Source organism: Panthera onca, chromosome B4 (assembly GCF_046562875.1).
Source record: "Panthera onca isolate mPanOnc1 chromosome B4, mPanOnc1 haplotype 2, whole genome shotgun sequence".
Taxonomy (NCBI): domain Eukaryota; kingdom Metazoa; phylum Chordata; class Mammalia; order Carnivora; family Felidae; genus Panthera; species Panthera onca.
This window is the reverse complement of record NC_138345.1, coordinates 27986164-28058088: the sequence shown is the minus strand read 5'-3', so window position 1 is coordinate 28058088 and position 71925 is coordinate 27986164. Positions and strand designations below refer to the sequence as shown.

General features: G+C 44.7%; 3 long non-coding RNA genes and 1 pseudogene across 4 annotated transcripts in view; 3 read left to right on the top strand and 1 right to left on the bottom strand.

The window, feature by feature from the left end:
• LOC132694974 (uncharacterized) overlaps positions 1 to 5445 on the top strand; it is a 13019-nt gene extending 7574 nt beyond the window's left edge. The window contains exons 4-5 of the long non-coding RNA XR_013556916.2: positions 3687 to 3729; positions 4973 to 5445. This is a non-coding gene — a long non-coding RNA (uncharacterized LOC132694974). The remainder of the gene's footprint in view (positions 1 to 3686; positions 3730 to 4972) is intronic.
• Positions 5446 to 34453: 29008 nt separating this feature from the next.
• On the bottom strand, positions 34454 to 38452 carry LOC132694972 (uncharacterized). The gene is made up of 3 exons (XR_009617592.3): positions 38020 to 38452; positions 35892 to 36019; positions 34454 to 35330 (listed from the first exon to the last, which is right to left on the bottom strand). It is a non-coding gene; the product is annotated as an uncharacterized LOC132694972 (long non-coding RNA).
• Positions 36257 to 71488, top strand: LOC132694973 (uncharacterized). Of its 2 annotated transcripts, XR_009617594.3 has the most exons (4): positions 36257 to 37767; positions 67130 to 68145; positions 68886 to 69083; positions 69379 to 71488. It is a non-coding gene; the product is annotated as an uncharacterized LOC132694973 (long non-coding RNA). The 2 variants fall into 2 exon arrangements; XR_009617593.3 differs by having other exon boundaries at positions 67130 to 69083.
• On the top strand, positions 62886 to 64682 carry LOC132694971 (dCTP pyrophosphatase 1-like; annotated as a pseudogene).
• Positions 71489 to 71925: the final 437 nt, after the last annotated feature.

Sequence of the window (71925 nt, the reverse complement as noted above, 5' to 3'; positions counted from 1 at the left end):
GTATATTTGCTGTAAGAGAAATTTCAAAAGCAGCTTTTAAATATGTGTAAAAATTTAGTAAATTGTTCTTAAAATCCTGAATTGAGGGGCACCTGGCTGGCTTAGTCAGTTGAGCATCCAACTTTGGCTCAGGTCATGATCTTGCAGTCCGTGGGTTCGAGCCTTGTGACAGGCTCTGTGCCGACAGCTCTGAGCCTAGAGGCTGCCCCTCCCCTGCTCTCATTGTGTCTCCCTCTCAGAAATAAATGAACGTTAACAAAAATAATGATAAAATAAAATTAAAATCCTGAATTGAGAATCACGCAACTTTATACTTCAAACGAAACCAGAGGCATGGGCGTGTGTGTGTGTGTGTGTGTGTGTGTGTGTGTATTCTGGATTATTCATTTCCGATAACTCGCTAGTCATGATAATTTTGTTCTATCATCTTCTAATATTGCAGAGAAACACTATACACTTAGGTCAACATTCACTGTTAACAATAATGAATATAAAAAGCTATACATCAAAAAGAGTTTTTAAAGATACTTTTAATTTGAGATTATATTTAGTATATTTTAGGTTTACAGAAAGAGTGCTAAAATAGATCAAAGAATTCCCATACAGGCTCATGCAGCTTCCCCTAAAGTTAGCCTCTTCTAACTACAACATATGTATCAACACTAAGAAATGAGCATTAGTAAAGTATTATTAACTATAGACTTTATCAGAATTTCCCCAGTTCTTCCATTATTGTCCCTTTTTGGCTCCAGGATACAATCCAGGATACCATGTTACCAAAATTGTCAATAGTCAGTACCACATACTAATTATGTGAAGATCTGTTTAGTTAAAACAAAATAATATTATTTTCCATTCCAGTTCACCAATAATGAGTTAACTACAAAATGTTACAAGATGTTAGAAGTGAGGGTGTCCTTGTCCTTGTCAGTTGTGTTGTTGAATTAGGGTTCTCTCTTCTACTGTACTTGAAATGAGGCAGTCTGGCTCACAGATTAAGGGCCCAATCTCCATATGTTCATTAAATATTGGGTAGTCTTCCTTGTTTTTCCTTTTATAAAGACAAAAACATGTATGCATAAAAACTGTCAAATTTCTTTTCCATACTAAATGTCCTTGCTATAAAGATAGGGCGAGTGAATGTCTTTTGTCCCCTCTGGAATACACATACCTCATTTTGTAGAACACTGCTCTATATTATATATATGCTCCTCTGGTTGTCCAGAGAATTTACCCTAAACTCCTACTAATATTTATAAAGCCTAAACTAGGGAAACTGGATAATTTCAATGTCTAGTTCTCTACTGGCCAATTCCTGTACTCCTGATTTGTTGATAGGTAATAAACAATTACTGAGTAACCTGTTAAGGCAGTTAGCATACACAAATAAGTTTCTCCAGGAAGCACCGCTTAACCATCCCTCAGCAAAGTGTTAAAACTTCACATACTTTTGGCAGGGTGGTGTAATAGCACCCATCAAGTCACACTACAAAGACTGCCTATCCTTCATGGTTGGGCTAGCTCAGGGGTTTAATGATGGAGACTGGAAATGAAATCCTTGATAGCTATTTCATTCATTTATTGAAAGAATAAATAATGTCATGGATATAGGCATGTGCTACCTGATCCTTCTTCAAGAAGGAGGGACTTTTTTCCCCAGCTGCTGAGAATGTACTAGAAAACCCTGTCAACCCTCTTTGGAGTTTGCTTCAGTTGAAAAAAAGGCACTTCACTGAAGGTCCACTTTCTTCCAGGGTTAGCCAGCATCCAGTGACTGATCAATTGAGGGTATGAAGGCCATCTGGAAGACTCTGAGGGGCCATCCCAGCTTCAGGGTTCCTCAGAGGGTTGACTGAGGTCTTTGTTGGGATCAATCACAGATCAACTTCTGCCTCTGCCCAATTCTGCTTCCTCCTCCTCCCCTACAAGAGCGCTTTGTAGCAAACATCCTGTGAACTAGCCTTCGCTCAGAATCTGCTTCCAGAAAAACCAACCTGCCACAGCTATATGAGTGGGCAAAATTCAAAGAATACAAAGCAGTATGCAAAGGAATATACGCATACCAACATCTCTGGATGCTTCCAGAGATGGTCTTATGTGCATGAATGCCATGAAAGTACATATGTACATGTCTGCATATTTTAGCCATTTTCTTATAAAACTTGTAGCAACTTCTACTTTGAAAAATGTATTTCTTATTTAAAATTTTTTAAATTTATGTTTACATACTGATACATAAAGTTTTAAAATTACTGCCTAATATCCTATGTATGGATATACCATAATAATAGCTACCGTCTGAGTGCCAGCTATCTGCTGGGCACTTTTGCATGCAACCTCTGTATTTATTCAACACGTATTTACCAGGTCACGTATTTATTTATTATTTGCCAGCCACTGTTGTAGGTGTGAGGGATATGAGCAACTATTATCTCATACTTCAACCTTAAGGATAACTTTACAGGTAAGAAAACTAATGTTTAAGTAGTTTGGCCAAGGCCACATGAACTAGTAGGCAGTGGTACTGGAATCCATAACCAGGCAGCTGGTCTCAGGGCTTCTGTCCTAGTGTTGCCTCCTATACTCCACCTTATTTATCAGCACCCTCTTTTTTTTATGTTTATTTTTGAGAGAGAGAGAGAGAGAGAGAGAGAGAGAGAGACAGGACGCCAGTGGGAGAGGGACAAAGAGAGAGAGGACACAGAATTCGAAGCAGGCACCAGACTCTGAGCTGTCAGCAAAGAGCCTGACAAGGGGCTTGAACTCACAAACGTCAAGATCATGACCTGAGCCGAACTTGGACGCTTCACAGACTGAGCCACCCAGGTGTCCCTATCAGTCCTTTATTGATGGACAGTTGGGTTGTGTGCAATTCGTGGCTATTATAAACAATGCTGCAGTGAACATCCTTTCTCGTGCATTTTTGGGTGCTATCTCCCCACTTTTAAGAAGGACTGAGAAAGGGAAGCAGGTGAGCTCATTATTTATTTAACAGGATACCTGTTAAGAGCCCTGGCTCATTACCCAGAACATTTTTAAAAGGTGCCTTTCTTCAAAGCAGGGATTTAAGGAATCAAAAGATACTACATTCCATCCTTAATATGAAAATCTTAGGTTAAGCTTTTAAAATACTTCCATGCAGGCCCTGCATGTTGGATGCATATTTGCAGATAGGGTGATACCTGGATTACCAGCGCCCAGTGTTTCTGGTGGAAAAAGGAATGTTTTCATTGAAATTTCTCTTGTTTGCGTTTCAGAAAAAAATGAAAGCAGATCTACAATCTGGGTCTGGGTTTAATCATAGCATAATCTTTATGAGACAATGTAAGGCTGAGAATTTTTTAAACTGGTATTTTTAAAGAAAAATACACGTTCAAAAATGATACAAACCAATCAGCCTTAGAAGAAGGACAGAAGCAAGAAATCTCTTGCATCAAAAAGAAGCAGGAAATTCCAGAGAAGTTTCACAGGGAGGACGGGGGCGGGGCGCAGTCTCTATCATTATTCAGTAGGTTATTTCTTAGCATAGTGTGGTATCTTTGTTGAATAACTAAGATTCAGTTTAGAGGAAATAACAGAATTCAGACTCCCTAAAGCGAGAACATAGCAATTTACCAAACATATTACAAACCACTATGTGTCCCATGATCCGCTACCGCTTTCAAAAAATATTTTCTCCTCTTTAGGGAATGCTCTGGTCACAGATCCATCTTATACTAGGTGATTTAAGTAAGTAACTTGTAACGTCTCTGTACATATTTTTGAAATTTTCATATTTCCATTTAATGGTGTATTCCATTCATCAGGGGCGAGTGGTAATTTGGCATGAGTTCAGGGTTAGTTTTTGAGATTTAAAGGCATTTTCATACAATGCTCTACTAGAGTGGGAATAGTAAAATCTCAATCTTCCAATAAGCTGCAAAACTATTAATGGATTTCTAGGTAATGTTGTTTGGTGCTAATACTCAGTGGAATATATTTTTCATTAAATATGAAAGCGTTCCAAGTATGTTTTATACCAGGTGTGTTAACTTTACTGTTTCCTGGAGTGTTTATAATTTCAAAATTGATCTAGTCTTCTCTCATATGGTTTTGCATGAGTGTTGGCTTTCTTTCTAACAGCCATGATGACTCAACTACGGAGACTAAAAGCTGGCAAGAAAAAGCCAATAAAAGTATAAAGAAAGTCAGGAGTTTCAGAGAAATGAGATTTACCAATGATATACAGTCTAGTTCCCTCTCTACCAACGCTTTCAATCTTAAATGTGTTCTAAAATGGCTCATTTAGTATTTGTTTGTGCCAGTTTCATAGCATGAATCAAATCATGACAGTGAAAGGGATACATCAAACACCATTTTAAAATTCATCCTTGGCTTATCTCTCTTCTTCTTCCCATTGTCTTGTCTTTTTCTAAAGCCAGAAATTCCAACTTTTATGTGACTAAAATAGCCACATGTCAGAATACCATAGAACTTAAAACTTCGACCGCTTTGGCTTACACTTTTCAATTTTCTAAATCCACTGAAAAAAGAAAAAGAACACTGGAGATATTAAATATGATATTTTCCTATCATTATTCTCCATTTATTTCCCTTTGCTATAAATTATACATGTTTACTAGAATGAATACTATTGCCTTCTCTCCTGTTGCTTAAATCCCTTTGTCTACAAAAAGTGGTTAGAGCTCATGCATTATTTAAGTTGCTATTTCTATAACTGAATTAATACATACATCTACTCGAGCAAATGGGTTGATAGGGTGAAGATTCACACAGACTTTCTGCCTGAAGTCCCACTCCATAATCTCTGCTTAGATGCTTCCTAGTGAAACACATCGCCAGAAATACCAGTTTTTAATGTTATGCCGAAGGTGTAAATAATACTGTAAGTGGAAGAAAAACTAAAATATTTTTAGCAAAAGGATGCTCTCATAGCTTACAAGATTCCTCCTTTACTCTCTTGATTCTCTAGGTGCCAGAGTGGAGAGTTGAAGCTCTTACATCTTCCTTGGCAGAATATAAGTCAGGCAGCTATATATCGATTGCCCTGGATTGTTCAGTACAAAAATTTGGGGTTTGATCTTTCCTTCATTACCAGTCCACCTCAACCTGCCACTGCTTGGAGTTCTCCCAACTTCAGTTTCCTGGCTGTGACCCCCAGAGTCTTCATTTGGCCCAGGCGCTGCTTCTGTGAAGGGAGAAGTCGTGGAGGGGAATTTCAGGGTGGCTCTGTAAAGCAAGTAAGTATAAAAACTTGAAGTTTGTAGGAAAATAGGGTCTGTCACTTGCCCTCTCAGCCTCCACTGCTGAGCCTGCATATGTGTGTTTATTTAATATATAAATTAATATACTTAAAGAGAAGATGTATTTCAGTCTACAAGATTGCCTGGTATACTCCAGCTTATGGAAGTTAACCTTCTTTAAATGAGAAAGTGAAATCCCGCACATCTAACTTATCTGCAGCATTTATTTTCAAAATAAATGCATGGTAGGGGGAGTATGAGAAAGAGACCAAAAGAGAACAAAAGAACTGATCATAGCAATGCCCTGCTTGGAGAGATTTATTGAAGGAACCGGCTCATGTGATTGTGGAGACTGGCAAGTCCAAACTCCACAGGGCAGGCTGGCAGGATAGAAACCCAGGCAGGACTTCTATGTTAGAGCCTTGAGCCAGAATTCCTTCTTCTCTTGGAAACCTCAGTTTTTGTTTCAACTGATTGGATGAGGCCCACCCACACTGATCAAGGGTAATCCCTCTTTAAAGTCAACGGACTGTAAATATTAATCCTATTTACAAAATATCTTCAAAGCAACAGCTAGGCTAATTTTGACCAAACAACTGAGCACCACAGCCTAACCAGGCTGACCTAAAATTAACCACCAATGTCATTTCTCCCAATTATAAATGAGGAAACTGAGACTCTGGCTGGGATAAGTAACTTGCTCAAGGTGACACTATAACAATGAAGTAAAATCAAACTTCAGCCTGTGTAAACTCAATTCTTACACTCTTAGTCACAAACTCTGGCTGCATTCTTAGACTAATTTCTAAATAAAACAGAGCAGAGTGCCTAAAGGTCTTCTGGTAAGAACCTAGTAAGTTCTCACCGGGCCAGAACCTGATAAGTTTTCATTCACGACAAAGGTTTTAAAATAGGGCAGCCGAGATGGAGTAAACAAGGACTGAATTTACCCACCTGTCTGAAATAACTGAAAAGAACAACACTCTATGAAACAAGCATCTGAAAGACACTGGACCTCAAGCAGTAAAGGAGAGAGATCCTTGAGATGAGAAATAAACCAGGTGAGCCCTACAATCGCCCAGCCCACAGCAGAGTTTCTTTTTTTTTTTTTTTTTTTTTTTTTTTTTAACATTTTTTATTTATTTTTGGGACAGAGAGAGACAGAGCATGAACGGGGGAGGGGCAGAGAGAGAGGGAGACACAGAATCGGAAACAGGCTCCAGGCTCCGAGCCATCAGCCCAGAGCCTGACGCGGGGCTCGAACCCACGGACCGCGAGATCGTGACCTGGCTGAAGTCGGCCGCTTAACCGACTGCGCCACCCAGGCGCCCCGACAGCAGAGTTTCTAAGCAGTGGGCGGAGAGGGGTAAGCCATGCAGATCCAGCCGTCTCCCTGAGTTGAAGAGACACAGAGAGAGTCTGTGGAGGCCAAGGTGGCTAGATTTAGCAGGAGAGGAGAGAGCTATATGAAGGAAGAATGCCAGAAATATGAAGACGTTAATAAGAATATTAAGACCAATATACAAAAATCAGTTATTTCTATACACTACCAATGAACAATTAGCTATTGAAGTTCTTAAAAAATCCTTTTACAGAAGCATAAAAAATATAAAATATTTAGGGATACAACTGGCAAAACATGTATAAGATCTGTACACTTAAAATTACAAAATGTGGAGCTCCTGGGTGGCTCAGTTGGTTGAGCATCTGACTCTTGATTTTGGCTCAGGTCATGATCTCACGGTTTGTGAGATTGAGCCCTGAGTCAGGCTTCATATTGACAGCATTGAGCCTGCTTGGGATTTTCTCTGTCTCTCCCTGCCCCTTCCCAACTCGCACTCTCTCTCTCAGAATAAATACATAAACTGAAAAAAAAAAAAGAAAGCAAACTACAAAACGTTGCAGAGAAAAATGAGAGATCAAAATAAATGGAGTGATGACCGATGTCCTGAATCAGATGACTCAATATAGCTAATATATCAAATTTCTCCTCAATTCATCAACAGAAAAAAAAAATGCATTCTCAGTCCAAATCCATTTTGTAGATTTTTTTTGTAGAAAATGACAAGTTGATTGTAAAATTCATAGGGAAATCTGAAGGACCTAGGAAAACCAAAACAACTTTGGAAAATAGGGAGATTTTACATTACTTTACTTTGATATTTACTACAAAGCTTCAGTAATTAATAGAAAAAAAAAAGAAGAAGGACAGGCCAGGATAACCTCACACCTATATAGTTAATTAATTTTTTGCACAGATGTAAAGATAACTCAAGGAAGAAAGTCTAATGTTTTGAACTAATGGCAATGAAAGTGTTGGCTAGCCTTATGCAAAAAAATAATTCTGGTCCAACCTTTGTACTATGGACAAAAAGTAAGTCAAAATGGATCAGAAATGTAAATGTAAAACTAAAAGTATGATATTTCTAGAAGAAAGCATAAGAGAAAAATCTTTGTGGCCTTAGGCTAGGCAAAGATTTCTTACATTCAACACCAAAATAATACACACCATAAAAAAATTAATTGGGCTGCATCAAAATTCAGAAATGCTCTTTAAATGGCCCTAGTAAGAAAAAGAAAAGTTAAGCCACAGAGTAGGAGAAAATGTTTATGCGTCACATATCTGATAAAGAACCGGTATCCACAATATGTTACCAACTCCCAAAACTCAGGAATAAGAAAACAAACATTTTTAAGTGAGCAAAGATTTGAACAAAGAAGATATACAGAGAGCAAATAAACACATTAAAAAAACATTCAACAGCATTGTTCATTAGGGAAATGCAGGTAAAACCACAATGAGCTATTATTGTGCATCTATTAGAATGTCTAAAGTTAAAAAGATTGACCATATTAAGTGTGGGTCTGGACATTAAAGAAATGGAACTCTGACACATTGCTGGTGGGAATATGAAATGGTACAATTACTTGGGAAACAGTTTAGCACTTTTCATAGTTAAATAGTTAAACATGCACTTACCGTATTTCCCAGCCATTCCATGTCTCGATAATTACTCAGGTGAAATAAATGTCTACATCTATACAAAGACTTGTGTACAAATATTTACAGCAGCCTTATTTGTACTAGTGAGAGAGAGAGTGAGAGGGAAAGGAAAGAAGGAAGGAAGGAAGGAAGGAAGGAAGGAAGGAAGGAAGAAGGAAGGAAGAAGGAAGGAAGGAAGGAAGGTGATAGGAAAGGCAGAAAGAAAAGAAAGAAAGAAAAATAGAGAGAGAAAGAGAGAGAAGGAAAGAGAGAAAGAGAAAGAAAGAGAGAAATAAAGAAAGAGAAAGAAAGAAAGAAAGAAAGAAAGAAAGAAAGAAAGAAAAAGACAGCAGAAGGCAGGAAGGCAGGAAGGAGGAAACAAAACAACACTGAAAACAACCCAGCTGTTCATCATGAAGCGAATGGATAAACAAATGTGGCATGTCCATACAGTGGAATACTACCTAGCAATGAAAAAGGAATGATGTATTGATACATGCTACAACATGAATAAAGTGCAAAATAAGTATGCAGGTGAAAGAAGTCAAACAAAAACCTGTACATGCTGTATGATTTGATTTACCTAAAACTCTAGAAAATGTAAAAATGTAAACTGATCTATAGTGACAGAAAGCAGATCAGTGTTTCCTTGAGATGAGAAGGTGTGAAGGAGTGATTATAAAGGGACAGAAAGAAAGCTTTGCAGGTGATCACTTTGTGGTGATGGCTTCATGGGTGTGCACATATTTCAGCATTTATCAAATTGAACACTTTAAATACACTGAGCCTATTGTTCATTCGTTATATCTCAATAGGGCTGTTGAGAAACAGGGCAGGTCTTGCTGAGGCAATGCAGTAATGAGATCAAGGATTAGAGGAGGCAAGACTTGAGACAGCAAGACCACTCAGGAAGATGCTGAGAAATCCCAACCTCCTTATACCTAGAACCAGCCCTATAGGCACCAATTTCATATATAGAATATGTATATAAATAACTCTAATGTATACTTAAGAATTCAGGTCTATTAAGGTCTATACCTCATTCGTAGGAAAATAATAAATAATAATGAATAATAAGCAAGGCCTGTTCTAGTACATTAAGAGCTTTTGTGCTACTTAAAAAAAAGGCCTCCTTGGCTCATGCTGCTCTATCACCCTTCAGCCAGCTGCCTTTGTGCAGTGCACATTCTGCATAACCATCCACAGCTGTCCTGATCCCATAGATGAAACAGAATGCTATGACAGAAACAGAAAGAATCTTAGCTACATTAACCATATGACCTTTGGTGAGTCACCTGAAATTCTTCATACCTTAGTTTCTTCCTCTGGGATTCGTTCCCTGTGGGGTTGCCCTGTGGTAGAGATAAGGACGATGATGAGGCCTTACAATCAGACATGGCACCATCAACATGTTTTGACCAGGAGGTGAGAAAGTAAAAGGCTGTTCTGGGGTTCAGGTATTACATTCCTTCCTTCCTAATAATAGGAACACCCCAAGAATTGTTATTAATCTTTATTAAGATGTACGTTGTGTTACTGAACAGGGCTGTCTTGGCTCAAACTGCACGAGACGTGCTACCCTCTAAAGCCTTTTCCCTTACAACTCCCACACCCAGTTCCCACTACCAGCCCCTTAGCTGACCAAGGCCTGCTGGAAATTTCCTCCAGTGAGGTTCACTTCCCCAAAGTCCCAGGTTAACCCATTCCTTTCTTCCATGTTTCCATCCCTTCAGTGTATAGATAGCATTTGGAAATGGATCCACACTCAGGGTGGGTATATGTGACTAAGGCTAACTCCCTTAACTTTTCTTTTTTCTTTCTTTTAATGTTTACTTATTTATTTATTTGAGAGAGAGAGAGAGAGAGAGAGAGAGAACACGAGCAGGGGAGGGACAAAGAGAGAGGGAGTCACAGAATTCGAAGCGGGTTCCAGGCTCTGAGCTCTCAGCACAGAGCCTGACACGGGGCTCAAACCCGCGAACCGTGAGATTATGATCTGAGCCAAAGTCAGACACTTAACCAACTGAGCCACCCAGGAGCCCCTCCCTTAGCTTTTCAAAAGACATTTTCATTTTAAAAGAAATGCTTATTTACTCCAAAGGATGGCTCTCTAATGGTGGAATCTGATACAAAATAGCTAGCTCTTTGAGCCTGAGATTGAAAGGTATCTCTCAAAACAAATCTCAATTTGGTTTCTCCAAATCCTTCCATGGTAAGCCATGTACACCAACTTTTCAACGGGACTTTCAAGCTTATCCTTTATATTTATATATGTATACATAAAAACTCTAGACTATATACACATATGTGTATATATGTTTATATGTGTTATGTAAGTTTACATATATAAGCATATATATACACATCTATAAAAATATATGTGTGTGTGTATATATATGTGTATATATATGTACAAATTCTAGTGCAAACTCTGTACAGGAAGGAAAGAATGCAATAAAATGTGGGTTTTTTCTTTTCTTTAACATTTTTTTAATGTTTTATTTATTTTTGAGAGAGAGAGAGAGTGAGCACAAGTAGGTGAGGGGCAGAGAAAGAGGGAGACACAGAATATGAAGCAGGCTCCAGGTTCTGAGCTATCAGCACAGAGCCCCCCGATGCGGGGCTCAAACTCACAAACCATGAGATCATGACCTGAGCTGAAGTTGTAACACTTAACCAACTGAGCCACCCAGGCACCCTTGGTTTTCTCTCTTCTAACATAGCAAACTGATGTACTGATCTAAGGCTTGGTACATAGTCATTTCGGATGCTGTGAATGCCTGAAGTTCAAGTTAATAGTTCCAGTGATTTAGCTCAATATACTTGTTAATGACCTAGAGGATGAAGTGAATGGCAGTGTGGAAAATGTGCTGATGATTTTGAGTGTTTAGGTTGGTAAGAGCTAAGAAAGGTTGTGAGGAACCTACGATGGATCTAATAACTTGGATGACTGAACAAACATGAAGACTGATAACGTTTTACAGGGAAGGGCAAAAGGTAATAGATACTGAAAAAAATAATGTCAGTTCTACATAATGTAAGCAGCTCACACTGATGGACTTAGAATTTATGTTAGTCTCAAAGGGGAATTCTGCCATGGGAATTCAACTAATGAAAATATTTGGATAAAGTCATCCAATCTGCAATACCCACCCCCCCAAAGCCAAAGAGTCTAAGTATGTACTCAGAAAACAGAGGGGTAAATACAGGAAAACATGCGGTGGACAGAGCTGGGTGCCTACCTAACACGCTTTCTCCTGTGGACTTTGTCCTGAGGTTTTGCCCTATTTACCCCCACCTCCACTCCAGAGAAGATGACTGTTCCCCAGCCCCAGAAAGTGAATTAAGATCTATCCAAACTCAGTCAGTTAAGCGTCTGACTTCAGCTCAGGTCATTATCTCCCAGTTCGTGGGTTAGGGCCCCACGTTGGGCTCTGTGCTGACAGCTCAGAGCCTGGAGCCTGCTTCACATTCTGCATCTCCCTCTCTCTCTGCCCCCCCACTTCTCTCAAAAATAAATAAACATTAAAAAAATTTAAAAAAATATCCATCTAAACCAGTAGTCCTCAAATGTGATCCTTAGACAAGCAACAGGAGAACATCTGACAACTTAGAAATGCAGTTCATTAGGCTCCATCCCCAATATATTAAACCAGAAACTCAAGGGGTGGAACAGAGCAATCTGTATTTTTTTTAATGTTTATTTATTTTTGGGAGAAAGAGAGAGAGGGAGAGCAAGTGGGGGGGGGGAGCAGAGGGAGAGGGAGACAGAATCTGAAGCAGGCTCCAGGTTCTGCGCTATCAGCACAGAGCCCCCTGATGCGGGGCTCAAACTCACAAACCTGTGAGATCATGACCTGAGCCGAGTCAGATCCTTAACCAAATGAGCCACCCAGGTGCCCCCAGCACTCTGTATTTTAACCAGGCCCCCAGGAGATTCTGATTTGTGCTAAAGTTTGGGTACCACTCGACTAAATCAATTATGGTAATTCCATTCTCCTTTGCCAATGATTATATTAAGCATAAGAATTGACTCCCTTTAGGCCAGTGAGATACAAGTGAAGTCTGCTGGGGATTCTAAGAAAGGTCTTTCTTTCTTCAAAGAAGATATTGCAGCATTTGGCCATACTTGTGCGAGCATGTGATGTCTGGAGCTGCAGCAGCCATCTTGTAGCTATGAGGGGGCACACCTGAGGACTGCAAAGCAAAAAGATGTCCTTGTGCCATCAAATTAACTAACCTCAGCACCACTCTTCCTATAAGATGTCTGGCTGGCTGTGTGAGTAAGTAAACTCAACTTTTGGTCACCTATACTATTCTTTTAAGTCATTTTTTTTTTAATGTTTATTTTTGACAGAGAGAGAGAGACAGAGCATGAGTGGAGGAGGGACAGAGAGAGACAGAGACACAGAATCCAAAGCAGGTTCCTGTCAAATCCAAAGCAGGTGAGCTGTCAGCGCAGAGCCTGACGCAGGGCTCCAACTCACGGACCGCAAGATCATGACCTGAGCTGAAGTCGGACGCTTAACCGACTGAGCCACCCAGGCACCCTGGTCACCCATACTATTCTTGCATCTGAAAGTATTCCCCCAAAGCACATCCCTTCCTTCTCCATTGTGGTACAGAGAAAGCAAACCTGAATAGGCAAATGTTCAGAAATAGTGAAACAAAAAAACAGAACACAGGTCTTCTTATCCCTCTCACCTTAGCACATGGGAGCTATATTCCCTAATCTTAAAGCAAATGTATTTTTGAGCCTCACTGTTCTTATGTACTGTGTTAATATAACAAATATGTACTCTTCTCACAATTATCTATAAAGAATATTTAGTAATAGAGCTCTGTACAAACGTAAAAAGAAAAAAAAACCCTCCTGCTAGGGTCAGCACATATTCCATCCAGCTCAGGGCTCTGTGTGACTAAAGAACACGTTGGGAAGAAAATTCAAAGGTGTGTAGTTCCTGAGCTTGACCTTGGAAAGCTCAAGTTGCACCCAATGCACTTTCATTTTCCCTCAAAACCCAGTATGAGCTGACCACTTATGAATCTACTCAACTCTTAATATTGCCCTTCATTATGGATTAAGAGATCACATAGTCGAGGCAAACCTCATCGCTATTATCGCTTTCATAAGAAAGAAAACGCCAAGACAGATGAACGGCTGGAGGTCTGCACAGAGTGCCAGCAAAAAGTATTCCTCGCTGACTGTGTCTTGATATCACACGATATCACACGTCGCAGGGCAATGTGCATTGCTCGGGCCCGTGCACAAAGTCACACAAAAAAGGGCAGGGAATAGGATGATCAGCCAAATAAATGCATCCTTTAGTGGCACCATCTCAGCTTTAGACAAACTTTTTACAATTAAGCCCCTCAAGTGACGAACAGTAAGAACAGATGGGTTTGTCATCATGCCCTATAGATCCGGAAACCTGGGCTTTACAGGACTGACAGCAGGAATTGTTCCAAAATCAACTGTCCTCCGCTGAGAATTCCCTGTTAGCTGTCAAAGAAGGCTGGCTCCATTGAATTCAGCCCTCAGAGTGCAAAAGGGGAGAAAAGATGTCTCAGAGACAAAAACCTTCCGCTGCACTCAGAGCCATTAAAGAAGCCAGCAGCATCTGGATCCCAGATGTTCCAAGTGGGGCTCCCTCTGAGAAGTGGCTGTCCTAGTCTTCCCTGGAGCGCAGAGCAGGTCAAGAGAGAAGGTACCCATGCATCCAGCTAGGAAGGTGGAAGGGCCTGCTCCTGGGTGCAGACCAGAGGCAATGCTTCTTTTTCTAGGCTGGAGCCTTCAGTTCAAGGTTCCTGTGTTTCCATTCCCTCCCCTTGGGTGAGACTATTCCTGTCTTAGGGTAGAATGAAGATGACATAGTAGAAGTGATGGGAAGAGGCATCTGATCACGTGGCTTTTAAAGTCCCTGTGGCACACACAGTGCCCTGTACTCTTCAAACCCAGGCCGCTTTGCAGTGAGGCGGGGCCATAGGACTGAGTTCTGGCCAATGGAGTGTGGGCGGAAGTGACGCGCTCACTTCCGGGCTTGGCCCACAAAAACCCACCTCGGCTTTGATCCACAATTTCCCTCTCCTATTTACTAGTCAAGCGGGCAGGACCTAGCAGACAGCCCCAAAGCGCTAGTTGATGGCGGGGCCAAGAGATGGAGGGGGCACCTGTCCTGCCAAGTAGGAATAGTCACATCAGATTTCGCCCGAATAGAATATATAACTCTTTCTGGACCAAACCACTCTGGAGTTTGTTGCAACAGCAAGCTTTCCTTACGCTACCTAATACAGGTTCTGCGTAGATCCTGGATAAAACAACTGAGTGGGTAACAGAGCCTGGGATGGGGATGGTAAATGCTTTGGGAGAGGTGACTTACCACGCCCGGCTAGTAATACATCTGTTCGCTTAATGATCCCCCCCTTATCAATGCTTTCACGCTCCGGGAGGTCGTCTGGTTGTCTCTCACCTCCAGCCGGCTGTCAGTGTCTATACAGATAGCCGAAGAGGCAGCTTAAAGAGACCTTGGGGATTTCAGGGCCTGAAAGAAATTAGCCCAGGCCAGTCGCCCCCCAGTACGTTTTTCTTTTTTTAGAAGACAATAGTCGTAACGGGACCCACACCACCTCTGGCAGCCTGCATGGTCGCTGCCCCTGAATTCATCCGTAGTTGATTGTTGACAAGTGTAGTGAGGGTTGGTGACTGTCTACCAGGTGAATATCAGTTTTTCATTAACCTGCAAGATTTTTTTTTATATCATGTATTTAATGTGAAGTGAATGCTATAGAATTCTTGTTCCAGGTTGCAACCAGTTTAGGTAAATATTTTCATGTAAAAATATTCTGCCATTTTTATGCATGGATAACCTGATCTGAACGAATTCCTTTCTGATGCTCACATATTACTTTGATTTTTTGGTATTTTGTGGCAAACTATAGATAGCACAACTTTACCATTTTGATAACTTTTAAGTATGCGATTCGGTGACATTAATAACCTTCACAATGTTGTGCAACCGTCGTCATTATTTCCAAAATGTTTTCATCATCTCAAATGGACGATTTAAGTAATTAATTCCCCATTAAGCATTAAACAGTAATTCCTCATGCCCCCTCCCCCCAGTAAACTCTAATCTGTCCTCTGCCTCACTACATTCTAGATATATTGTGTAAGTGGAATCGCACGATATTTGTCCTCCCGTCCAGCTTATTTCACTTAGCATGTTTTCAGAGTCTATCCGTGTTGCAGCGAGTGCCAGAACGTCACCCCTTTCCGTGGCTGCATAACCTATGCACACACCACATTTTGTTTATCCCTTCATCTGCTGACAGACCCTGGGTTCCTTCCATCTTCGAGATCTTGCGAATAATGCTGTGATGCACAAGTATCTGTTTGAGTTTTTCCTTTCAGTTCCTTTGGGTATGTACCTAGGGGTGGAATGTCTGGGTCACATGATAACTCTATGTTTAGCTTTTCGAGAAACTGCCAAATTGCTTTCCATAGCGAACCCGCAAGATTTTTTAAAACCCGGAGTAAAGAAAAAATGTAGAAGCAGCCTTGTGTTATGTCATGGGAATGCCTGAGTGGTTGGAGGACCGGGTAGATCTGGAGACCTCATTAACACAGGGTACATCTCCCAGTCCCTAGACCTTTCTCCTGAGCAGTCTTGCTAAAGGACTCCTGCTCGAATGACTCTTAGATCCACAGGTGAATTGGCCGTGAAGCTAAGAAAGCTAACGAAGCTTCAAAGCCACTCGCTTGCACCAACTCCTTGGAAGGCCCCGGGAAGGGCCCTTACCTCATGGTCATTTTTTCTAATTTGTGAAAGTAAGACATTTTAACTAAAACCTGCGACTTCCGTTCTACATCCCTTCCCTTGTGTTGGGTGGCATTGGAGGGCCCATGAACATTCTGGGGATCTGGCTAGGGGAAAGTTGAGTTGGGGATATGTTTAATATTGGTTTAGAGGGTTCTATTTATGTTGATTGTGGTTTCTTTTGCACATAGCTAAGTTACTACTAGTCACCCCAGTATGGAAATCTTTCTGGGAATATTCCTACCCCCCACGGTGGAAACTCAGCAACATGATGACCCAGAGGACATATGAAAGGGTCCTGTACTCCCTAGCAGAAGAAAAAAGGTTTGAAATGTACAGAGCCAGAGACTAGTCTGTGGTACATTCTTTTTTAAAATTTTTTAAAGTGTTTATTTAATTTTGAAGGGGCGGGGAGAGGCAGAAAGAGAGGGAGACACAGAATCCAAAGCAGGGTCCAGGCTCCGAGCTGCCGGCACAGAGCCCGACGCGGGGCTCGAACTCACAAAACTGTGAGATCCGGGACCTGAGCTGAAGCCGGACGCTTAACCGACTGAGCCACCCAGGCGCCCCTGTGGTAAACTCTTTCAAACATCAAATGTGTAAAATTGCAAGTGGAAATTTTGCTTTTCATCAATGCCGAACCAACATGAAGGCCTCTTCTGTTAGGATTTATACTCGATAATGCAGCATATACAATTCTGAGAGCCCGAGTCATTTTGTTCCTTTTTAACAAAAATTTCACCAAATAGAAATGATCAAAATCCCTGTAGTTACAGGGAGACCATCATGGTGCTATACACAGGGAGGGAATATGTTTCTAACGATTCGTATGTGGGAGAGACTTGAAAGAGGTTTTTCCAAGTGTGATGACAATCCAAAAAAAGGGGAATTGTATCAGCAGTAATGGTTGAGAAGATGAAAGGAAGTTTTCTAACCTATCAATTATGAAAACCACATTGTGATCAACGATGCTGGAAGAAACCACTGAATTCTCTTTCTCTCCTCTCTGTAGAAAATGTCACAAAATTGTTGTTTTATAAAGAGGTGTTGGAAAAGTATACAGACCGCAAAATTTTGTGGGGGAGGGGAGGGAAGTGTCATAGAGTGGCACCGGAGAGCCGATAAAAATCCGTTACTGCCTGGATCCTGGACCGCTTGTGGCATTTGTCAGGCTTTTTCACGAGGTGGACTTGTGCTTTCTCATTCGAAATAAGAGTTCACTGTCCTAAAAAATTTGGTATTTGCAACTTGGGATTCCTTTTTCTTAGAAAATCATCTTTTCAAGATTGCCTAAGCTACAGTCCCCACAAGACTTGGACCTGTCTCTGCCCCACAAGACATCATGTTTTGCTCCCAGTGGCTCACCTCCACTCAAAGCCAGTGTCATTTCTGTGCTTCTCAGGCATGTCAGGGTCCCTGTCCTAAGAACATTGCTGGGCACCACATAAACATTCAGTAACCTCCATTCCTTCTTACTCCCCTCATTCCGCATTGAACCAGCCCAGTGCTTCCTACTTCTGAAGCCCCTTCCCCTCTCTGCTGCACTCGCATCCCTGCCCTCACCCCTGCCCCCTGTGAGTTCCTGCCGCTTACTTTTCTTTAGCAGCCTTCTATGCTGGGCTAAATATTGGCCCCAGAGATATCTAGGTCCTAATCCCTGGAACTGTGAGTGTGACCTTCTGAGGCAAAGCAGGGTTTTGCAACGGGGTTAAATTAAAGATCTCGGGATGGGAGGTTAACCTGGATTGTCCCAGGGGGGCCTTAAGTGTTCTGACAAGAGAGGGGAGAGAGAGATGTGACACACACAGAAGAGGAGAGGGGAGGTGACCACAGAGGCAGATATTGGCACGATGCTACCTTGAGCCAAGGAATGCCAGCAGCCACCAGAAGGTGAAAGAGGCAGGAAAATGTGCTCTTCTAGATAGAGCCTCTGGAGGGACGCCTTGGCTTGAGCCCAGTGAAACTGATTTTGGACTTGTGGCCTCCAGAGCTGTGAGAGAAGAGATGTGTGTTGTCTAAGCCACCTAGTTTATGACAAGCTGTTACAGTAGCCACAGGAAATGACTACACCTCCGAACCCAAACTCCATTCTAAAAGAACCAACTTCCCCCATTCCCATCACTTCTGGTTCCAATATTCTGGTCACAAGACCCCCCTTTCGTGAAGACCCTCCACCCAATTCGTCTTGCTTCCTTCCCCACATTCTTTCACCCACAGGGACTTGAAGGCCCTCTGTGAAAGTCCATGTACCCGTTGACCCACGCCTTTGGCCAGCCCAGTGGCCAAGACATCCTTGAAATGGTTCCCTAACGGGTGAGGAGGCAAAGCCTCTCTTCCTTGGGTGCATTCCTCTGATTTGACTCTATCCCTTTCCTATGGAGTCTCTCCTACAGGGGCTGGGTACTTCCTCAATCACTTTCGACAAACAAAACAAAAAAACCTCTTAAAACCTCCTCCTCTACAAATCTTACCTTCCTGGGGAAGGATAGGTTGTACCTGCTCCTGCCTCATTTTCCCACCTTGTCTTTCCCCAGTTGGGGATGGGGGAGGTGTTGATTATTATTCTGTAACCCATTAGAAGGAAAAACTCCTGGTTTTTGAGTCAAGTAAGTTTTCCAAATATCTACTGAATGTGTGCGGGGAGTCAGGCTAAGTACCCCAGCTAGCTAAGACATGGTTCCTGTTCTTGGGAGCTTGGAGACTCAGCTGGGGTGGGAGGGGAAGCAAGAATATGTGCACATTAATATTTACAACAAAAGTCAGACGTGTAAAGTGCCCTGACAAAGTGTGATGGGGAGAGCAAAGCAGGGACACATCACATTGAAACGGAAGTCAGGAAAGCATCTGTAAGTAGGGCCCACTTGAGATGAGGTAAATTTTCCCGAGCATAGTAGACTAGTATAAGTCAGGGCACTAAGGCAGGAAAGCCCGGACCTCAAGGAAAATGAAACTGGAAAAGAAATTTGGGCCCATAGTTTAGAGTGGGGGGGATCAGCAAACATTTTCTCTAAAGGGCCAAGTAGTGTTTTAGGTTTGGCTAGCCATGTGGCGTCTGTCACAGTGCTTCAGCTCTGCCATTGCAGCATAACTGCAGCCATAAACACTATGTAAACAAATGGGTATGGCTGTGTTCCAATAAAACTTTATTTACATAAACAGGCAGTGAGCCAGAACGCCCAGCTAAGGAAGCCGTGGGCCTCAAGGAGCCATTGAAGGTCTGTGAGCGGGAGGATAACATTACAACACCACCAAAGCTGTGCATTTGGAAAAGTAATCTGGCCAGGGGGGTAATGCCAGGATTGGAGGAAGTGGAATAGAGTGTGGACATGAACCGCCGGGAGGCTGGTCCAGCGTTTGGGGTCAGAGGCCGGAGTTAGGGTACGGAGAGCAGAAAGAAGGTCAGACGTAGAGGGCACGGCTACCCAGTGGGCGGGAGAGACGGAGAGAGCCCAATTAAAAGTGGGCCCCGATTTGGAGCGGGCGCCACTGGGAGTTAGAGCCACTTACTGAGGGGGACTTGGGGTTTGAATGCACCACCGGGTGGTCTGTGCCCTCCGCGTACAAGCCCACGGACAGGAGTGGGTAGGCAGCTGGAGGCAGGCGACCGGGCCTCCTGGGAACACGCCCGAGCCCACGTGGGGCAGGCGGCACCCCACCCTCCCTGGGGCCAGCCGGGCTCCCAGCAAACGAGGCCCAGGATCCCTGCGCTGCTAGACATCTCGGAGGACAGCCAACGCAGAGCAAAACCAGTCCCGCCAGGGGCGGGTTGAGGCCGTGCCAAGTGACCAGGGAAGCTGCGTGTGTGGGCCAAATTGCTTTCTAATTACATTGCGCTCCAGACAAGACAAAATTGTGCCTCTTGAAAAGCATGTACGCAGAGTCCGGGTAAGCCTAGGGGAGGTCAGGCCTGGTGGAAATCCGGGTCAGCGAGTCGTGTTGCAGAATTCATTACCATCCTGCCGCCCTCGGCAGGAAGAGCAGGGACAGGAGGCTGGGGGACAGACACGGTGTGCGGCTCAGTGGAAGTCAGGGACACGTCCTGAAGAGTCCCGCACATTTAAATGGAGTAGGTGATTCTGAAAGAAAATGTGCCATTTCACCCCCAACATCTCATCATTTCTCCCTGGAACTTAATATAATGCCTTCCTGGAAAAATCATATTAAGAATTTTTTTTTTTTTTTTGCCTGTGTCCTGTAGCAAACATTCTCCCCGCTGCTCTGCATGCTGAGACAATTTAGTTGAAAAGGAGCCACCTTAGAATTTGCCACATTTGTGTTTGACAAAGAGGCAGTTTATCCACTAGTTACACACTTTCTTGCTGAGATGCAAATGTTGTTGGGCAGATACTGGAAACGCTGTTTTGATATTTGATGCACTTTCTGGGGAATTTATGTTAGAAACAGAGCAACCGAGGGAAATATGCTGACTTCAAAACATAAATACAAAGCTACCACTTGGGGTTATTTATTTCCCAGGCAATCAATCAGGAAATGTTAAGAAACACGTTCAGAATGGTTTCAAACGTGATTCCAGTCAATTGAGTAATCTCTCCATTTACTTTTCATATGTTGTATGATTTTTCTTAAAAGATGAAAGAGTAGGGGCGCCTGGGTGGCGCAGTCGGTTAAGCGTCCGACTTCAGCCAGGTCACGATCTCGCGGTCCGTGAGTTCGAGCCCCGCGTCAGGCTCTGGGCTGATGGCTCGGAGCCTGGAGCCTGTTTCCGATTCTGTGTCTCCCTCTCTCTCTGCCCCTCCCCCGTTCATGCTATGTCTCTCTCTGTCCCAAAAATAAATTAAAAAAAAAAAATTAAAAAAAAAAAAAAAAAAAAAAAAAAAAAAAAAAAGATGAAAGAGTAAAAGAAGACACTCTTGGACTTGGATCGTAATTGTGGATTTAAGTCTGCCAGTTCTTTAAAGGGAGGAAGTGGCTTCAATTCAGTGAGGCAATCACTGATGTGAAACCAGACAGCACTCATCATAGGAGTATATATGCACAATCATTTGTTAAGTAATTAATTACTTATTTTTCATTGAAGCAGAGTGGACACACGCGGTTGCATGAGTTTCAGAGGAACAATGCGGTGATTTGAACATCTCTCTGCGTCATGCTACGCTCACCACAAACATAGCTGCCATCTGCCACCTGCACCATGCTATAATGGCCATTGACTTTATTCCCCATGCTGCAATACATGCGACATTTTGAATACGACTGATGATTCCAGGACTTTCTGGCAAAAATGGTTAAGAAATGATTATAAGTAAAAGTTAGACGTGGGTCCTCCGTGTGTCCTTCCCCCTGGTGCCGTCAAAGCACAGACTGGTGAAAGAGCTTGCCTGGTTAAGTCAGGCAAGGACAGTAAGTATCATGGGGAAGGGGATGAGGAAGGGGGTTAGACTGGTCTTCTTGTGGCGCTCCTTCTCCTGAGAAGTTCCTCTTCCTGGATGGACTGTGTTAAGGTTAGTTCAGCCTTTTGTAAAACCTGCTGGAATGGCCCAAATATTTGAGTCTGTTTTAATATCAGTTCTCCCCATTTGGAGACCCGCACTGGCCATGGGCCTATGGATTCCTGCCTGCCCTTGATGACACATCATTAGCCAAGGCTTGGAAACCAGAGCACTGTGTCCCTGTGCTACAACCAGGTGAGTAAGAATTGGACCTCAGACCAAGTCAGCCACTTCCCACGCTGCTGGGGGTGGGGGGGGGGGGGAGTGTCAGTGTAGTTCAGGGTGAATTGAACAAAGCCCATCTTCATGTGCTATTGGCCTTGGCATCCAAGAGAAAGGCAGCTTTCCTCCTCTGGAAAGGCCCAGCACACAGGCCTGCTCGCTGATGACAGGAGAAATCTTCAACTGACAGACAGGCAGGCTGTGGAATCAGTGAGATTGGCTTCATTTTCTCCTTTGTCCCTTCTCATGCACCTCCAGATGCCCTCTTCCTTTTTCAGGGTCCTAAGGACCGTTTGCTCCCAACCAGCCTTCTATCCCCTCTACTGATGGCCTAAAAAGCTGACCCTCATGTAAGAATCTGTATAAGTCATTGAAATCTTAGTGGGAAATTTTCAGCGAGCATCTTCTGCTGTCATATTGGCATAGAGTCTTTAGCTCAGATGGTAGAATTAAGGATTTAGTTTCCTGTTCAAGGATTTCAGGCAGCAAACTGGCATAGGGGGACATATGAGGAACATCTCTTCATGCAGATGGAAACTCAAGTTTGGCCTCACTGTATCCACACCCTGGGCACACATAACTGGCAATATTTAGAGGCACAAGATAGAAATAGGCAGATTCTAGAGTGTCTGGGTGGCTCAGTCAGTTAAGCCTCTGACTCTCAATCTCAGCCCAGGTCTTGATCTCAGGGTTGTGAGTTCACGCCCTGCATTGGGCTCCATAATGGTTGTGAAGCCTACAGAGAGAGAGAGAGAGAGAGAGAGAGAGAGAGAGAGAGAGAGAATTAGGCTGATTTTTAGAAAAGACATTTGTATGTGAACAGTTCAACTGTGCTAATTTGGGTAAATCACATGGTTTGGACCACAGTACATGACCTTCAGAAACAGAAGACAGGCAGAGATAATTCCAAGGTCACCCTCAACAGATATGAGGTATCTATCTCATTGAGGATCACAGACATCTCCAATAAACTGCCGATTTCCCTCTCTAGCCAGTTCGGGTTTAGCCTAAGGAAAGCCCTAGCCTCAATCGACATAGCTCTTGTGACTGTGGCCTGAGAAAGGAAACGACCTGCTGTGATGAGAAGTTTCCCTGGTGACATCCATCCAGCTGGCCACGGTTGGGGCTCATCTGGGGCCCACACATACAGGATATCAGAGTGTGCCAAGATCAGCAGAGATAAGCCCTTTGTATAGAATTCCTCCATCCTGAGAAGCAAGGAGGCAGGACTGAGTGACAGACTGAGCAGCCTGGGCTTCTAACATCTTTGGCCCATGGAACCAAACTACACTCTGGGAGCAGCCTGGTTAAAGAGACAAGAAGAGACAAGTCAAGGTGAAAAACTTTGGGAACCTTTGCAAAACAGACTGCAGCAGGCTCTTTCAGCTGTGCTGGAAGGCCAAAGCATCCTACAGATAAGCTCCAAGTAGTTCTGATGGAGGAGACTTGCCTGGGCCAGAGAGTTCTACTGTGATCTATGTGCGACAGTTTTTATCTGTTTAGCCCCACACACTCCAGGGAATTATCTTTATTCTCTTCTAATTGGTCTTGATGTCAAACTTAGGGACATAATGAATTTAGAAAAAGCAGCTCTGAAGGGAAAGAAGAAAACCAACTTGTAGTTTGGCATTTGATGAACTACCTGCCCTAATTGGATACAGAGCTCTGGATCTGGCCTTGCCTGATCTTCCCACAATAGCCGTGCAGTGGGGAGGGAGAAATTCCCATCTGATATCCATGTGGGCTCCCCCTGCCAGACAGACGGTGAAGACTGAACCTTAGAGAGGTGACTCTCCACTTGGCATCTCAAACCGTCCCCTTCTTGATTAGCTTCGAGAAACACATGATCTTCCCACCTTTGGAAGGAGAGATATCTGACAGAGGTGGGTAAGTGTGGGAAGTGTCCTGCCTCTTTAAAGAACTGGCCATTGCTTTCTGTTTGTTCTTACAGAGTAAGCTCTCAGTGGGCAGAGCTTGTGGACCAGCCCCAACCAAGTCTGCTGTCAGAGGGACCCTCGTCTGACTCTTTCTACAAGCTGAATGGCCTGCTTTTCATATTCTGTCTCCACAACAGTGCCCTGGGCCTTTTTTTTTTTTTTTTTTTTTTGTATATTAGACTCTCCTGGATGTTCATTAAACAACAACCACAACAGCAACAACAACAACAAACAACAACCCCACCTTGCCTTCAGTTAGTGCTTTGCTATACAAAACAAGGACTAAAAAAGTTGGAGGAGGACTAAGAAAGTTGGATGGTGCTCGAACTTTCACAACAGATGTTTCTTCATTGACTTTCCCCCAGGAGGAGAGTAAATGCAAGTTGTTCATCTGAGCGATTTCCATCCCTTTTGGACGGCCCCTATTCCTCCTGCTGTGAAACGTGCACACTCCTCAACTAAATTGTATGGGATGGTTCCGAAAGGGGAAAACCTAGTTTGCATACTTCAAATTAGAGGTCTGCATGAAAGTACACGGGAATCAGAGACTCACACAGCCCCAGTCACAACGGCCTCCGGCCCTTAGGGAGGGCCACGCTTGAGGCTTAGCGGTTCTGACACCCCAAAGAAGTGGAGGGAGATCTACAGGCACTTGTAAAAATGTATAGCTCATTATAAAATGTTCTGAAATTTTAAGCTGAGCATCTTCCTTCTGCAAGTGTACTAGGGGTCAAAACTTTAAAGTCTCCATCTGCACCACGCAGGCCATGCTCAGGCCAGCCAAGGGTATCAAGAAAGGGGGAGGAATCGTAATTAGGTTTTCTTTTCCTCAGCATTGAACCACCTTCTGTAGCTGAATTGCTGGCACTCACTTCCTCAGCAAGGTCGGTTTCCGTGGAACTCCAAGGCAAGCAGAAAGCTCCGGAAACTGAAACCATGAAACCTACAGAGTTCCCAGAGGAAACTGGACCACCCGGAACCTTTCTAAAACCAGTGGTCACTGACCAAATTACGAGTCAGGAAAATGGTCTTTGGTGAGTGAGCATTTCTGAGGTCTCAGAACGTTTTCATTTGACTGGGAACATTTGCGCTCAAGGTTTTGGTTTTGCATCCGGATTGGAAAAAACATGCGGTGTCATTTTCTCCTCAGGAGAGCAGAGCCAAAGGACAATGACTGTCCCGAGTGCTTCAGGGCCATGTTGTTACTCCTTACCCTGCTCTTCATGGTTCTCTGGTGACTGTTACTCCTTACTGGACAGGACAGCCAGGTTGCAAATGTTTACCCCTGTGTGGACCCTCCAGCAGCTCAATCGCACAGACTTTTGCTGACAGGGATTTTTGATTTAGCTGTAAAGTTTCACTGTTTTTCTCAAGTGGATAAAAAGTCCTGACTTCCTTTGTTTCTAATTAAAGACATATGGGCAGAAGATGACCAGCTCCCTCATTTTAACTCCGTGTAAAAGAGTGTGGCTCCGTGGCATCCCAATTTGCCTGTCACCAGTTTGCCGGGCCGTTTTAAACAGGTCACCTGATCTGTCTGCAAGCAGGGAGGAACATACACCTCGTTGATTGGTGTCCTGTGCTATTTCACTGTTTGGTGCTATCAAGTGGTAATAAAAACGCTTTAGAAGCAACGCTGTGGGTTGTCAAAATGCCCATCCATCACCGTAAGCAAATTTATTCCATAACACTTCAGGTCTTTAGAAGTAAATTGAGTAACTGCAAAAAGTGTCTTCGAAATAAAAGGGAGAAGGATCAGGTAATGGCCTGACCCAAACGGTGAGTTAACTACCCTCTGGGAGTGGAGGTTTTTTCCTACTTGGGAGGCTTTAGCTCTGCGAATGCAACAGTGCCGGGAGAAACACGTTTCTATGATACCAAAAGGCAAGCTACTAGTTCTGTTGGGTATTTTGTGCCTTGACAACAACAACAACAACAACAAATGTATGTGTGTGTGTGTGTGTGTGTGTGTGTGTGTGTGTGTGTGTTGAAAGAAGTCATAGTTCTTGTGCAGCAGTTACCATCCTGTGCCAGGCTAATCTTTCCAAATGAGTCACTGTTCAGCTAATAAAAGGTGTTTTCAGATCTATCGGTGGCAAATGATAATCACTGGAGGAGAAGGAGCATGTATTGCGCACTTACTGTATGCCAGACACTGTGCCAAGTGCTTGTACGTCAGCTCATTAAATCCACACAAACTCATGGAGTAGAAACTCACTTCCTCCATGTTAGAGAAGAAGAAACTGAGTTGCAAAGAACTTAGACAACTGCCCAGAGTCACATTGCCTGGAGGAGGCAGAACTAGAATGTGAACCTGGGCAGTGTGGCTTCAGGTGACAGTCTTAACCATATGCTACCCTGCCTCCAGGCTTCCTGTGCTAGTCTGATGGAGGAGCCCTGCCCATTTAGAATTCTGATTCACTGGCCATTCATTGACCTGGAATCCAGTAGTCACTCAGGAAATACTAATGCCCTCACACATCCTTTCTTGTGTCAATCCTATCTTACAGACATAAAGGAGGATATATTTTCTTTTTTTTAAATGTTTACTTATTTATTTTTAGAGAGAGAGAGAGCAGGGGAAGGGAGAGAGAGAGAGAGAGAGAGAGAGGGAATCTCAAGCAGGCTCCACACTGCCGATGCAGAGCGCAACGCAGGGATCAAACTCACAAACCATGAGATCATGACCTGAGAGGAAATCGAGAGTCAGACACTTAACTGACTGAGCCGCCCAGGCACTCCGGGAAAATATATTTTCAAGAAAGACTCTTCTGAGAGTCAGGAAAGAGTTAGGGAGCAGCCTCTTTGAGAAGATCTTTTTTTTTTTTTTTCCCTAAATTGCAGGAGGATTTAAATGGGTAGAAGTTTGTCAATTACATCTCAAAAAAGCTAGGAGAAAAAAGAAAATAAAGTGCGTTGCTTAAGGTAAATTTAAAAAATAAAAATAAAAAGGTAAAGGGTAGAGCCTTTCAATATTTCTAAATGTGCCAGTCCCAAAATGTTGATGATAGCTGCATTAGATATTTTGGTCACGATCTTTGTCAGAGTCTAAAAAAACTAGTCATCCCCCTCAGTGTGACTCACCAGAAATGTGCTCAAAGCTTCTCGTGTTTAATACACATGGAAAACAGTGCATCCACCTGCTAATGGAAGCCAACTAAAGTGGTTCCCTGGGGATCTACTGGTGACTGTGATGTTACATCTTCCTGGGCGTGTTTTTTTTTTTTTTCTATTTTCTTCTGGAACGACATCAAAAACAAAGAGGAAGTATTTTTTCTGTCCTAGAACATGTTGAATCGGGATTGAAACCTATCACATTCCCAACCCCTCGGACCCAAGTCCCCTGAAAGGAAACTGTCCCAACCTTCAGCAGACAGGTTGGCATGAAGGGTCAGAAAAGGGACTCATGCTATAGTCACACATCCTGATTCAGCCGGGTTCTTTGCGAATCACCCCTGATAAGTTGTTGCTCAGAGTTTTGTCCCTCATTCATGACCATAAACGTGAGGCACATCTGGCCTTATCAGGACAAATATCATGTTTTTCATGGTTTTGCTGGTGGCTACACATACTCAGAAGACCTTGAAAACCACGAGCTGGCCACCCATATAAGAACTATCCCAAATCCCAGTTTCCACAAGGGACTAAAGCAAAGAGATTTTGGGTGGGGGGGGCTTTGTGCATTTGTGCTTGTGTGTGTGTGTGTGTGTGTGTGTGTGTTTAAACTGACTAGCACCATTCAGAGAGTCCTTAGGAGGATTTCTGCTCTGAGCTCTGGCTCTCCAGGCAGCACAGCCCCACCACCACATCCTGCCTCTCCACTTCCTCCTCCCCTTTCCCAGCTCCAGAAGCCAAGATGGGAAGTCTCTCACGACCCTGTGGCTTGGCCAGGAGGAAGCCTGAACTTGATACAGCTGGCTTTCCTGGGGCCTGGTAAGAGCATTTATCCCTGAGTCTGTGCTTCTTTGCTCACCTATTTTTAGCCCTGGGCTGCAGAGCTTCCTGAGGCCTCCGCCATCAGTCTCTGTCGCGGCCGGGCCATGCCAGGGATGGGACCCAGGTGCTGCCAGGACTGCCGCGCACCTGAACAGGGACCCGGGCAGCAGTTAAATGTGGTTTGCTTTAACGTCAAAAGGAAGAGAAATAAACACCCTAAACCAACTCCCTCCCTGTCTCCCAAGAACAACGGTCGGAGTTTTCTATTTTAGCAGTAAGCCATGAGGGTGGCTGGACACATGTGAACTGGAAATGTGGTCCCATTAATCTGGCAGGCAGAATGGCAAGAATGTCCTGATCAGGACCAGCCCAAAGCACTCCTCTCTGGCTGCCCTCTTACCGCGTACTCCCTGTTGTGGGGGCACGCCCTCTCCAGACTACACCACTCCCCGGTCCCTTGGCGCCTGTTGCCACTGCAGAACTGTCCTTGATGACCTGCTCTGTGTCCTTCAAGATCCCTGGCCAAATGCCACTAAAGCCTTCATCACCTTGGGACAATTGATGCATAGCTGTCACCCTCACCTGACTGAGCAACGCCATGGACAGAGACTGTGTCTGTTTGCTTACACGTCGAGTGTGCAAGACGGCGGGTGTGAGCGGTGGGGTGGAGGACATGACAGGGATGCATGGGAGATGGAACAGGAGGTGTAGTTTGGGGCCAGGTGGTCCCACATTAACAGGGCTTTGCTAAAAGCTGAATGAACAAACACATGACACACGACAAAAAGTTAAAGTCAAGATACAGTAAAGAGCCACAACTGGGAAAAATAAAACTAGCTAATTCATGTTCTTGGTTTTGTCGGTACTTATAAAGCTCATTAGTTTAAGTGAGGCGTTATGAATTGACTCTATTTATCACTTCAAGAGATTTAGGGCGCCTGAACCAGGGTGGGTTGGGCCAAATGTTCCATGTGCAAAATTTAAACGTAATTACAGTGCGTGGAATATACTGTCTCCGACTTGTCCCCAATGTCAGCCCCACCAGGCAGAATATCCTATCCATATCAGATCAGACATGACAACAGAGATTAAGACAAACCAGAATTCACCAGCTGGCAATGGCCTTTGCCTGATAAACGCTATTGCCGGTCACTCAAAGACGATACTTTTGCGATGTCTGTGGCTGTCTATGGGTCACCAGAGCTTAGTCCTGCTTAGTCCTGGGTAGGCAGAGCGGGAGGTGCCTGGGCTGGGAGCAGGGGGAAGAAGACAGCCAGGGAGGAGAGGAAGCCGGAGAGGCAGTGGCAGGTGGGGCTGTGTCCTTTCTGAGGCCTGCTTTCCGGTCAGGCCTCTATCTGTCCTCTCACACCCCTCCCACACCTGCGGGCACTTGATAAAAAGAACGTGTCTCCTCCCACCCCACCCACATTCGAGCTGTCCCTGTTGCCAGAGCCCGCTTTTTCTTGGGGGGTGTCATGCTGAGTTCTTCCTCCCTGTCTAGCCTCTGTGTGGCTGAGTCCTCCTGCCCAACTGCCCCTTTGGGATTTAACACTTTCCTGAGGGCTTCTTTTCTGACTGCTTGGTCAGCTCCATACACCTCAGCCCCCAGGAAAGCAATTGCTCAGTCCAGGTGCCCAAGAGTCTGCCCTCCGTGGCCTGGGTGCCCTGGGTCTCCATTTGACTAATGAGGGCAATTGGACAGGCATGAGAGGTGTAATTGCAAAGTCAGCACCAGAAGACAGGATTTTACAGCCAAGTATAGAGGTCGGGTGCCCAGGAAAATTCAGCACAGGGGGCCCAAAACAGCCCAGGATCAAGTACAGCAGAGAGGCGTATGGCCAGAGTTGGTTGGTGGCCAGAGTAGGCCTGCCCCTGTGACTGGAAACATCCCTTCAGGAATGGGCAGAGTCTCACAGCCACGGGCATGATTTTCTTGTGGTCCATGTCAGGCACTGGCCGCCTTTGGATAACTCTCTGGTTTGGGTGAAGAACACAAAAGGAGGGGAGTTCTATCGGATTCTGGGGAGATCACTGGAGCCGTGCTTCATAATCCAAGGGTGTAATCAGAATTACCCTAGAAGTTTTTTCAAGCTCCGCATGCCAGGACCTCACTCAGGACCCAGCAAATCAGAATCTCAGATGCGTCTGGGGTGGGGTGGGCAGGCGCAGATGACTGTAGACTCAGATACAACCTGCCACCGCTCACCCCAAGGTGGGCACCGCCTCAGTTGTCCAATCTTGGGGACAGAGACCTTATCCTCTTACTCTGTACTTAGCACAGCTCCCTCCCTCATAATAGACCTAAAATAGTATGTGTTGACTGATCGAATGAATGAAAATGGGAAGAAATGAACACACGCTTCTGGTTACCAAAAGAATTGTTGATTCTGTCAACAAAGACAGAGAAAGAACGGAGTTTCCCATAATGGATTTTAACTCCAGTTGTAAGTAAGCCTTCCAGTTACCTATTCTTAAGAACAGCTAAATATGACAACACTAATGTGTATTTTATCGACTAGCGTGGTTCAGGCATATGTGGTATTACTGAACGAAACAAGGATTTGTATTAACATCATAGATGAGAGTCTAAAATGAAAGTAGGCACTCCACCTAACTCACGATTAATTATATAATCTGAGGCTTAATTCTGGCTTTGGAAACAATGGGAACCGTAATTACATGTCTAAAGCCCAAAATGGAATCCCACAAGTGTTTGACAAGCAGAACATAAGGATGATGGAGTGGTTTACCCATGAGCTTGACCACAGGGCAACCCTGGTGAGTCACGATTTCAGGCTGTGGTAGGATTTCTCATTACCCTCCATTCTTCTATGGTGACTATATTGAGCTCTGGGCCACTTGATGGATGTGACTCTGTTTGTGAATTCAGGCTGGCCTGCTGTCTTTGCGGATCTGACCCGTATATAGAATAGCCATGCAAATTAGCATGGGCCTCTGGCCAGAAAAAATTAATCCAGGCCTAAAAGCAATCAAGTAAAAGGTGTCAAAGGGCACACAAAGAGGGGAAAATGACTGGGAACACTGGCATCCTACTTTTTAGGTTTCCCTAGCTCACTACCTTGTGATTTTTTTTTTTCCTTTCGTCACTAGAATACTCGCAAATGGAAGAGTTGGTAGAAATCTTTCCAAATACTTGTGGGATGAGAAAATAAGTTCATGCTGAAAGTTGCGTTAGGGATTCAGAGAGGCCTTCCGTCAGTCAGGTCCGCAGGGACCTCCACACCAGCCCTTAGCATTGATCTCAGTGCCCTGTTGTGCCTGGACAGCACCTGCCACACTGGGTGGTTCTAGTCACTTGTTTTATAGTCTGTCCCCCACATTGGACTGGAAGTTCCTCGAGGATAAGAATCATGTCCGTTTTGCCCACCTGATTCCCAGTATGTGGCACAGGCATTGGACAAACAGTCCTCAAATGAATGAATGGACACTGGAGGATGATCTTGCCCCCACCTTCCTGTAACAAGAGAAGGCTGTACGGTGGCCAGGGCTCCCTGGCCCATGGTTGACAGCCTGCTTGTCCTTCCCAGAACTCCTTGCTGGTCTTGCAGCTCTCATCTTCCCTGCTGCTCTGCTCCAGGACGCTTGAAGCCTCACTAGGCTTTCTTTTGTCCACACTGGCAGGTTGCCTGGTAAAACACCACCCTGAGAAATGGAGACAGAATGTGAAGGGCACAGGCAAACCTGAGAAGGAAAGACAGGGGCTGAGGTGGAGGGTAGGCTGGATCCAGAGAGTCGACAGTGAAGAGAGAGCCAGGTAGGGAGTCCCAGGCCCAGAGCACAGAGGGTCTGGAGGTGAGCAAAGGCCAAGGGTATGAAGAAGGAGACTGGACGTGGAGGTACCTTGTTTCACAGAAGATGCCATGTACCTGCCTTCCATAGAGACACCGCTGACAGTAATAGCAGTGATAATAACTAATGTTTCCTGAGCTCTAACTATGTGTACCGTGCAGAGTATCCTCCTCATGGGAGTGATTGACCCATACAAGGGACCGGTAATTGTCAGGGGTTAGAGGTCAGAAAGGTGAAGCTTTGATGACCAAGGTCGTATTGTCGCTGGAGAACTAGGAATGCCCCCAGGTCTCTGTCAGCCTCTCCTCGTCCCACGAGGCGGGTGTGTAATGACACACGAGGGGTAAGTGTGTAACAGCACACGAGGAATAATGACAGAATGGCAATCAAAATACCACTTGACGGTTATCTCCCAACTGCCCCCAGCAGAGTGCTCACTGGTTAAGCAGGATCTGCGGTTTAGACTTCAGGCCAAACAGACCTCTTAACTGCCCCAATCCCCACCAAAAAAATGAATCGAGGGACTAGCAAATTAAGAATGTCTGTAGAGCACACCCTGACCTAACTGATGAAGCCAGCAGTGATGTCAAGCGGAAGAGAGACGGCCTGAGTGCGCATCTTCAGATGATGGCGGCCCGCGTTCTATTAGCAGCTCTTGTGAGGATGAGAAGGATGTCTCGCGAGGAAGGAGCGAGGCCAGGATTCAGGTGGATAGGGAGAAGCATGAAGGCGTGGAGGGAAAGCATCCCTCCCCTGTAGTAGTAGTAGCAGCAATAATAATAATGGTAATAAATACGTAGATGCTATCACTTCTAGAGTGCATTTAAGTGTATTGCTCAAGCTTTCTACCTATCATGTTAGGTAACTAGCGTTAGCTTTGGAATAAACAAACCATTTAGGGGATTTCTCTAAGACCACAGACCTAGGAAGCGGCAGAGGTAGGACTCAATAGCAAGAGGGCAAAGCCCACCAGCTTTCTGTCTGCCACACGGGTAAGTAAGTTAATCTAGCTGGGGAACATGAGTGGGATGTAAGGGCAGACCCTGGCTCTGTGCCAAGCATCCCAGCCAAGCCTGTTCCTTCCTATCACTGGTTCTTCTAAGTGTCTGCTGAGAGCACACTCTCTCTTCCTTGCTGACTCCCAGCAGAGGAAATTCTCTATCAGACTATACCGTTGCAATTCATATTTATACATGATTTAAAATTTTTCCAGTAATGGATTAATTCCCAAACACAGAGGTTGGTCCCTAATCTAGGATTCATGGCAATAGGTACCGTCTAAATATACTGGTAACTTACTGTAAATAAAAGAGCGTGGTCTGTGGAACAGGCAGAGCAATGAAACAGATCTAAGACTACGGTTATTTGTTACAACAGAAAGAAGTCATTTGAAATTACTGAGAGAAAACATGGATTACGTAATAAATGATGATGAAATAACTGATGAGTTAAATAACAATTTTTTCCGGATCTTTATCTTGCCTCTTGCCATCAACACATGGATGCAGCAAATATCTAAGTATAAAAAACGAAGCCACAAATGTATGGCATAAAAACACTGATGGATATTTTTATATCCTTGGACTGAGGAAGGGTTTTTTTTCACCCCAAGATGATATTGATTCAGCATATAATTTTAAATTTCACGTACCAAAAATTCACAAATAACATTTACAGAGAAAGAGTGAACTGGGAAAAATTAATTGCAAACTGTATAACAGACTAAGAGTTATTATCTTTACTGTACAGGAACTCCTATAAATCAAAGGAAACAGCCCAGTAAAAATGAGAAAGGATACACATAGGCTTTTCACAAAAGAAGAAATACCAAATGTATAAAAATATACTAAACCCTTAATAATAAGTATGGTTACACAAATAAAACAATAATAAAGTGTGTGTGTGTGTGTGTGTGTGTGTGTGTGTGTTTACTCATCAAATATAAAGAATAAAAAGAAAACAGCATTGGTCATGTGCTGAGAAATGACTATTCTTAAGCACCAGTGGTTGGAATGGAAATTGGCATAATTTCTGGAGAGAAGTTTAGTAATACATACCCCAGTTTAAAATATATACGCTAATGTGACGCCTGGGTGGCTCAGTCGGTTAAGCGTCCGACTTCAGCTCAGGTAATGATCTCACAGCTGTGGGTTAGAGCCCAATGTCGGGCTCTATGCTGACAGCTCTGAGCCTGGAGCCTGCTTCAGATTCTGTGTCTCCCTCTTTCTCTGCCCCTTCCTTGTTCGTGCTCTCTCTCTCTCTCTCTCTCTCAAAAATAAATAAACATTAAAAACTTATAAAATATATATACTCACTCTTAGCCCAAGATTTCCAATTCAAAGAATCTATTTTTATTGTGTTAAAAGATATGCATTCTAGGGGCACCTAGGTGGTTCAGTCGGTTGAGTTTCTGACTTCGGCTCAGGTCATGATCTCATGGTTCATGAGTCCAAGCCTGGCATCGGGCTCTGTATTGACAGCTCAGAGCCTGGAGCGTGCTTCAGATTCTGTGTCCCCGTCTCTCTCTGTCCTACCCCTGCTTGTGCTCTCTCTCTTTCAAAAATGAATAAACATAAAAAATTTTTTTTAAAGATATGTATTCTAATATTTATGATTTTAACCATTTCTAAGTGCACAGTTCAGTGGCATTAAGTACATTCACATTGTTGTACATCCTCTGCAAATTTTTTTGTCTTCCCCAATTGAAACTCTGTATCCATTAAACACTAACTCTCCATTCTCCCTGCCCCTGCCCTTGGCAACTATGATCTACTTTCTGTCGGTAGGAATTTGACTACTCCAAGGATTTAAGAAAAGAATTGTACAAGAACTACACTACACACACACACACACACACACACACACACAATGTATTTATTTAAAAAAACTTTTTAAAAACATTTTTTTAACGTTTATTTATTTTTGAGACAGAGAGAGACAGAGCATGAACAGGGGAGGGGCAGAGAGAGAGGGAGACACAGAATCTGAAATAGGCTTCAGGCTCTGAGCTGTCAGCACAGAGCCCGATGCGGGGCTTGAACTACGGACCGTGAGATCATGACCTGAGCCGAAGTCGGACGCTTAACCGATCAAGCCACCCAGGCGCCCCTAAAAAAATTTTTTAATGTTTACTTATTTTTGAGAGAGAGAGACAGACAGATGGTGAGTGGGGGAGGGGTAGAGAGAGAAGAAAACAAAATCTGAAGCAGGCTCCAGGCTCTCAGCCCAGAGCCCAATGCGGGGCTCGAACTCATGAATGGCGAGATCATGACCTGAGCCAAAGTCGGATGCCTAACGGACGGAGCCACCCAGGCACCCCGAAGATGTATTTATTCAAAAAAGATATATGCTTGGTAATAAACAAGACAGACAAAGGTACTTGTCTTATGCACAGTGTGATCTAGATAAGGTAGAACAGTAACAAACATGTAAGCAATAACAGCATTAGATTGCTATAAATACTATGAAGAAAAGACACATATTCATGTGACAGTGATTGTGGAGGGTCCTTCAGATGAGGCAGTAAGGAAAAGGTGTCTCAAGCACTATTTATAATCAAAAACAAATTAGAAACATCTAAACGCCTAAGCAACATGTCTGCTAAGGCTCAGAGTCCACCTGGCCGGATGTCAGCACATGACAGTTCACTGCAGACTGTAAGAGCCTTCCTTAGAAATAACTCCGTTAATTCAGTGTGCCTTCTGTAGAGTATTTTCCCGGAGAGAAAGAGTTTCCAAAATTTTGGGGTAGAAAATAATTCGGCAGCGTACATGCTAATGCTGCTTTATTCTGAGAAGGAATGTGTAGATGACAGTTTCAAGTGCTCGATGTTCAACCCCTCCTAAAACTGTAAAATAGCAGCAGGGCGATCAAGAGGCTGATCTAAATCTTCTCTCTGTGGTTTTACTTTTGTTCTGGCAGGCTGAGCCACCCTGGAAAAAAATTACAGTGTGTGCACGGGAAACATATTCTTCCCTCTTTCTTGACTAACTGACATACTGGAGAGCAGGCGTGAGTAAGGGGCAATGGCATTGGTTGTGCTATAGTCCAAATACAGGGAACAATTTAGCGCCAAGGGCTTGGCCTACTCTTAGCCTACGGCAGGAAATTCAAGGGTAATATAACACTTTGCTGTTAAGTAATACCGCTGGAATAAAAGCATGTTTGGGATGACTTTGGGCATTACCTTGGAATTTCTGTTTCATTTGCTTCCAGAAAGAACTTTTTTCCCGCCTAAAGTTCTTGTATTTCAGAATTTTTTGAAGCTGTATAAAGATGATGCATACAAACTGGCCTCGACTTAAAGCTGTATGTCATAAGAGCATGCTGAAGAAAACATGCAGGATCTCAGTTTTGACCACAAGACCCTAGGGCAGCAGCTTTGTCTACAAGTCACAGGTCAGAGACCTCACTCTACTATTTATTAGCTGTGTGATCTTGGGCAGATTATTTCAGCCCTGATTCTGTAAAAGAGGAGTGACGGTAGTACATACTCAGAGTGTTTTCGTGAAGGTAAGATGCAGAACGTGTAGGGCCCAGTGCTGGCACACAATACGGCTTTCTCCTTCGTGCCTGGGCTTCATCACGGAGTCTGGCATTACTGACACACAGTCAAAAAAGACTAACATGGAAAACCAAAATTTATTTTTGTTGGAACAACTTGGGACACGTTCCGACCGATTCTCCCTGTTGGGTTTTGAGCCATACTCCTCCCATGCTGCCTCCTAAGCCGAATCGCAGCACGAATTGAAGCCCTATCTTCAGCTTCACAGGGACTTAGATTAACCCGAGCATCACTAGATAACTTGAAACAGACAGTGCAGGAGACTCAGACCCACAGGGGAAACTGCTGAAGGGGAGGGGGGGAGACAGAGAGGGAGACACAGAATCCGAAGCAGGCTCCAGGCTCCGAGCTGTCGGCACAGAGCCTGATGCCGGGCTCAAACTCACGAACAGTGAGATCATGACCTGAGCCTAAGTCAGACGCCCAACCGACTGAGCCACCCAGGCGCCCCCCAGAGATGCTATCTTCTAAGGAAGGGAGTTCTACAGAGATTCTATCACAAAATAGCTAATCACTCCCTGGGAATTGTGCATGGAATTCTGTCACAGGCAAGAGCTAGGTGAGGTGCCCTCTAGGGTTCTTTCCCAGGTCAGGGAGGCTGTAATTCAAATAGCTACCTAAGTGCAGCATTTTGCACAGCAACATCAAGAACAGCCATGGCGAGGTGTAAGGCACATACAGGCGCACACAGATTGTGCCTATGTGTGAACTGTAACCTTCTAAAACAAAAGAATTTCATGCCACATTGAAAAAAAGCCTTTTTTGACGGCTAGAAATGAAAATGTTCATCCTTTAGACTAGCGTATCATATTTTATAGGTTCATGCTGTAGACACAGGCGCCAAATGAAATGAACCAAGATCGTAGGCATTAAGTTACACTTTAATTTTATCTTTTTTTCCTCCTGTGATTTTGACACGAGTGATTAAAAATGAACCTGGACCTTTGACCTACTCCTTTGGGGTTTCTTCCCCCCTCCCCCCCCATTCACCTGCAAACCTTTGCTGATCTTTGCATAGAGCTTTGGTCAACTGCTTTTAACAGCTAAACATTAAAGCCACTGAGAGCATAAACAGGAAGCTGGTGTTTAGGTGGGAGTTCCTAGGAATTTTATACTACTGACCACAGAGGCCAAGAGAGAAAGGAAATAGGAAAAACAGTGTAAATACCTGGGTGACTAATGACTTTGCGCAGCTTAGCTGGCTTTTCTGAACATTTAAGTCTCTTCTGGGGGAAACACCCTGAAAAATTTTCAGGACCCTGCGTGACATCGAAGGGGCAGATGTATGAGTGTTTACTGCAGGCGGTTGGTTTTGTTCACCGACTACCGGGCAGAGAGATTTTCTGCCGATCTCTCCAAGCGATGGACTCCATTTGCATGCGTGGTGCAGACATTTTGCCGAGCACCGGGGTTCCCAGGCCTCCGATTGTAAAGGATTGTTAAGGCCACCCCTTCCCTCGTTCACATGGATAGCGCCTAAGAGGATTTAGAATCAAGTGGGCACATTTGCACGGCCTTGTTCTGAAGAGGCAGCTGGAGCGCGGGCCGGCCGGCCTGGCGCAGCCAACCGCGGGTCCCGGGGGACCGCATTGTCCTCCGAGGGGCCGCCACGGGGGCTCCATTGTGCGCGGAGCAGGCCTTTTTCTCCTGCCCTCTGTCTCCCCCGGGCCTCCTCCCCCGCCTCCCCACGCAGACTTTTCTCTCAAGCTGCCCGGATCCCCCTGCTGCCGCATTTCCAATGCAGAGGAGCGGGCAGGGCTTCGGGCTGGCCATCTGCACGCGGAGATTGACAGCGGCCCCGGAAGGTCAGTGCCTCAACGATTTCTGTCTGAACAGCAGGCCACCCAGGCCTCCCGAGCAAAACAGGGACATCTGCTCCCCTTAATTTAGAACACTGGTTCCAATTTCACCGGAGCCCCCTGCTTAACGCCTCGCCTCGGCTCCGGGGGAGGGGTCGGGGAGGGGCCGAGCAGACGCGCCGCCCGTCCCCGACTCCCCCCGCTCCCGGGCAGAGCAGCTGAGCCGGCGGGCGCGGGGGGCGGGGGGCGGTCACTCACGTGATCCGGGTGACGTCGTGCGGGGGTGGGGGCGGGCCGGCGGATAGGCGCGCGCTGCTCCCCCTGAGCGCCCGACGCCCGCTTTCGTCCCGGGTCTGCAGAGGCGCGGGCTGCGCCGCCCGGAGCATTGGAGGTGGGCGGCCTGGAGGGCGGCGATCCCGCTCGGTGACGAAGGGTCGGGCGGCCCCGCGGTCCCTCTCCTCGGGCAGCCGGAGTTTGGGTCGTCTCAGCCTTGCTGGGAGGAACACGTGAAGGGGCAGGAAAGTTTACTGCAACTAGAGTGAGAAATCCAGCTCAGCCCCTCCGTGGGCAGGACTCTGGGCTGGCACCTTTAAAGCCAGCCTTCAGTGGGCAAGGCCCAGATCCTGCGTGGACAGTTGACATCGGAACTCGTCCTGCCTTTTGTGCTTCACAGTGGGTGAAAGAAAGAAAGCCCTGCATTTCTGAGTTTCCACCACTAAATCATAAGCTCCTGGAACACAGACACTGCATCTTCTGCATTATTGTGGCCGCAGGTCCTAACACAAATGTTTGGAGACTAAATTAACGTGTGAAATGGAGGTGGACCTGTGAGCCCTGAGTATAACTGTTTCTCTTTGTGTATGACAAAAAACGAGACTTGGTGGAGAATGAACCTGTGCATACAGCTAGGTTATTATTAGTGAATTACTTTCCTCTTTTCTTCCATTTCCTTCTTTGACAAGCGTCTTATTGTGCCTCTGTATTGCGGGATAGCAGGCAACCGGCTGGGGATATGAAGAAACAAGACCCGGGGGTCCTCAGATGTGGCCGCTCTGTGAGGGGGGCCGGGTGCAAGGAAACAGCTAACCAGGACTCTGGGTGTTAAGTGCAATGGTTGGACTCCTCGATCGAGCCTCCAGAGAGAGAAGGAGGTCTAAGTTGAGTCTGGAAGGGTGAGTAGAAGCTTCCTAGGAGAAGGGCCCTTTATCCACACAGGTCCCTCTGCGTGGATTTCCCCCTAACCCTGCTTACCTCCTGCCCATTCTTCAGGCCTCAGGTGAAATGTCACTTCCTTGGTGCCTGGACAACCAACATGAGGTTGTCCTATTAAGCGATCCTGTGGCATGTCGCACTTCTCAAGACATGCACAGCTGGACAAAGTTTATCGTCTCTTTCCAACTGTGAGCTTCTTGAGGCAGAAACTGGCCTGTTCATGGGTACAGTCTACATACATATCCAACACAGTGCCTGCCCCCACCACGTTCCCTAAGTATTTGGTGAACCCATGAGTAATCAGGCTTTTTTAAGTTAAGGACAAAGCATTCATGCATTTTCTGTTTTGGAGGTGAGGCCAAACTGTGGGCCCTCCTCCACTCTGAGTCCCACGGGTACAACATGGAAACAGAATGACCTTTTAGAATTTATTATTTTGTGGTATCCCCGCAGTGTGAGGTTGCTGCCCCCCCCCCCCCCGCCCCCCGCCCCAAGAGAGATACCATCATGAAGCAAGTCTGGGGAAGACAGGGTTGCATAGAGCCTTTAAGGAGCTCCTGCACAGCGTACTGACCCAGATTGCTGGTTTTCAAGGCGCGTCTAGTAACGTTTAGAAGCTGGCTGATGTGGATGAAGGGTAATGGTAACTTTGCTGCACCATTTTCCCCAACTTCTCCCAGGCCAGGGAAGGTAGAAGGAGCTACTGTGGGGAGAGCTAACCAAGATTGATTTGCCAGCATGAAGGCTGTCTCCTTCTGCCTGGTTCCTTTGTTACACCTTGGACAAATTTGTTCCTTGTGTTTTGACCTTATCGAGAGAACAAGGGTGGAGATGGAGAGGCATTGGTGACATAGGACTGTCTGAGCTACAGTGCAGCCCTATGAGATCGTAGCTGTGTGATTTTGAGGCAGTCTCTTGCCTCTCAGACACTTCCATTTGTGACCAGAAATAGTGGTACCTAATTTACAATGTTGTTAAGGTTTTAAAAGCTCTCATATGCATTTAGACTTTTCATGATGGATATAAATTTTATTTAACTGCTAATAATTAATAAATTAAAAATTAAATATCTAACCTTTACTAGGTTAATTTAACTAATTAAGTCTCCTGTTAGTGGAGCAGGATCACAGAGGACTATGGCCTAAGGGAGGAATTTTTCTCTGCTCGCTGCCTTCTTAGCTCAAGTGAGGCATTCTGGGTGTTCATCATTACTTTTCCAGCCAGAAGGATTGCAGTTCTTTAACAGCATTTGCTGAGCTCTCCCTCTAAGTAAACTTAAGTTGTGATTTCATTATATTGTATTCTCAGAGAGGAGTGTAGCAGCGGTACATCAAAATTCAAAAGTTTTGCCTACTATCAATTTTCCAGGACTGACTTCATAGCCAAGTGTTAAGTTCCTCAGCAACAGGATTGTGATCCAGAAGTCCATATTATTTTGAATAGAAATCTGCTTACAATGAAAGAGTGAATGCGTTCCTGTCTTGTTTGTTGGAGCTTACTTTGACCATGAAAAAAATCGATATTGGCGTCTCAGAGAGGAAAAATTTTCAGATCCTGTATGTTAGACCACAGTGTGAAAATTCACACTGTTTTAACATTGCGCATAATGTTAAACATTGCACTTTCATGCTTTCCCTGCATAAAAGAAAGCTGCTTCTGGAAATTCAAAGGTACTCTGAAAGCAAACGTAGAAATGATTTCTTACCTGTATGTATAATATCGACAGTTTTACTCCAAGTCTTTATTTTCTGTGTAGAACATTGACTTGGGTAGAGTTTGCTAGACTAGATGTTTGGAGTGAATCTGTTTTCAGATATAATCTTTGACGCATTCATGAAAGCTTTATACTTTGAAGCAGGTAACAAAGGACGTACTTCTTAAAATGCATATTTATTTATTTTGAGAGCAAAAGCGTGAGCAGAGGAGGGGCAGAGAGAGAGGGAAAGCGAGAATCCCAAGCAGGCTCCGCACTGTCGGCCCAGAGCCTGATTCAGGACTCAGTCTCATGAACGTCAGGATTATGACCTGAGCCAAAATCAAGAGTCGGCCAACTGAGCCATCCCAGGCATCCCAGGACATACTTCTTAAAGGTTGCCTCTATTCATGGATCGAATCTCCATGCCCAGAATGGTACTTGGACCAAATATGCTGATATCACTTAAATCTTACAGGGGGTCACTGCTGACAGATCAGAAATGTGCTAAACATCAAAAGATTCTCTCTAAAAAGAAGCTTTAAAAGCAACATCTAGTTTTCGATGTGAAGTGTGCCCTGTGCACCTCTTGGGTACCACTTCTCACCTGTGGGCACCCCCTGCCCTTTATTCCAGCTGTTGATTCAGGCTCTGAGCAGCTTCCTGTAGGTGCAGCCTGACAGGGCCATGCCTCTTGACCAGCCTCACACCTCTGCTGGACATTTGCCACTGGCCCCGGAGGTGCTCTGAGCCACTCGGGGCCAATGTGCTGACTTAAGCCCGAAACACAGTGGCATAAGTTTTCAGGGCAAACCTACGAAGCAGAAGCCCTAATGGATAAATGCTTTCCTTTCTTCCCCCAAGATGGACCGTCCCGAGATGTCTTTCCTGCAACTCAGACAGGACACACAGAGCCAGCAACCGTTTGCCAGGAGCTGTGACTAGTCTTTGCATTGGTTTTCCATCCTTTTCTGCTTCATTCTTCATGTCCCTTACTCCAACTCTCTGGATCACCCTCTGCAATCAAGTATTTTCACTTAAGCCTTTGTCTCAGGATCTGCCGTCTGAGACCCAGGCTAAGTCATTTTGACATTATGTTTTTTGTTTTTTGTTTTTTTTTACCAAAGGAGGTGATAGTGTTTACACTGGTCTTCATGCCCTCTCATCCCACCCCATCCCTCTTCTCACTGTGAGCGTCTCTGTCCAGTTATTTTGTGAGATGGTTAAAGGGGTTACCTCTCTCCTTCCTTTGGATACGGTGGGACTTAGTGAGAGTGAGGAATCCTGGCTGCCTTTACTTCAGCACAGCAGGACCCAGGGTGAAGTTTGCCGTCTGCATCTGGCAGCTGGTCGGCAGCTTTGGCCCCGTGCTTTCGTCGGCTAACTTTAACCTGGCTCTGTTTAATTTTTCCAATCTGTATTTTTAACTTCATCCTAAGTTTTTTATTTGTTCATTTTATCTTGCTCTATTTATGGATTTGAGGAGTAAAAATAAGCAAAGATTAGCGTGAGTAGGACTTAAAAAAAAAAAAATCCTAGGGCTCAAATGGCCCAGAGGCACATATAATACCCTTACCATGTGACAAAGCTTTTAAAATGATAAGAAAATCATGGGTTTTGAAAGTAGCAGTGGAAAAACTTTATTGTCTCCATTTGGAGACCATTTATTGAATTTGTTTTATCACTAATAATAAGCCTCTGGATTCACGTCTGCATCCTGCTGGGCACCTGCCATAGTGGTACAGCTTTTATGGGTGCAGCGGTCAGGGGCATGCCAGGACATCACATCCGAAGTAAGACACCAGGTTTTCCATCTTGCTTCTCCACCATAAGATGGAAGTGTAAAACCTGAAGTGTGCATTCGAGTTCTGGAAGCAGCATTTTCCACCCTTGGGAAAACTGCTCCAACCAGAATACCATCCAGAGGTTAACAGCTTTGAGGAAGGACCAGAAAAGGAAAGAGTTCTGCACTGGGTCTGGGTTGTGGTGCAAGCAGTCCTCCCACTCGGGCTTCTGGTGTTAGAGGCATCAGTGCTGGGAAGAAATGCCACGTGGAGTTATTGGCAAGCCCCAATGGGAAAATCACAATGCAGACCTCCAGGCTTCTGGAGGATGGCTGTACGGTTGGCAGCAGGGAATTCTATACTTTCTCACAATAGTTCTTACATGCTGTGGGGACCCAGTAGAGACAGAGCTCCTAGCCATGGGACACACCCTGACCATATGGCCAAATGAGCCCATCACAACTGGGCTCTGTCAGAACGACCACATCATGTCATGGGATAGGCCAAGGAACAATCCAGTGTAAGGCCGGACTGGTACCTCTGGAATTAAGCACAAGCAGGACCAGGGCACACAGCCAAGCTGACATGAGGGTTTCATGTCACCCACTGTTACTGGACCAGCACCTTCCCATCAGTTCACACCTATGGCCATATGGAGGATCCTTTAGGATCAGTAGACTGAAGAGGAAGGAGCTTAAGCTTGCTGCATGGGTGGACCAGCTCTGTCTGTGGGTGCAAGCTGAAGACAGTGACTGCACTCTAGCCCCAGTCAAGGGTAGTCTTGAACAACAGTGGTGATGGAGAGCTTCAGGTGGTGTCCCTGGTCATTTGCTTTGTGTCGAAAGACAAGTGGCCTGAGGTTAGACTCATGGGCTATAGCAAATAGCTTGACCAGATGGACAAGGGCCTAGAAGGAGAAAATGGGCAGACTGGCAACCAGGACGTCTGGAGCAGACATGTGGACGGACCTGAGAGGGCATACTGTGGGAGAATCTTTGTACTGAATGTTGGAACTCCAAGGGGGAGGCACTAAGCCTGCAAGAAGATGAAATGACTGACCGGTTAATGGCACCCAGCCTCTGTCATCAGCCACTTCTAGTATTGGCACCATAAACACATGAACAGAAGAGCCATGGTGGCAGGGGTGGAGGCTATGCCTGGGCCCACTAGCCTGGACTCCCGATTACCAAAGTTTTTCCAGCTAATGCCGCTGCCAGATGGCTAACATTCCAGTAGCAGGGAGTGATGCTGAGCTCCCAATATAGCCCCCCGTCCCTTAAGGGGACCAACCTGACACTCTGGCAGACTGCCTACATGGGACATCTTCCAACCTGGAAGAAATGGCAATTCATTCGAACATGAATGGACACATATACTGGATATGGGTTTATATTTTCCTGATCTCAGGGCCTCAGCTAGTACCACTATCCAAGGCTTAAACAGTGTTAAATCTACTGTCATGGAATCTGATATAATATCACATCAGACCGAAGAACACATTTTTTAGCATGACTCCACTGGTTCTATCTCATGCTATACATCTAGAAGCTGCCAGCCAGTGACAGCATAGCATAGACAGACCTGTTGAAAGCTTAACTGATGTGCCAGCTCAAAGGTGATACTTCTTAGGATGGAGTACCATTCTTTAGGATTCAGAGTAGACCTTAAATCAAAGACCTTTAAATGGCACTGTGTTCGCAATGGGTAGAACGCATGAGTCCAGGAAGCAAGGATTCGAAGTGGAAGCAGTCCTTCTGACCATCACTCCCAGTGTCCTACTTGAAGAATTTTGCCTTTTTTGTCCTCACAAAATGGAGCCCTGTGAATTTTGAGATCCTGGTTCCTAAAGGGGGGATACTTCTGACAGGAGACACAGTGGTTGCCTCTTTGAACTTTAAGTATGGCTGATCCATGGGCAATTCTAGCTTCTTGCACCAAGGAACCAACAGGAAATATGAGAAGTCACTGTCTTGGAAGGGATCATTGAACCTGGTCACAAGGAAGAGATAAGGAGATATTGTTATGTGCAGGGAAGGGAAGAATAATGTAGAACCTAGGTGATCTGCTTAGGTACCTCATGGTTTCCCTACTCCAACTTTGGAAGAAAATCTACCACAGCCTGAGATAGGCATAATGGTTAGGAGCTCAGACCCTTCAGGAATGAGGGATTGGTCTCACCACTAGGTAAGGCCCCAAGATCAGCAGACATGCCTGTTTGACAGTGAGGAACATCTTTAGTGGATAACAGGTGGGAGAAGATGAGTATTAGTAGGCACCCTGAAATCAGCTATAGCACCAAATCTAGAATTTATTCCACTAACCTTCCTCCATTAAGGTCCCCTTAGGAACAGAAGCCCACTGGTATCTTAGAGGAGCTTTTCTTGGAACCTATACGAAGAAGAAGATCCAAGTGCTGTAAAAGGTGGACTGTAGTGGTGCTTTGATGCACTGTACAGATTCCTATTCAGGAATGAAGGTCTTATTCTCCAGCTGCGGGGAGTTGTTTGAGAAGGTGGTCCTTACCTGTTAGCCTGTGGGTTTTGCCTCATGTAAAGAAGACTTTCTGGTCATCTGAAGGTCACACTGTCTTCCAGGGACAACCTTCACCGAATGACCTCTTGCCCTAACTTGGGTCAGCTCTCAAAGGCTACCTCACGTGGGTTGGCTGATGCTTTCACCAAGACTGCGTTACGTCTCAACTTCTCCCTCTGTGAATCTGACTTTGCCCCTCCCACTTCCCAGGTGATCCCAAGAGCACTCAATAAACTGCTTCCTGGGAACACGACCTATAACAGCCATTAAAACCTGGGTTATTACCAGATGAAATAATTTGTATTCAAAGGCTGGTGAGAAAACACTTTGGTTATACGAACTAGTTGATTTTATTAATGCCAGACTATAATTATGAGTCTCTTTTGCTGGTTGCCAATTGATTTGAATCAAATACACATATATGTAGCAAACTGAACTCTTTTTGTGAGAATTCCTAAGTACACTCAATCTGGGCATATCTCACTTCAGAGGCCAGATTTCCAACTCTGATTTCAGTTCTCTGTTGGGATTTTAGCCATTTTGTAAGAGAGAATGCATTTCCACAAAGTAAGTAGTTGCAGACATTCCTCAGAGTTTTGATACATGGTCAGAAATTTCAGGAGAACTTGTGGATTCATAGATTCATTTCTAGACTCCTAAGGTTCTGTGCCTCCTTTGCACGCATGGTTTGTTTTTCAGCCTAATCAGCTCTTGCAACTAAACCACACTGATAAAGCAAACGTTTAATAATTCAGATATCTGCTGAGGTACGCATTCCAGGGGCAACTGTAGAAACTTAAAAACATGATTCATTTTTACGAAACTCTGTGAGTCTTTTCCTGAATTAGGACTTTAGATTCACCCAATAGCAGCTCTCTACACCCTGTGGAGGTTTTGCAGTGTGTCTCCAGCTCCTGCCTGTTTGCGCCCGTGTTCATTTAACGCCTGGACAAGTGATCGAAGTGAGTTTATTATCTTCTTTGCCACTTTAAGTGCAGGTCTTGTCACATCTTGCTAAACTCGGGGAAAAGAGCAAGGTGCTTCCTCTGAGTGTTTTCATGACCAAGAGTTATTGACCTGAGGAAGTAGTTCAGAAAGCCTCTTCAACAAGTTTACCCAACTTAGAACTCTAACTGTGCCAAGTAGGATAAGCCCACATACCCTCTTCCCCGGAAACTTCTGTACAGTCTATGTATTGAGTGTCAGGAAGGGGACAGGTATAAAGAAAATGCATGTGGGGCCCCCGGGCGGCTCAGTCAGTTAAGCGTCCGACTCTTGATTTCGGCTCAGGTCGTGATCTCACAATTCTTGAGTTCAAGCCCCCACATCGGGTTCTGCACTGACAGCGTGGAGACTGCTTAGGATTCTCTCTCCCTCTCTCTCGCTGCCCCTCCCCTGCTCACGTGCATGCTCAAAATAAATAAACTAAAAAAAAAAAACAAAAAAAAAAACTTTGAAAAAAAAGAAAAGAAAAGAAAATACACACACGATCATTTGCTGACACTCCTCATGTAATAATGAGCCTGAATGGACATGTTCACAAGCAGATTTTTCCAATAAACAACGCAGTGGAAGTTGGACACATGTGCCTCTTCTTTTGACTTAAGTAAAGAGCTGACAATGTTTTCCCCTTTTTGTATGATTCTTAGGAGGCAAGTGAACTAGCTTTCCTATTTGCTGTCATGCTTCTCATACAGGCTAATTCATCATGTGAGGTCATTGCATGCGGTGGGTCCTGTATCCCCCTTTCCTGCCTCCTTCCTGCCATCCCCAGCTCTTCCCTTCATGGTCTGGATGATCCCATCAGCTCTAAAAGTCCCTGGTTAAAAGGAGTGTAAGCACAAGTCTCCTCATGCTTCCCAGCTTTGAGGCTAGGGCCCACGGGGTCCAGGGGACTGCTGAGGGCGGGAGCAGTGGGGGGACAAGGGGAGCAGGGCAGTTGGGGCGAGTGATTCAGAGCTCACATCTTTTGGGTCTGCGTGCTTTCTCAATTAGGTTAGGTCGTCTCCCTCCCGTGGACTTCCCAATTGATTTAGCCAGCACCAGGGGAGCTGGCTTATGAGAATACTGAGCCTAGCCCTCCTGTTTGCCTCATCAATGTGCATTTTGATCTCAAAACACTTGGAGCAGTACTTTTCCTCTTCCTTTCGAACACATTTGCACTTTCCCCTGACTTTTCCACTGAAAAAGCTGCTGTTGAAAATAATGGTAAATTTTCTAGTATTGGCAACGTGTTCGGCCCTGGTGGGTCGTCTGAGGGGCCATCTTTCCCCAGGGCTTCTTCCTCTCATCATGCCAGATCTAGCTCCTCATACGTTCACACGTGCAATAAGGTGGCATCCCCCTGATGAAGTTTCTGACTGGAACTGCAGGCTCCTCCCCATACTCAATCCAAAAGAATCTTCCTCAGTTTCTTCAGGTATGCTCGGCAGTAAGAATCTAGAATGGATCCTACTGTGTGTAGAATGTGTGTGTAGAATGATGCTTACTGTGTGTAAGCGCCACATGATCAGGGACACGGTCTTTCTTTATCACCACCGTTTCCTTGACTGCTAGAACAGTGTGGGTTCAGGGCCTACCCTCAGTCTTTGCTGGCTAAGCGAGTCCTGCCTCAGGCGTGGCCAGCACTCACCGACAGGCACCGTGCTAGGCTCTGAGCACGCAGTAGACAGGACGAGTGCCTCTTGCCTCACAGGCAAGAGCTGGGGATGTGGAGAAAGCGAAGAAACTGATGTTTAAACAGAGATGAGGTCTGTGCAGAGTCCTGAGGACAGTAGGAATTTACCAGTCCACCTATACTCCTTAAGCTAACGACGGGACCATTTACCATCTGCTCCCCTTCCTGCCCTTATCTTTTTAATCTAAGTTCTCTTTACTCCCCAGGCTGCCAGCCCTTCTGTTCCAGGGAACTAATCTGCTTTCTGTAACCCCCAAGGACTGGCTGGATGCTGTCTGGCCCCTTTCGTCCATGCTAGCCTTTCTCTGTGAATGTATGTTCATTACATCCTGAAAGGTCCTGCTCAAACCCAAGGGGTCTAGGGCAGCCTTCCCTAATGAATTCTCTTCTGATTCCTTTATTTCCCTCTTATTCACAGCTTAAGCTTTTAGCTTGTACAGTCTGATTCTAAGAATGCAGATAAACCACACTGGCACTGAGCATGATTTGGACGTCTGTAGATAAAAATCACCCAAAGAACAGTGTCAGGATTTTCCTCATCCTTTTATCAAAGCAGGAAATGCAGCACCCGGTGCATTGCATTTCTGTGTGGAAGTCAGCACAGCAGAAGGTACCCACCTCCGTTGCCCAGAAACTCCTGGTCCTCTACTGTCAAAACATAGTTCTCTATGTAAATCTAGCACTGTTTATAGATAGGGATATTTGGGGAGAAATCTGGAGAAGAAATGTGTTAAAATGGGCTTTATAACCACTATCAAATTTTTAAAAAACTTTTTAATGTTTATTTATTTTTTGAGAGAGAGAGACAGTGTGAGCAGGGGAGGGGCAGAGAGAGAGAGGGAGACACAGAATCCAAAGCAGGCTCCAGGCTCCGAGCTGTCAGCACAGAGCCCGATGCGGGGCTTGAACTCACAAGCTGTGGGATCATGACCTGAGCCAAAGTCGGACTCTTAACTGACTGAGCCACCCAGGCTCCCCACTATCAAATTTTTATATTCGACTCCCAGCTGAGTTATAGATTCTTTAGGAATTTTCCATCTTTGTATTCCTATAGGAGAGTAGTTAAGGAAATAAAATTATAATAATAACTTTATAATTGTGCATAGAGCTTTACAGTTCACATCTAAAGTAAATGTCACTTCATCTGAGAAGCCATCCTAAATATCCATGACAGTTGCCCTCACCTCTCTTTGTGCTCCAACACCTCTTGTCAAACCTCTAAGTGTGGCACCCTTGGCCAAGCACCGTGACTTATGTTACGTGCCTGACTCCTTAACAGATAGATTTTATCGAGAGTGGGGAGCTTAGGGGTGCCTGTGTGGCTCGGTCGGCTAATCGTCTGACTGTTGGTTTCAGCTCAGGTCATGATCTCATGGTTCGTGGGATCAAGCCCCACATCAGGCTCTGTGCTGACAGCGTGGAGCTTGCCTGGGATTCTCTCTCTCTCTCTCTCTCTCTGCACCTTCCCCACTCTCTCTCACGTGCCCTCTCTCTCAAAATAAATAAACTAAAAAAAATAAAAAAGAGCGGGGAGCTTAGCTTTTTCAATCGCATGCTTCTATGATCTGGCTCATGATAAAGGTCAGTACACTAAAAATACCTCATAGATAAGTAAGTAAATGAATGAACGGATAAATATATAAATGACTGTTATTTCCATATTAAGTATGTGATAAAGGCTTGTTATATTACCCTTCGATTGTGATAGAATAAAGAAAACTAAAAGCAGATAAATCTAATAACTGTGGAAAACTTATTTGAGGGAGAAGGTTTGGAGTTGTAGATGAAATTAAGTCTCTAAATTTTCCTAAGAGTTCTTTTATTCCTAGAATAGATACTGATGAGTTAGTTGCATTCATTTGCAGCAGTATTTCTGCAGAGTCGGGAAATTGATTTAATTAAGTCCTGTCTTTCCCTAAGAGTTAGAAAAGTATTCTAAGAGTGGAAAAAATCATAGAACAAATAGTTACCATGTAAATTATGGAGTATTAGGTGCTTCTCTGAGTATTTTCTCCTTCATGATTAAATGTTAATCTCTGAGTTATGCGCTGTAATAATAGATCCAACTGAAAAAGTGTTTCTGGCACTAATGCATAAAATATGTGCATGCAGTTTGAAGGCTGAAAAATGGCACATTCTTTGGGGGTGGATGAAGAATGGTCTGAAAGTTACTGCCACTCTAGGGAAACAGAACGTGATTATCTACAACATTAGCTGATTTTAAATACCGATTGCCAAACTGTTCAATAAAATATGAATACTTATTACGGCAATCCATATCACATGTTACATATCCTATTTCAGGGGTGGAGTGCACCTTCTTAAAGAAACATGTGCTAACTAGGTAATGTCAAACATTATAAAGTGAGTGGAAATTGAGACTGAAGTTCTCCTCTCTTATTGGTTGCTCAACTGGACTCTAACCTCTAGGAAAAGACTAAAACTATAAACAACACTCAGTATCCATGGTAACGTGCATAAGAAGGTAATTATTTTTTCTTTACATTTTTAAATTTTAGAGTTTAATAGCATATTATATGCATTGCCTCAGGCCCACGATTCCTGCAGTTGGTCATTAAGTATCAGGAAATGCCCTCTCTACCAGTCATTATTGCTTAAATAAAATGCCACTTACAAGCCTTGTGAACAAAAGAGCTACAGTGTCTGTTTAAGGCATACCTTGACTATTGTGGTGATTTGGCAATGAGTGCAAGGACCCCAGAGCACCTGGCCCAGAAGCCAGGCTTGTGTCCCGAGAACAGCATTCACAAGGAAGCCTTTTCAGTTATGGTTAATTAGACGCAAGAAACAGCTCCGTCCTTCAGGTGAACACACCAGAAGGAAGGCCCCAAGCCCATGTTCTCATGCGGTCAAACGGCTGCTGTAGGAATAGTGCCGGAGCAAAGGGTTCTGGGTAAGTCCAGCGTGCGTTAAGTCCATCATATTGTGAAGGACAACCCTCTGATGTACCATTTTGGAAGTTTAGGTTTTATACTATTTGGGTTTTGTTTTTAATGTTTATTCATGTTTGAGAGGGAGAGCGTGAGCCGGGGAGGGGCAGAGAGAGAGAGAGGAGGGACAGAGGGTCCCAAGCGGGCTCTACACTGACAGCAGCGAGTGCAGTGCAGGGCGTAAACTCACGAACTGTGAGAACATGACCTGAGCCGAAGTTGGACACTCAACAGACTGAGCCACCCAGGCGCCCCTATACCATTTTTTTTTTTTTTTAAGGAAGACTCATTGACAATGAATCCAACAGTTGAGAAGGTGTGAGGGGAGAATTTACTTACAAAATCTGTCTGGTGTTTGTTCTACACAGGCAGAGTGATGTAATAGTAGACCAGAAAATTCAGTCCAAGTTGAAACCAAAACTCTTTTCTCTGGCTACAGAGGCTCCTTTCCCTTGGCCCCTGTACACCTGGGTGGCTTACACTAGACAGGTGCCAACCTCACGGCTTTGGTTTGCCTGCAGAGGTGGCTTCAGTAAACCTGTCCCCAGGTGACTTGTGCAAACAAAAGGAAGAATATGTGCTGAAAACTAATCTAGGGAGCGCTAAATTTAGATCGGATTTTTCTTCCAAGAGTTTGTTTGTAAATCAGTTTTGGGAACCTGGAACAAACATTTCCCATAAAAACATTGTAATACATGTGGCTATGAAAATTTAACCCCTAATGACAGTGAAATGTTACACATCAGCAAAACACATTTTGTAGCAGTTGTCTTTCTCCGTCTTCCTCCGCTATATGATGGATTAAAGGGGCTTTTGTGGGCTGATCTAGGAGGTAGACCACCATGTGCAATGGTGCCTGGGGGAAATCAGTCCCCACTCAAAAAGCTGGATGTGAGAAACTCTCATCCTGCTGCCAGAACTTCACAGAGAAGGGAGAATTCCCTTCAACAGTTCGGATGATACCACACAGAAGGAAGAGGGAGCAGGCTTTTTTATGTAAGGGACATTCATAAATTTGGTGTTTGTATTTTGAGAACTGCCAGCACTTAATTTAGAAAGTATTACAACTGTATTAGGCAGAAGGTGAACTTGACGGAGTTTAGACCAGGAAGTTGAATACGAAAACATAAACAGTAAAGCAAAATATAGAACCAAGATTTGAACAGAGATAGACGTTGGAACTAAGAACTTCATAGCAGAGCTATGAGCAAGACCGATGTTCCAGCGCCAAACAAGGCAATGCAAAAATTTCTTTACTAGAGAAAGTAAAGAAATTTAAAAGCGGCAAAGCAACGGGACCCTGATGCTGATTGCTCACATTTTCTGTTCTTTTGTCCCTGCCTGGATTGACTCTAAAAGCTAATAAGTCCTGAACAGTCTAAGCTATCACAAAATCACGTGTCCATCCCACTCCACTTCTGTGACCCACAGCCTAGCTGCTTGCCTCACCCCCCAAAAATCTGTGAGCAGCAAAAGCTCTCATTCTAGACAATTCCCCAATTGTTTTTGCTCCCAAATAGCAAGAGAGAGATTTTTTTTTTTCAGTGAGAACAAGGGTGAGGTGGGATGTGGGGAGGGGAGCAAAGATGGAGCCATGACCCATGAGGAAGAACAGGAATCAGTTTAAGAGATTGTCAGGGTTAAGGATCTTTTTGGAAAAGAAAAAGAGAGAGAGAGAGGGAACTATGATTCCTGGGAAAAGGAATTAAAGTAGTGGGCCAGGAGGAAGGCAGAGGAATGCTGTGTAAGATGCATGAAATGATGCTTGGAATCTTCCAGAAAAAAAAAAAAAAACACAATAAAAAAACACCACAAATGAAAAATGTATGTGGTGAGATCAAATGTCTTGTGGTACCAAGCAAGAAGCAGAAGGTAAGTTCCCAAGCAAGATCAGCAATCATGGGGCTGACCAAGAACTCTCCAGACTGCCAAAAGTGGGAGTTTGTGCCTGGTTCACCTAATACCCAAGGTGCAGGGAAGTCTCCAGTGCTTGTCAAGCTCCTCAGGAATAATTTGACTTTCTGTTCTCACAATCCAGTCTGGGCACCTCTGGAGAATCTTGTGTTTACATGTCCAACTGTAGCTGTGACTCCAAGGAACCACACCAGCTGGGTTGGGGACCAAACCTCTGTGCTTTTGAGAAGGTAGAGAGGGATTCAAACACCGTGGTTTTTGTCATCACAAGTGTCCTGTCATTTGGGGCAATTTGTTCCAATTGCCACCACTGGAACAAAATGGCAGATGATGTTTTTCAAAGCTGTTTGGAAAGTGCGTTTCCAAGTCAGTTACAAAAAAGCCCACACTATGTTATTTTCACTGCGCCCAAACAAAAAAGTGGTTGTGTGCAAAGATGCTTTAGGAAGAGAACTCGCAGTCTAATGGTTGGAGTAGATTGAAAGCATAAATTAAGTTACATCAATGGTAGGAGACTTTCCTTGCTTCTCTAGACCTGGAATTTTGGCTCCAGTATCATTTTTCAGCCCTTAATATAGAGGCTTAACACTTTCAAATATGTTAATTTCAGAAAAAACATTTCTTGCTACTTAGTTCAAATAATCTTTTCCTGGATGAATTAAGTGAAGAGGAATAAAACAGTCAATGTAAAATATAGATTCATTCCAATCTAATGAGATTGTTGGAAGTCTGACTTGGTGGAAAACCCTCACCTCTGGGAAGTCTGCTGCCACACCAGCCATGTCCTTGTGGCACCATAACTTCTCAGGTCCGTGATGTTTGGAAAGGGTGGTTTGGACAACACAGATCACAAAAATATATCACTCTCCTGAATGTCCAGCCTGGCAAGTTTATGCTCAGGTTAGCACCGTACTTGTGGAAGGGGCACGTTTCTCAGTTGGTTTTTGATGCTCTCACTCATTTCAAAACAGGCTTTGAATTGGGTAAAAGGGACTAGAGATGCTATCATTGTCGGGTATTTCCCCAACTTCATCGTGTTTATTAATGGATATTATCAGAGGGAGTAATTTTTAACAGTCTCACTGATTTGCATACATTGGAGAAAAGTCTTTCTGAATCACTGAATGTCTGGATTATGAAACTGTTAGAAGCACACGTGAAGTTTGATTGTTTTAAGTGGTTCCACTTGACCAATAGGCTTCCCTAAGTAACAGTTGTTGAGGGAGCTGCTTCAACAAAATAATAGAAGCGATTTATTCTACGTGTAACCTTAGATCGCCCTGGGTGATACTCTCTTTAGCTCCAAGAATCACTGATCATCCTGAGGTGGAGAGGAATAGAGAGATCATCTAGGCCAAGGGCAAACTTTTCTGTAAAGGGCCAGATAGTAACTATTTCAGGCTTTGTGGGCCATGTGGCCTCTGTCATGACTATTCAACTGCCGCTGTGGCATGAAAGCAGCTGTAGATGATACAGAAGTAAGAGTGTGTCTGTTCTAACACAGCTTTTGATTTACAAAAACAGGCAACAGGCAAGATTCGACTGGTGGGTTTTAGCTTGTCAGCCCCTGATCTAGTCCAACTTGCTCACTTTACAGATAAGGGAAAAGGAAGCTGAGAAGACTGGGAATTCTCCAGAGTCACTTGATGGTTAGTGGCAAAGCCAGACCCCAAACCTGGAAATTAAATCTAGATTCCGGCTTTATTTCTACCATGACACATTAGTTCTGTCTCATTTCAAGAAGCCGCTTCTGCCCTGCAGATGACAGAGGTTTGAGTCAGCAGCGTTTGAGGAAATTATGCTCCAGTAACAATTCAGTTATTTAATAAAAAGCACTTTGAGGAAGTGATTTTATAGGAGATTGTCACTAATTATTGACATTACTCTCAGTGCCGGTGTTTTGTTTAAAGATGGCATCAGAGGAGTGACAAATTGAAAGATTGTTGTTATGTCATAGGGTCTCGTTTTAACAATGTTTTTCACTAGAGTTGATTTGAATAAAACTAGCAAACTAGGGTTTCCAATTTGCCAAAGAACAATCAGCCCCCAGAGCAGAAGTTCTGACCATGAATCGGGGGATTAAGGACTCCCTGAAATTCATACAGAAGTTTCTGTGGATGCACTTTTGTCCCTCGGGACAAGATAAACATTTTTTTTTCTTTCTTTTCTTTCTTTTTCTTTCTTTCTTTCTTTCTTTCTTTCTTTCTTTCTTTCTCTGTCTTTCTCTTTCTTTCTTTCTTTCTTTCTTTCTTTCTTCTTTCTTTCCTTTTTTTAAGCTTATTTATTTATTTTGAGAGAGAGAGAGAGTGTGCAAGAGGGGAGGGAGCAGAGAGAGGGAAAGACAGAATCCCAAGGAAGGATCCCCTCTGTCAGCACAGAGCCCAAAGGTGAGACTTGAGCTCACGAACCCGTGAGATCATGACCTGAGCCGAGATCAAGAGCTGGACGCTCAACTGATCGAACCACCCAGGTGCCCCAAGATACACAGTTTTCTTCAGATCCCTAGAAGGATTTTGTGAGCCCTGCAAAGTTACAGGATTTCACATGATGGGAGATTCTTGTCTAGTCAGGCTGCTCGAACAGTCTGTCTGAAGAGGGAATGAAGAACTTTTGGCCAACCAAGTAAGTCCCTTCCTCACATGTATCCTCTGGGGCTGGCACTCCAGAGGGTAGTTAGCTGGCCACCAGAAGGGTCCATAGGGGAAGGGAAAAGTAGGCATGGTTTGGTTACAAAGAGAGATACAGATCTAATCTGTGAGACAATTTCAGCATCAGAGGGTGAGAGGCAGTGATGCTCGATGTGGATGGGCAGCATCAATGCAGTTTCGGGGTGTTAGCCGGCTCAGAGCAAGACTCAGCGACTGGGTACCTGAGATGAAATTCAACTCCCAGAGGCTTCACTTCTGGCAACACGCTGGACTGAGTTAACTCAGCCAGCCCTTCTGCTAGAGACACAGAGTGATCCTAGAGTTAATAGAATGGAAAAAACAAACAAACAAAACTGTGTCGTTGTCATTTTTTAATGCAAGTTGAATTCAGAAGAAAGAAATGGAAACTCTCGCATGACCGAAGCAACGAGTGAACTAAAATCAGAATGGCCAGCTTCAGCCGAACCGACAGTGACCCAGGAGGTGAAAGGCTAGACTTTTCATTCCCATGCATGGATAAGAAGCGTGGCCTCGAGTCTGATCAAGGAGAGGAGTGAGAAGAGAGGTTTTAGCCTAAAGCCAGAACTCTTGAAGAGCTGTTGGTTTGTGAAACAGGATCAAGAAAACTCCATCCCATGGCCCAGATGGGTATTAGGGAAGGTTCCTGCCAGACCTAGGGCTCCAGGCTGGAGAAAATGTCTACAGTGAATAAAATTAAAAGCCACCCTTTGGGGTGCCTGAGTGGCTCAGTCGGTTGGGCGTCCGACTTTGGCTTAGGTCATGGTCTCACAATTCATGAGTTTGAGCCCTGCGTCGGGCTCTGTGCTGGCGGCTCGGGGCCTGGAGCCTGCTTTAGATTCTGTCTGTGTGTCTGTCTCTCTCTCTCTCTGTCTCTCTGCCCCTCCCCCCTCACACTCTATCTCTCAAGAATGAATAAACATTAAAAGAAAAAAATTAAAAGCCAACCTTTTACTTCATGCTCTGGGGTAGGATCTGAATTCACGTTATACACATGGATTGGGACTCCCTGACCGAGGAACAAAATGCTCCAAACTGAAGAGTGCTTGATGTCCCATGGATGCCTGCACAGAACTAGGGCAGACACTTCACAGCCCGTGGCACATTGGCTGGCCCCCACAGAACGATGCCCTCTACTGAAGATGAGCTTGTACCAGAAAATCTCACCTGCACGCAGAGCCAGATCAGTATGGGAGAAACAAAAACTACACAGATCGAACACTTGGAAGAGACTATAAAATAAACATTTTAAAAATACAGGATAGGATGTAGAAACCATTAAAAAAGAATACATTAAAAACAGCAGTTGCAAAGGTTTGTAAAAGCACCACACAGGAACTACAGAAATGAGAATGACAGCCGTTAATTACGGTCTTGTAAAACAATATTTGCTACGTGGCTGAGGCGCACGTCACTGAACCAGAAGGCAGATCCGAGGCTGTGACTTGGAATGCTACACAGAACGTTCAAGGCATGGAAATCCATTTTGACTAAGTCCATGGAAGCCAAGGACGGCTCACACTACTTGGCTATGGCAGCAAAACCAACTCTAGACCCACTTACTAGGTTCTGGGGTTCCTCTTGAACCTGGTCAGAAGGGACAGGAGGGACAAGGGCCTGAGCTTGAAAACCCAGAGCCTTGGGAGCCCTTGATGTGTAACGTTTGGGAAAGGAGGGCTGTCTTCCTGACAGGCCTGACTTATCTACCTGTCTGGCCTCTCAAGACTGTTCTGTCCTAAGGTTAGCTCTTACCTCGAGAGGAAGAGGGAAGTGTCCATCTTCCCTCCAGATTCTTTCCAGGCCTGGGATCCTCTGGCCGAGCAGAGCCGTGCCAGGGCTATAAGAGCTGTGAAGGGTGGTTTTCTAAAGGCCACAGTGATCAGTGCCTCCCTGAGTAAGGACCCACCCCCAAGAGGAGGGGTCATATCAAAAGCCCTGTGGTACCTGGGAGAAGGCAGCTTCCCCTGCTCCCCTCCCCAAGCAGGATACATAACAAAAGGGTGAACAGCAGGATCAGTGAGCAGACTCCCTCTATAAAATCCTGTGGCCATCAGTGAGTCCCTGATCTATGACCCACTGCTGGCCAGCTCTCTGAAAACTGGCCGCTGCTCCCTCCACATCTGCCTGACCCTTTCTGGATCAGACCTCAGTAAACTGTGAACCTCGTTCTCTTGGCTGCTTCTCCCAGGCCTGGTATCCCCGTCCCACATCCCCACACTCCCCGTGGCTTCTGGTTTGACACAGTCTCGAGCCCTGGCTTGGTCATAGCCTGAGGATGACTTTTCCACAAGCAAGCAGGATCTTTCCAGAAGGCAAACCCTCCCTTTGCTTCAGTTCCCTGGGAATCAATGCTTTTTCTGAGAACCTTGTGACATGTAAGAGAACATCGGGAAAAACACAGTTGCTACAGGGGGCCTGGGACAGTCTGATTTGGAAACTGGAGATAAATTTTCCCAGACCCCTTACTCAGGGGAACCCCAGAGAGCTGCAGTTATTAGCATTTTGCAGTGACGGGCAGCACAAGCTAATGGCCAAAGAAATGCCATTAACACCATAATGATGGGGCAGACAGGACTCCCATTGACTTCAGAGGGACCTGGGCTCTAGGTGACGTTCAAATGCCCTCTGCCTGCCTTCCATGTTCAACATGTACCCGTTCCAAAGCTGAATCAGCAGTGCGAGCCAATTCTGTAACAAAATGAAGACCTTTGTTATCTTAAATTACTTGTACCATCTAACTCCTTGTATAAAGCAAAATGTCTCTTAATAAAATCACCTTGATTTCCATTAGTATGTAGTACATCATCACAGCGATGATTTTATTAGGCCACTAGACCCTCAGAGAGTGTTAAAAGGCTGGCACAAAGGATGTCAATTTAGTAGGGGAAGCTGAGTGTCCAGTTTTCTACCAGAAACTAAAGTCTTGATTCTGGATATCTGAGCAGACATTCATTTTAAATGATGTCTCAAGACCAAATTTGTAGTCAAGATATTCTTTATTATAACCCAAAGTAATATATATATATATATATATATATATATATATATATATATATGTGTGTGTGTGTGTGTGTGTGTATATGTTACTTGTATATATATTATACAAGTATATATTATACTTGTAAATATATAATATATAATATATAATATATAATATATATATACATATGTGTATATATATATATATAATATATATAACCCCGCCTTCAGAGATAGGCTACTTCTAGCAAAGTATTAGGAAAATAAAATATTTTCAAATCAGGTTTTGCTCCTGTGTTAAAAGTCACAAGTAGGAAGATCACCTTTTTCAATTTTCTTTGCTCTGTTCCCCATAATGTAGGCCCCATGCATTTTGGATCTGGCCTGCAGTTCTGATGCATGTACGTGACACGTTTTCTGGGGCCTTTTAGTACCAGTGTAGCCAGGGGCCCAGGCACTTAGGAAGGTAGGTGGGATGGAAGGAGTGCAAATGCTCTGTTGAGTGCCCTCCAGGGTGGCAGATAATGGCAGTGAGGAAGAGCTGCCTGGGCCTGAGCCCCATTTCTGCCATTAATCGGCTGTGTGACTTTGGGCATATCACTTTAACCTTCCAGCGCCCTGGTCTCCTCGTCTGTAATTGGAGATGGTGGGTAACAGCCTGTCTTGAAAGTTGTTTTTGATGATCTATGTATAATACCTGTAAAGCACTTACCTTATGTTACTTACTAGCTAAGTGAACATTCCTTCGTTTCCAGAGCCAGAACATAACACCACACACCCAAGAGAGGAATCCCTCCTGAATTCTGTATCCAGGGGATATCCTTTTATGGCCATGTGGACGCCGAGGAAGACAGAGACATTTCCATTTGGGCATTCTTAACTGAAAGGAAAGATTTTTATTAACCAAAACAGGACTTTGGTAGACCAAAGATGTAGAGCGGGGACAATTTAGGCTACTCTAAAAGTAGGTTCTTCTGACGAATGAAGGTAGGATTGGCACCTAGCTCCCAGAGTGATTGGAGAAAGGAATAAACCCATGTGAAGGTGATTAGCACGGTACTTGGCACAAGGGAAGCACTCAAGATACGTTGGCTGTGCCTATGCCAGAAGCTCCTGCACCCGATGTCCTCTCTAAAGCTCACCGGACCCCACTGCTGAGGCCCTATTCACAGGTGAGGAATCAGGGAACCTGAGCAATCACACAGGAATTTTTTTTTCTTTTCTAATGTTTATTTAACTTGAGAGAGAGAGAGAGAGAGAGAGAGAGAGAGAGAGAGACAGCAAGAGCAGGGGAGGGGCAGAGAGAGCTGGAGACACAGAATCCAAAGCAGGCTCCAGGCTCTGAGCTGTCAGCACAGAGCCTGACATGGGGCTTGAACTCACAAACCGTGAGATCATGACCTGAGCTGAAGCTGAACGCTTAACCCACTGAGCCACCCAGGTGCCTCAACACGAGAATTTTATAGTATGTGCTGGAACCAGGGCTGGAGCCAGGGCAATGGGGCTCCACGGCGAATGCTTTCTAATATACCTCTCTGTTCCTCATCTGCGTATTCTGAGAGCGTTGAAGTCCTCCTAACCTGCTCGCAAGAGTTGAGCCCTTCAGAGTGCGGTGTTTTTACAGGGTGCTCCCCTCAGCCAGCGAGGTGGCCAGCACCCCCCTGAGAGACTCCCACCTCCAGCGGTTCTGTGATGCCATACTGGTGGGCTTGTAGATAAGGCAATCGCCGACGAGGAAGAACTATCCCAAGATGCTACCATGTGTCAATTCTCCACACCCCCAGCCCCTGAAAACACCTCATAACTGGTGGGGGTGGGGGACAAGCTACTCTGCAAAATGTTTTTGAACCCTAATTAGTGGGCTAGCCCTTATTATATGATTGAACCCCATATCACCTCCCAGAGCAGCCCTTGTCTAACACCATTGATTCAGGTTTTAACTTGGAGTTTTTTTCTCCTTTTCCTCACTTGCTGCTGATCTATGGGACACAGTAGCCTCTGTTCATTACTGCGTGGGTCTGCAGTGACCTGTGACGTGGTGTTTCACATTTAAAATTACTCAAAGGCCTCGATGCACACTATGACACAGCAACCTGGCCTCTTTGTTTTCTAACCGTACAAACCACCCGAAAAACAGAACAAAACAAAAAGAGGTAAGGCAGGGAAGTCCCTAAAATATCGATACTCAATCTGCCTTTGAATCTTGGAACTGGGGGGAACAAGATGCTGATGAGCATAAAGTTATGGTTCCACGTGCAGGTGGGTTAGTCTTTAAAGGGTCTGACTGGCATGGCCTTGTACTGTCCCATCTATACAGGACTTTTGGATACATTATTTCATACGACTCTACCCAAACCCTGTGAGGTAGGTAGGACATTTTACAGGGAAGGAAACTGAGCCTGTGAGAGGTTAAGTGACTCGTCCCCGGTTACAGAACACAGCGAGTGCTCGGACTTTTGGCCCAGTGTCCAGCCTGCTCCACCACCCAGCCCCGTCTCCCTGGAGAAAGTGTTACGTGTAGCTGAGCCCGAGTCCTAGCAGCCCCCGCGAGGTGGTGCTTTGAGAGTCTGGGCAGATTATTAGATCAGGATAAGTTGAACAGCTTGGTGGGATTTAATTGTTTGGAAGGTAGTCAGCACATTTCCCAACACTAAGGGAGACCGCTGGAGTCTGCTTTTCCCCCATAATGATGCTACCTGATTTTTGGAGAGTGCTTTCACGTCGACGCTTTGCTTACTTGATTCCAGACCCAGTCTGGGATCTGTGTGAAAGGTTTCATCTTCGTTAACATGTACAGTAACATACTGAGGGAAAAAAATCCAAGATGATGGGAGATGAACCAAAAGGAGACAGGCAGGACTTCTTTACACCACCTCCGTCCCCGCTTACCAGTGACCTGCCGGCCAGGTGTGCCCCGTGGGTGCTGCTCCCTCCGCCCATTAGGCACCATCCACTTCCCTGTGTTGCCAGGCGAGCTTTCTGACCTCAGAGGGTGCCTCGAGTACTGGCTGCAAAAGTGTTTTACTGACTTAATGTCCACGGAGACTCACTTGAAAGCAAGCTTCTGGGTGAGCCCAAGAGTAGGGGTGGGGCTGCTGGAGACAGGGCTGGGAAGGCACTGCAGGCCTGCAGGGTCCACAGTGGCACGAAGCGTGCACGCCTCCATGGCGGTGGAGGTAGGCAGTCCCCGGGAGAAGAGCTAACCTTTTCTTTTTTTAAAATCTGTAGTCAGAGGGGATGCCCTGCCAGGCCCTGGGTCTCCTCTTTTTTGGGTGGGTTTCCCTACAGATGCAGCTGAGGGCTCCACCCCACCAGACTGTGTGGAAGAAGCTGGAAGGGATGAGGCTGCAGCCCTGCGGAGCCAGGGCAGAACCAGCCCTAAGGCCCCCTGAGCGGGAAGGAGGGGGGTTGGTATCAAGCCCAAATTACAATGTTCGAAGGAGCACAGGTCTTAATGCTTCCACACTCGCCCTTCCATGGTCTGGCCTGGAACAGCAGCCAGGGAGATTCCTTTGGAACAGATCTGGTCACTCTGCTGCTCCCAGCTGGTTTGACAACACCCCAGCCCTCGGCACTGCCCCCCCTCCTGGCCTCACCTCCTACCTCTCTCGTCTCAAGGGCTCCAGCCACAAGGCCTCCTACCTCCCCCTCTTCAGCCATGCTCACCCCCCTTTTGCACTAGCTGCACCCTGTGCCCAGCATGCTTGTCCCCCAGAAATTAACATCCACCACCTCTTCAAATCTTGCAGCAGACTTTCCCTTCCTAATGCAAACTGTCCTCCCCACCCCCACCCCCCATTTCCTTAACGGACCCTGCTGCCTACTTTTCCAGAGCACCATTCATTTTTCAACCCACAAATATAATCATTGATTATGTTCACTGTCTGACTTCTCCCGCTAGAATGTGAACGTCCCTGGGGGCAGGAACATCTTTATCTTACTGACATGTCCCCAGTGCCCACGTAGTGCCTGGTTATGCTTGGTTGGGTAAACGGATGCAGAAGTGATCATCTTCGGTTACATACTGTGGCTGCTCCAAGGTACCCAGCACCCCTTTCGTGCTGGAAACTACAAATGCCCACATCAGCATCCAGGCTTCTGGAAGAGGAGCTGTAAATGCTAGGCAGGGAGTCTGGCTCCTGCCAAGACAGCTGAGAGGGTTCTCGTTTCAGCCAAGACCTGCAGAAGAAACCTAGTCCTACAGGCTGTAGGCATGGGATGTGGTGGGGGGCTCTAGGGCAGGAGACAGCCAACCTCCAGCCTCGGTTGGGGACAGCAAGACTCACTCTGAACCCCTCCACTGCCTGGAAAAGGTGACCTCAAAACTTTCAGCCCTAGGCTTGTTCCAGGTTGAGGCTTGTAGGGCTAGATAGGAAATGGTCAGGACCAGAACCTGTTACAGAATTTATAGGGACAAGTCCAAAATGAAGATGTGGGGACACTTGTTTAAAATGCATTACAAAGTTAGGGGCACCTGGGTAGCTCAGTTGGTTAAGCATCCCACTTCATCCTAGGTCATGATCTCATCGTTCCTGAGTTTGAGCCCCGCGTCAGGCTCTGTGCTGCCGGCTCAGAGCCTGGAGCCTGTTTCAAACTCTGTGTCTCCCTCTCTCTCTCTGCCCCTCCCCCACTCATGCTCTGTCTGTCTGTCTCTCTCTCTCAAAAATAAATAAAACATTACAAAAATTTTTTTTAATGCATTACGAAGTTCAAGGCATGTCTCGGGCAAATGGGGACACGTGTGAGGACACAGGGGGAGATGGCAGTACTTCTCCTGACCCCTTCAGCTTCAGCCCAGAGCCCACACTTGAGGACACTGCTGCCTCTGTGCTGAGTTTGCTGCTCAATGAGACTGGTGCCAGTTTCACCAGGCTCAGAACCTCCCATTGGCCTTGGGGGGAGGGGAAGGAGGGGAGCAGGCAGAGCTCTTCCAGTGGAAGCCCGATGAGGAGGCTGGCCCCCAAGCCGGGCCCCCCAGAGAACAGGCAGCCTCTCAAGGGGAACTTAGTGATGTCTTCATCTACTTGGTAGAAGTCACAGCCCACTGCCATGTGAATCTGCCCCAAGTGGTACTCTCCAAGAAGGACATCAACTGGCGGACTCTGCCCTCAAAAATAGACTTGCTCTGGGGCGCCTGGGTGGCTCAGTGAGCTAGGCATCTGACTTTGGCTCAGGTCATGAGCTCACGGTTCATGAGTTCGAGCCCCACATCTGAAGCCTGCTTCGGATTCTGTGTCTCCCTCTCTCTCTGCCTTCTCCCATTCATGCTTTGTCTCTCTCAAAAATAAATAAACATTAAAAAAAAAAAAAATAGACTTGCCCCACGAGGCCACCTCTGAAGGCCAAGCTTGGGGCCTGCAGACCTTGCCTGTGAGTCCACAGGCCAGGCCTCAACCTAGAAACATGAGCACAGGACCTGCAACTCGGCATAGCATCCAAGAAGCAGAGGATGACCTGGCCGTGGAACTTTGCTGTAGTCCTTTCTTAACGGATCATGGGCGTAGGGGCCCTGCTTCCTAAGTTCTGAGGCCCAAGAACCTTCAGAAGATAGCCTCCTGATATTTTCTACAAAGGTTTTGATTAGCAAAAATAAAAATAATTAAAAAAAATAAAATGGATTAAGAATTTTAAGATGCTGGCCACAGAGCATTAAACCAAGTGGGCCCTTCTGAGGACTGACAATGCTAATGACATTTCATGGATCCTCCTGCCAGAAAACTCCACAACAAACGTAAATCACTTGTGTCTGAGACGTGTAGCATGTTTCTCCTTGAGGAAAGAGCCCTCGGGGGGAGTGGATGAAGGTACCAAAAATTGTTTCTGCGCCACTAACGAAAGGATCCGCCGTTGCGTTTGCAGGGTGGGGGTGGGATGAGCAGTGGCAGAATGAGGTGACATCAAAGGTGGTGTTGGGCCAGACTGGGTCGATGTCCATGTGAAATGACTAGCCAAGACTCTGGAACATTCTCCATTCAGAAAAGTGGTCAGTGATCAGTGACAGGTAGGTAAAAAAAAGAACGGGGCACCTGAGTGGCTCAGTGGGTTAAGCGCCTGACTTCAGCTCAGGTCATGATCTCACGGCACGTGGGTTCGAGCCCCGTGTTGAGCTTTCTGCTGTCGGCACAGAATCTGCTTCAGATCCTCTGTCCCCTCGCTCTCTGTCCCTCCCCAACTTGTGCATACGCATGCTCTCTCTCTCTCTCTCTCAAAAATAAACATTGAAAAATTAAAAAAAGAAGAAAAAGAAAGAAAAGAGCAATTAGAAGGAATAAAGCCGAGGTTGAGTCACGTTGTGGCTTTTTATGCTGGGAAGCCCAGGGCCTTTCCACATGAATCAGCTGAAAGTTTGCATTACTAACAACATTTAAGTAGGCATCCTTGGATATCAGATGCTGAGGTAGGTGCCATCCCCTCACATTTGGATGGCCCTTTACAGTCTAAAACCTGCTTTGCTATATATAATGCTTTCAGTGGACTCTCTCAATAAGCCTACTAGGTTAGCAGGGTGTTGTTATCGGCAGACAGGCAGACTGACTAGTCTGAGTCCACAGAGTCAGTAAGGGCCCAGAGGGGGCACGAGAACTCAGTTCTGCTAGCTTTGAGTCTAACGCTTTTGTCCTTTCCTCCACGATGCTTCTGTCACGGGTGGTGGCGGCCATCTTTCCAGAGCTCATGGCCTGAGACAGACAGACAAATGCAGCCCAGGGCATCACAAGCAAATAGCAACACGTTGACTAATGGCCTCCAATTACCGATACCCTGGCAGCAAAAGGGCAGTGAGCTGCTAGGGATGCAGAGTATCAGCTCCGCTTTCAGGAAAAACTAGGTGTTCAGAGGGATTGGATGTTTCTTTCCCTGATGCAAATGGTACATGAACTGCTTTTTGGGGGCATCCGATAAACATGAACTACAGACTAAGTAAAGACGAATAAAGGGATGCTCTCCTGAGTGAGTAAGCATTTTGAAATGGCCCATTAACCTCTTATCAGAAGGATTCTTTCCTTCGAAGCGTGTTGGTCATTTCCTGCACTAAAAGGTGTGCAGACGATTTGCCACATCACATTATTATGCACAGCTAACTGCTTTGCAAAAACTTGTACCTGCAGATGCAGTCAGTGGGTTTGAGTTTATTTAATTCAATCATTAACTTTTTCTCTCAAAATTAACAAGTGCAATTAGCCCATATTAATGAAATAATCTTGAGTTCTTTTTTTTTTTTCTAACCGAAGTTCCATTTGAGTCACACAAAAAAGAAAATGCATCTAAAAATCAGTTCCATTTTAGAACAGGCACATGTTCCAAACAGCTGAACTTATTTTTCCTTCTTCAGATTCTGCAAAATTCACTCCCAGGTTTACTCTCTATGCCAAGTTTCAGAGCTGAGCAAATTTTTATGGTCTAGTTATAAACCCTAGAAAAACAAGGTTTATAGGAAATGTTGACACAACCTTAACTAAAGTGGTGTTAGCTGACACCTCTATATTTTCAATTTGGGGATTTCTACTGGGAAAATATAAACGCTAATTCAGCAAAGGAAGCCAACTATAATAAAAATGTTGTAGTCTTCCTGTTCACCCCATGAAGTTCTACTTCAAAAGATGCCAGTGCAACATGGAGGTGAGTTAGAATTAGTATGCTCAGTATGTAGGGCACCTGCAAATAGCTAAGCCTCCTGGTTACTATAAACTTTGCCTGGGAATGCATGACCTCACCATGAGTCATGGCTGCCCACTGCAGTCCGGTCAGAGAGGTGGCGGCGGATTCCAGGTCTTTACGCGAAAGGCGTCTGCTATCCTTGCACCGCGCATCTCCAAATCTACCATGAATAGAGACCAGAGTAGGTTTTTCACGGACCAGGAGAGCGAGCCTCCAAAACACAGAGAAGCCAAAATGTTGAGAGTTGAGTAAAGGCACACCGTGGACGTTGATCCCGAGCGCGGTCAGCTCAGACTGGGGCCAGTAGCGGTGCCAGGGGGACCCAGGTGTGAGGGCATGCCAAAACATCAGGACAAAGAGCCAACGACAGTTCTCATTTCCCCAATCCCTCTAAACAGCCCAGATGAGAAGCACATGTGTTCCATATTTAGGCTTTGATTTTTTCTTTTTTTTCCTTCTGAAACAAGAGGAGGTGGGAGAAGGGGTGAAGTTTGACTCAGGTCCAGAGATAAAGACTGACATACACAAATGGACCATAATAGGGGGCAAAGTGAGTTAAGCTGAAGTAAATGTTTTAAAATCCTCAGCTAGATAGACTAAACAGTATTGGCCTAGGAGCCAAAAGACCCAGCTGTCTGTCCCGAGGCTCCCACCGGGGAAACGCGACTCCAGGCAGCCTGCGGAGCCTCCCTGGTGTCTCTGCTTGGTCATCTGTAAAATGGAGGCCGGCCTCCATTACGCGACAGCGGCGAGGAGTAAGTAATGGCCCTGGAAGTGCTTGGTGAATTTTAAGCTGCAAGACGAATGGGAGTATTATGCCGTGTTGATTGCATTTCTCCATTGGAAAACTGTGTTCAGAAAATGGAAATATTTTCAATCGAGGGACAAATCCATCAGGATAAAGGGGGAAAAAACCCTTCCTAACATATTTGTAATTGCTTTTAGTTCATCCTAGAACTGATTCAGAGGGCCATTTACCGCTGACATCTTTGCTTTTGTGTTAAGTCTAATAGTCTACTAAAAAGGCCATTTGGGTCGCACCCCAATTACCATCACATATGTCTAAACTTCACCAGCTCACAAGGGACCGCTAAGTTACATATCTTCATGAACAGAAAGTATTTTGGATGATTATTTTCTTCCTCCCAGGTTTCTAAGGCTGTTGGCAGCATTTTCCCAGAGTGTTTTCAAAAGCTTTCACAAGATATCCTCATAACATTGGCAAAAAATATGAAGCATACTTTAAAGGCTAATGCTTAACTTCTGTAGACCCTGATTTTTATTTATTTATTTATTTTTTTCAGGTTGAAAAGGAAGACAGGAGTTTCTGGATGTACCTGTCAAGACTAAATGATTGTTCATTTCCTGTGAATTGGGAATAACGTAATCACATGCAGCTGGGGAGCTAGGCTGTGTTTCTTGCTTTTTCCTCTTCCAGAAGCTGGGTCCCTTACCAGCTGGGAAATATTACTGTATGAACGTGCTGAAAAACTTAAGGGAAATGAAAAGAACAACAACATTCTAGATGTCAGCAATCAGTTTGATGGTCTTACCTGTACCAACCTGAGAGGATTTTAATAGCAAAAGTTTGTAAAGATTAATTTAATTTAAACTGAGTTCTTAGATAAAAAAAAAAAAAAAAAAGCAAGTGTTTACAGAGTCACAAAAATCTTTGTCTAGAATTGAGCTGATTAGAATTAACCCTGTCACAATTACACCCGCCAACGACTGGGTAAGTTTGAGAGAAACAATTTAAAATAATAAAGTATTTTAACCCAAGAGAAATGGATTAGTAGGAATCAAAGTATCCGTCCTTTGCTAATGCAGTCATTACCTGGGGGAAAAAAAAACCCACATAAATTCAATGCTGAGTTTAAAATTGGAATTCAGCAAAATGTAATCTCGGGCACTTATTTTAAATGCACGCTTCTATCTTTTAGTATAATAAATTTTGTTCGGGGTTTCATTAGCCATTACACTATACATTGTGATTATGTCAGATATTAGATGCTGAGAAATGGAGCCAACATCTCACTTCAGGTGGCTCCTGTTCCAACTCATCATCAGAATTAATTAAAGAAAGAGGAGGTGGGATGGGGAGCAGGAGAAACGTTTGGATTAGTCAGGTCACCGTTTTTTCCTGGGAAGGTGAGGAATGGAAGGAGAGAGAGGCCAAGGCAGAAGGAAAGTCTCTGTTGGGATGCCTGGGTGGCTCAGTCGGTTAAGTGTCTGACTCTTAATTTCCACTCAGGTCATGATCTTGCGGTTCATGAGTTCGAGCCCTACATGGGGCTCCATGCTGGCAGTGCAGAGCCTGCTTGTGAGTCTCTCTCTCCCGCTCTCTCTCAAAATAAATAAAAACTTTAAAAAAGAAGAAGAAGAGGGGCGCCTGGGTGGCTCAGTCAGTTTAGCATCCGACTTCAGCTCAGGTCATGATCTCACCATCGTGAGTTCACGCCCTGCATCAGGCTCTGTGCTGACAGCTCAGAGCCTGGAGCCTGCTTTGGATTCTGTCTCTCTCTCTCTCTCTCTCTCTCTCTCTCTCTCTGCCCCGCCCCTGTTTGCACTCTGTCTCTGAATCTGTCTCTCTCTCTCAAAAGTAAATACGTTAAAAAAAATAAAAATAAAAAAAGAAGAAGAAAATTCTCTGCCAATGGAATCTTATGGCATCACTGCCCATTCTACCCAGACTTGCTTGGAAGAAATTTGGGGCCTCAGGGGAATGTGAGGGGCTACAGTCGCCCTGGATCACCATGTGCATGTGCATGTGGTTGTCACATTTGGCTAGGCATCAGAATTACTGGGAGAATTTTTAAAAATAGAAAACAACTGGGTCCTATCCAGTCCTGGGATAAAGCTCGCGCATGACATCATTTTTGGTTTTTTTTTGTTTGTTTGTTTGTTTTAATGTATGTTTTTAACACACCCAAGCCTACAATTGATTCTGAATGCTGAGCCAATATTGAAAACCAGGGGTAGGCGGTAGTTGGAAATTAACTAAAAGGTGAATTTGACAATATTGCACCTTATCTAAGTCTCTTTCATATTGTTTGAATCCAGAGAACTGCCTTTTCTGACGTCTACCAAACACAAGATGATGAGGATGACAATAATAAAAAATATCAATGCTGCTGAAGCTCCTTGGGGACTCTTCAGAATGACACAGCACTTACACATCCATTAGGTCATTTCTTTTCCCTCTTCTCTCTCTTAGTGCTTTGAGGCCAGCAGTGAGAGCACCGTCACTCCATCTCACAGGTATGAAAGCATGCCACATCCTGCTAAATCCCCCACCAGTGCGAGTGGGTAGGCTGACCCCCATTTCGTGCCCCTTCCCCCTTAGCAATCCCATCAGCTTGGCCTGACAGCTGGTTTTGTGGCACACCTGGGACAGCGGGCAGGGAGGGTCCTCTGCCCTTAGTTGACTTTATGCTCCTGTAGTAGAAAAGGCAGAGAATTCAGCGACTTGAATTAGCTCCCAACTTGACTGCAATTGGAAAGAAGCTTTGTGTTTTGTTTTCACCTTTTTTTAAATTAAATGTTTTTTCTTTAGTTCACTTATTTATTTTGAGAGACCGAGAGAGTGAACAAGAGAGGGGCAGAGAGAGAAGGAGAGAGAGAGAGAGAGAGAGAGAGAGAGAGAGAGAGAGAGACTGACTCCCAAGCAGGCTCCACACTGTCAGCGCAGAGCCCCATGAAAGACTCCAACTCAAGAACCGTGAGATCAAGACCCGAGCCGAGATCAAGAGTCGGAAGCTTAACCGACTGAGCTACCCAGGTGTCTTGTGTTTTATTCTCACCTTAAAGAGTCGGCTTACATCCAGCATGTACAATAGATATGATAGATTTTTGCCTTTCCGTTTTACACAAGTCCTTTTCTGAAGCTAACACATGTCTCCCTTGTCCATGTCGTTGCTCTCTGGGATTCAAGAGAGAAGAGATCGTGAGGAGAAAAAGACACAGTGGGTCGGTAGACGGCAGGTTGCCCCTGGCAGGCCGGGTGGAGCAGGCAGCTGTGCAGGGCTCCTGCCTGCCAGCTTCTTTCACATCACGAGAAGCAAATGGCCCCCAGGTGAAGGATGGAAGAAGCAGCTGAGAAATCTTCCTGTCATATTTGGGTTTATTTCCCTGCCGCCTGAGTAAGCTTTCAGTAACCTTGGTCTTTCGATTCAACTATTTTGATGGAAAGAAATAACGATCACGGCAACTGTGGCTGATGGATGTTAAGAGCTGGACCTTACCCTTTCAGGGGAAGACTGCTTGAGAATGGACTTGAGGACAAAGGCGTTACAAAGCATGGCACCAGAAGCTATGTTTTTGCTGACTCGACTTACCTTATTAACAAAATCATTTCACGTTTTATGTGAACATAAACAAAACTTCCTAGGTAATCTTTGAAGGTGTTGGATGCTGTGGTAGCTACCACTGTGGCAAAAGGGCAGTGTTGAAGTGTAATCAGTCTCCCAGATAATAATATTTTACCGATCAATAACTTATTGTACTTACAGGTTTGCCCTGTCATATAAAAATATATTTATAAAAAGTATCACCCAGACTTTTATAAATTAGTAGACTGACCGTTGCTTTAATCATCTTTTATCTTCTACATGTGTGAACCTAAAAGATTGATGGTGTTTTAGTTATGTCTACATCACATCTGATTTCACAATAGCCTGTGGAGAAACCTATTTTTGATAGTAATAAAAAAGCATTTCATATACAGTTGCATATACGGAACTTAGCTAGTTTTTTAAACCAGGAAGGTAGAGCTACTTTCTGGGATAGGAATCACAAATGGGTTTCATCCGAGCACGAACTGGGCAGTTCACAGAAGTGGCATGCTGAGAAAGCTGGTCTGGGCTCAGCAAACGTGTGTGCGAGATGGATTAGTGATGTCTGCCATGGAAGGACAAGGTCCTGGTGCCATCTGTGTGTCATCTCTGCCGTGGGAGGAAAGGGAAAATACTAAAATATGTAGCAAATGTGTATTTCACTATGCACAAAGATGCATAAAGAATTCCTCTGATGACACAGTTTTTGCCAGAGCAAAGACTCAATCGATAACTTCAAATAGTGTTAGATTTCAGAGTATTATTAAAAATACTTAATGCATATCTGGGTGTCTAAAAGAGTAAGGATTATTCATTTTTCTCAACATGTTACAATTGTTATGTGAAATTCTGGAAATTAAGTCTGTCATCATTACGGTAGTGAATATCAGTCAAAATCTTCCAATTATGTAAGCAACTCACAAATGAGTCTTTTTCCTTGAATTCCATCAGCACTGAAGTACACTGCAGCCTGATTGTTTTCATTAATGTAGTTTTCATCGCACTCAAAGAAAATGCCATTGTTTGGTGATTATGACGCCCATAGGGAAGTCATAAAGTCCGTCATATTCCTAAGTTCCATCTAACAGTATCAGTGAGGATACAACTCTAGCATAGTCATTTATTTCCTGTTAAAGATAATATCAATGGAAAAGCAAAGTGGGGTTATCCCCCTGGAGAGACCATGAGTTTAAGATGATTAATGTTGTAAAGAAATAGCTTTCTTATTGAATAAATGGCCTTTTCATCAGATCGTTTTAAATTGCAAAATTTAATTTCAGATGGAAGAAAACATTCCTCAATTATACTGCAAATAATGACGTATTTACACACTTCTTTAGCATGTTTTATGCCAAAGATTTATCAGTTCAGATCATTTTCATTGTGTGTTTCTTAGTTGCATATTATTCCTCTTACCTTTCAAATGTATAGACATTTTTCATTATTCATTGATTGAGTTCTTGAAGACATGGGTTGACTACAAAGGGTTTGATTCTGTTTATTTTATATAGCCAGGAAGGTGACCAGTCATGAAAGAAACCCTCCAAGAATTTGTTGTGTTTCCGTACTCCTCCTCCTCTGGCTGTTAGCCAACAAATCCATTTTCAGTCAGCAAATCATAGTTCCATATTTCCAGGTGCCATCTAACCCATTGAGCATCTTGCCACTTTCTCCAAACCAATGTTTGGAAGTTTCTTTTAACACATCTTCTTCTCCTTTTCTTCCTGGGTGTTCTATATACAGGACTTTTTTAGTGGGGGAGAGAGTGA